The 72,089-nt window shown below is 39.1% G+C and overlaps 1 protein-coding gene across 8 annotated transcripts; it reads left to right on the top strand.

Annotated features, from left to right (window-relative positions):
- Window positions 1–15,578: 15,578 nt before the first annotated feature.
- On the top strand, window positions 15,579–69,001 carry LOC126292113 (replication protein A 70 kDa DNA-binding subunit-like). 8 transcript variants are annotated; one of them, XR_007552006.1, is made up of 8 exons: window positions 15,588–15,722; window positions 16,957–17,156; window positions 22,876–22,997; window positions 32,839–32,880; window positions 32,965–33,103; window positions 62,811–62,962; window positions 63,127–63,341; window positions 68,722–69,001. XR_007552006.1 is itself a non-coding variant. In XM_049985939.1 (3 exons), the coding sequence occupies exons 1-3, from the start codon at window positions 16,038–16,040 to the stop codon at window positions 22,913–22,915; spliced, it is 249 nt and encodes an 82-aa protein (XP_049841896.1). In that variant the 5' UTR covers window positions 15,893–16,037; the 3' UTR covers window positions 22,916–22,995. The 8 variants fall into 8 exon arrangements, 1 of the variants encoding a protein (XP_049841896.1); XR_007552009.1 differs by lacking the exon at window positions 63,127–63,341 and having other exon boundaries at window positions 15,579–15,722; XR_007552005.1 differs by lacking the exon at window positions 32,839–32,880.
- The last annotated feature ends 3,088 nt before the right edge of the window (window positions 69,002–72,089 follow it).

Genomic DNA, 72,089 nt, shown 5'->3' with positions numbered 1-72,089 from the left:
CGGTCGCTGAACATTGTTTGTCGGAAAATTACGCTATGGAGTATGACCGCACGAGGATTCTGGTACAGACGTCGAGATACTGGGACAGCGTTGTTAGAGAGGCCATCGAAATTCGCACCAATGACGACCTCATAAACCGTGACTGTGGCTATAATCTTAGCAAGGCGTGGGAACCAGTGATTGGGTTAATCAAGAGTAAATCGAGCAAACGCATAGTTGTGACGACCACGGCGGATAGAGCCATCACACCGATGTCATCTCAGACGCCGTCGCAATCTGTTCCACCGCGCTACCGTGTCGCGGGGCGCGGAGGGCGGAGGGAGCGCACCGCGGGCGGAGGGTATTTAAATCGGCCGCCGCCCGACCGAACCCAGTTCCCTCTGAGCAGCCATAGCGTACGGTTCTCCGTGCCGGCACGTTCACAGGAGCTCAGTCCGTCAGTTCACCTGATGATGACGACATGTTTGATCGCCGAAATATTGTGCCCGTTGGACACTATAGACCGGCAGTACACCTGTGGATATTTTGATTAATACAGAAGTGTTCTGTCAATAGGGTTGCACTCGTTTTTGACCAAAATGAGAGTGATGCAGAGGATGCATCTTGCTCTTCTGTCTTGGATTATGAGCTTAAGGCTGCACCCTTCTGAAATCCACCTTCATGCTCCCTGATCATGTGTCTACTCGTTCTCTAACATCTTATTTAGTGCTTTGGAAAGGCTGCTGTGTTAACTAGTAACAGTGATATTCCTCTGTAGTTGTTTGCATCAGTTTCAACTCCCCTCTTATGTAAGGAATGGATTAATGCGCACGCCTAATCCTCTAGAATTTCATCTGCCAGTCAAAAACAATGTTTTATTCATTTAACATCTACTTTAATTTTTAGTCATTTTGTTTCTACAATTCAGATACAGTTCTGTCTTCACATGCTGCTTTACTGTTTTTATAGCTTGAATAATTTCTAAAAGTTCTTTCTTATCTGATGGTTTTTATTCCAAAAACATTATGTCACGAATTGCAACGAGAAGTAAACTTTTCGTTTGATACTACTCAATACATCCTTGAAACATTTAGCTGATAATTCACAGTTTCCTTTATTGAATAACGCTAGCTTTCTATTTCCTTTTTGAAAACAAATAATTTGGAGGATGTCCATTCAGTGTTAATGTTAAAATTTTTTGCAGAAGTAGCATGCTGTTTCAATGAAAGTCACTTTCATTTTCACAGAGTTGCTCTTTATCATACGTACACTCGATGTTCTTTTTCACTCTTTGTGTCTGTCATTGAACTTCCTTAAATTTTTAAAATCTAGTATCATTCTGGATTGACTACCACTCTCACCATGCCTGCTTCCTTAGCATTTTGGTACAAAAAATCAACTTCTCCTAGTAGACCATGTCGAAACTGTTTATTCAGCAATCTTGATCATCTTATCCTTCATCTCTTCTATGTTTGGACATCATTGTCTTTGTGTCTTAAATACACTTCTTCGCTTGTTAGAACCAATTAGCCCTGACCATCACATCACGTCATGTCATGTCATGGCACTGTCATTGCAATGGGTATTTGCACTCTTCATCATGTATTGTCACGTCATTTTGCTTAGAACAGATTCAAGTGATGAGTTACGATTTGTGTTACAAAAAATCAGAATATAGTATTGGTTTTGGGGAATTAACAACAATACAGTTTGCTATGTCCAAAGCAAACATCATAATGCATGTTCATGATCAATTTTTGTGCTGAAAAGTGCTCAGAAGTGAAACAATATTTCAATACCGTGACATTTAGTGGCAACGAAAATACATACATACAAAAACATAAAACAATTTTTTAAGGGCATAAACTAAACCTGATCACCCTAGCCATTATATTTTTGCGTGAGTAGCTAATAACGTTACAAACAATTGTATTTTTCTCCTTCTGTAAAGCTGTCTACTTCATTTAAAATGTTATTTAATGAAATTGCATAATCAATTTAATTTCCTGTTTATATGCAGTAAGAATGTCAGCTCTATTCTGTTGTTGTAAAACCTAAATAATTTCTCACTTCCATATTCGTGACCTCGCTTCTGGGAGAACATTCAATGGAAAAAATATACAAGGTGTCATAGAACATTTGCATTTTGCCATGGGAAACAAACCATAATAACATAATGAACGAAGCAAAAGTAGTTTAATTTCTATCATTAGCTAAAGATGAGCCCATCAAAACTTTTTTTGCGAGAAACGTTTCTGTGACAAAGCGGTCCATTGATGGCCTGTGGAAATGCCGCCATGTGAAATACATTTTGGAATGTTTTGAGTTGATTTGATGTGATGTGATGCTGTTGAATCTCAAATTACTGTTTTGTCGAGTTTATGGTTCTAACAAACTACTGAAACAAATTAGGAATTAACGAAAATTACAACAAATTGCTTCATATGCCTGCTCTTGAAGTGGGGAACAAAAAGCAACATGATAAATATTGTTGTTGTGGTCTTCAGTACAGAGACTGGTTTGATGCAGCTCTCGATGCTACTCTATCCTGTGCAAGCTACTTCATCTCCAAGTACCTACTGCATCCTCCACACTGCCCTCCAATACTAAATTGGTGATCTTTTGATGCACCAGAATATGCCATACCAACCGATACCAACTTCTAGTCAAGTTGTACAACAAATTTGTCTTCTCTCCAATTCTATTCAGTACCTCCTCATTAGTTATGTGATCCACCCATCTAATCTTCAGCATTCTTCTGTAGCACCATGTTTCGAAAGCTTCTATTCTCTTCTTGTCTAAACTATTTATCGCCCATGTTTCACTTCTAGACATGGCTACACTCTATAAAAATACTTTCAGAAACGACTTCCTGACACTTAAAATCAATACTCGATGTTAACAGACAATATCATGCTGCAGGAAGATAAAAATAAGGTACACACAGACTATAATTCTCTACAAGTTATTTTCTCTGCTGTTATAGAAAAGAACTTCGCTTTTGCTAAAGAAATTGAGAAACTGTTAAAGGAGTACACAGTGATTGATTTGGAACTCAGAAAAAACTTTTCCAGGATGAGTAAAAAGAAACAATCAATGTAGGTCAAAAGACTGTTTAAAGAAATGCTAGGAGATTTATCCTAACACACCGAGCGAGGTGGTGCAGTGGTTAGCAGACTGGACTCGCATTCGGGAGGACGACGGTTCAATCCTGTCTCCAGCCATCCTGATTTAGGTTTTCCGTGATTTCCCTAAATTGTTTCAGGCAAATGCTGGGATGGTTCCTTTGAAAGGGCACAGCCGATTTCCTTCCCCATCCTTCCCTAACCCGAGCTTGCGCTCCTTCTGTAATGACCTCGTTGTCGACGAGACGTTAAAAAACACTATCCTAACCTAACCTATCCTAACACAAAAGTTTCCATCCCTGAAAAACAGATATCACATTCTTGAACACTTGGTGTTAAAGAATAAAACATTAAAGTAGGCTTACAAGTTAAACTGCCAAACCCACGTAAGCCTAATCAAAGTGAAGTGAGTAAACAATGCAGTAAAAATTAGCCAAATGTCAATGGATGTAAAGAAATAAAAGCCCAGAGACACCAAGGTGTAAATTCAGACCTAGGCCTGTGAAAATACATTTCTATGCAGTTATCTAGGGATGGAAAGTAACAGCCACACGAGGTAGCCACGCGGTCTTAGGCACCTTGTCACGGTCTGCAAGGCTCCCCCCATAAGAGGTTCAACTCCTTCCTTGGGCATGGGTGTGTGTGGTGTCCTCAGTGTAAGTTAGTTTAAGTTAGATTAAGTAGTGCATAAGCTTAGGGGCCGAGGACCCCAGCTGTTTGGTCCCATAAGACCTTATGAAAAAAAAACATGAAGGCTCAAACTGCTTTGAATAATATCCATTATTTTCCATTTGGAAATATATCTCAGTCGAAACAAAACTTTGTGCAAAATTTAAAGACATTGTGGCAAGTCCTGCACCTATAGATGCTAGCTAAATGGCAGTTTTTTCTTGCTGGAGCAAAATGATATAGCAGGAAAAGATGGAAAACTGTTCTTATGGTCACTAAGATAAAAGTTGCATGACCTACAAAACACAGAAATTATATTCTTTTCAACACCATTTCATCACAATCTTCTATTCTAGTCATGCATGAATGTAAAAGTGGCATGAGAAAATGAAGATACGAAGAAAGTTTGTAAATACAATAGAGCGTCGATTATCCGAAAGAGATGCATGTTTTTAGGAATAAATTTACTGTACAGTACTTCTTTTGGATAATAAACATCTACAGTTCGATTATCCGAACAAAACAGTTTTCTGAACACCCATGTCCCCCAAATACTTCGGATAATCGACGCTCTACTGTACTTTAAAACTTTTATTTTGTAAATATAACTAACTTAGGTAAAAGAATTCATACCTTACAGCCTACACCTGAATGGACTTGAAAAATAATGTGTGTCTTAGGAAATCATAAATCTAGCTGATAAGTTATGCTTTATTTTTAGGGGTAACAAAGAAGGCCTGGGACTACGTGGTTTATCTGGATTCGCCCTGGAGAAAAATCTTAAAAATTAACAAGATTTTGTAAATATCTGTCCTAGGCCCTTGACGATAGTCAAGAAAATATCAAAGGTCAGAGGCAATTTAATGTTAGGAATTTTGTAAATAGTTCTTCACCCTGTGACATGATCCAGTCTGAAGCTAGTCAATGTTCACAAAAATAGCAGATACCATTACTGCCCTTACAATACAACTTATTAATCAACATTGTCATTTAAGATAAGCTGCCTGAGTTGTTTAAGGTGTGAGTGCAGAACATATAGTCTTAAACGATTTTGCAAATGAGAATGTACTCGATTCACTATGTGTTGGCAAGTACAGGTGTAATAGAAATGAAATTTCTTTTCATGTACTAGATTATTTCAAGTTAGGTTCATATTCATGGGATGCATTAATTAATATAAAGCACGGTTAAATAAATGGTAATAGTGAATTAGATCAAGGTTTTTTGTGTAGTGAGCTACACTTTTCAGTTACCGGGATATATTTTGAGCGTTTAAAAACTGTTATTTTATCACTTTACTGATCACCCAATTGTGACTGAATAAAGTTTTTAGGAAAACTTCAGAATTTATTAAACTTTTTTCATAGTGCTCAGTGCAGAAAGTGCAGTGTAATGATTGATGGTGACATAAATGCTGCATTTGGTTTAAGAAACCAACACACAAAGTAAATGAGTTTAAAACTCTACTAAGACAATTTTACTTTTCCAAACTGTACCGCTACGAATGAGGCGGCTTGTCTTGATAATATACTTACACATTTTAGAGAATTAATGTGTTCAGATGTAGCTCTTGTTGCTTTCTTAGATCATGAGTGAGACTGGATAGAAATAAGTTGGCCTGGTACGAAATCTAACGAAGTCAACAATCCTTAGGTGGCCATTACAAGACCAATAATGCAGGACTAATTTCTAGTTATATGGTTTCAGTCGATAATTATAGTTGGTTACCAAGAGTAATGTACTTATAAAGAAACTTTAAAAAAGATAAACATTTGATTCATTTAAGATCAATGTTTTACTTTTTAAAACAGTGTTTTAACCTATGGGCTTTTATTTTGGGGCAGTAGCACTCATGATCAGGACATTTTGTTACTCCAAAAGAAAGTTATTAAGATTACCGTTGTTTATTGACCTAAAAATGTTAACTAACATAAACTTGTACATTTAAACTTTTATCTCATATACAAAGGACAACTTTCAGACCTCCATCTAAGACAGGATTTACCCTCTCATGGAATTGGAAATAATATTGCATATTGACATACCATACTCTATACTATCTAAATCATTGAACAGCTATGAAGTGACTGGATATTAAAATGTTCAGAAAACTACCTTTATAGTATGTAGACTCTCCATGCGACTTATTTAAGCTCTATTCTATGAGGTTTTGGGATTGTAGCCACAATATTTCTGCTGGCAATCATTCAGCCATTTTCAGCCGAGGGTCCGCCAGTGGTGGGAATAATAGTAAATTTAAAAGATATTGTCAATAAAACAGATTTTGCTACTATACTGTATTTATAAAAAGAACTCAAAAATCTTGTTACAAAACGTGAAAACAAAAGTATTTTAACACCCTGTAGTATGCATGTAAGTAAGGAAGACTTCAAAAATCTTGTTACAATGAATGAATATTCAAGGATTCTTAATACAGTTCAATAATTATGGCGATAAAAGAGAGTTAAATGACTAATCAAAGTAATTACAGATAAGAAACCTGAAAGAGGTCTTTCAGGTTACTTCTCAAAGACAGATTTAACACTATAGCTATATGAAATAAGATGTTGTTGTTGTGGTCTTCAGTCCTGAGACTGGTTTGATGCAACCCTCCATGCTACTCTATCCTGAGCAAGCTTCTTCATCTCCCAGTGCCTACTGAAACCTACATCATTCAGAATCTGCTTAGTGTATTCATCTCTTGGTCTCCCTCTACGATTTTTACCCTCCGCACTGCCCTCCAATACTAAATTTGGGATGCCTTGATGCCTCAAAAAATGTCCTACCAAGCGATCCCTTCTAGTAAACTTGTGCCACAAACTCCTGTGCTCCCCAATCCAATTCAGTACTTCCTCATTAGTTATGTGATCTACCCATCTAATCTTCAGCATTTTCTGTAGCACCACATTTCGAAAGCTTCTATTCTCTTCTTGTCCAAACTAGTTATCGTCCATGTTTCACTTCCATACATGGCTACACTCCAAACAAATACTTTCAGAAACGACTTCCTGATCCATAAATCTATATTCGATGTTAACAAATTTCTCTTCTTCAGAAACGCTTTCCTTGCCATTGCCAGTCTACATTTTATATCCTCTCTACTTCGACCATCATCAGTTATTTTACTTCCTAAATAGCAAAACTCCTTTACTACTTTAAGTGTCTCACTTCCTAATCTAATTCCTTCAACATCACCCGACTTAATTCGACTACATTCCATTATCCTTGTTTTGTTTTTGTTGATGTTCATCTTATACCCTCTTTTCAAGACACTGTCCATTCCGTTCAACTGCTATTCCAAGTCCTTTGCTGTCTCTGAGAGAATTACAATGTCATCGGTGAACCTCAAAGTTTTTATTTTTTCTCCATGGATTTTAGTACCTACTTAGAACTTTTCTTTTGTTTCCTTTACTGCTTGCCCAATACACAGATTGAATAACATCGGGGAGAGACTACAACCCTGTCCCTTCCCAACCACTGCTTCCCTTTCATGTCCCTCGACTCTTAAAACTGCCATCTGCTTTCTGTACAAATTATAAGTAGCCTTTTGCTCCCTGTATTTTACCCCTGGCACCTTCAGAATTTGAAAGAGAGTATTCCAGTCAACATTGTCAAAAGCTTTCTCTAAGTCTACAAATGCTAGAAACGTAGGTTTGCCTTTTCTTAATCTAGCTTCTAAGATAAGTCGTAAGGTCAGTATTGCCTCCCGTGTTCCAACATTTCTACAGAATCCAAACTGATCTTCCCTGAGGTTGGCTTCTACTAGTTTTTCCATTCGTCTGTAAAGAATTCGTGTTAGTATTTTGCAGCCATGACTTATTAAACTGATAGTTCGATAATTTTCTGATCTGTCAACACCTGATTTCTTAGGGATTCGAATTATTATATTCTTCTTGAAGTATGAGGGTATTTCTCCTGTCTCATACGTCTTGCTCACCAGATGGTAGAGTTTTGTCAAGACTGGCTCTCCAAAAGCTGTCAGTAGTTCTAATGGAATGTTGTTTAATCCTGGGGCCTTGTTTCGACTGAGGTCTTTCAGTGCTCTGTCAAACTCTTCACGCAGTGTCATACCTCCCAATTCATCTTCATCTACATCGTCTTCCATTTCCATAATATTGCCCTCACGTACATCGCCCTTGTATAGACCCTCAATATACTCCATCCACCTTTGTGCTTTCCCTTCTTTGCTTAGAACTGGGTTTCCATCTGAGCTCTTGATATTCATACAAGTGGTTCCGTTTTCTCCAAAGATCCCTTTAATTTTCCTGTAGGCGGTATCTATCTTACCCCTAGTGAGATAAGCCTCTAAATCCTTACACTTGTCCTCTAGCCATCCCTGCTTAGCCATTTTGCACTTCCTGTCGATCTCATTTTTGAGACGTTTGTATTCCTTTTTGCCTGCTTCATTTACTGCATTTTTATATTTTCTCCTTTCATCAATTACATTCAATATTTCTTCTGTTACCTAAGGATTTCTACTAGCCCTCGTCTTTTTACATACTTGATCCTCTGCTGCCTTCACTACTTCATCCTTCAGAGCTACCCATTCTTCTTCTACTGTATTTCTTCCTCCGATTCCTGTCAGTTGTTCCCTTATGCTCTCCCTGAAGCTCTGTACAACCTCTGGTTCTTTCAGTTTATCCAGGTCTCATCTCCTTAAATTCCCACCTTTTTGCAGTTTTAATCTACAGTTCATCACCAATAGATTGCGGTCAGAGTCCACATCTGCCCGTGGAAATATCTTACAATTTAAAACCTGGTATCTAAATCTCTGTCTTACCATTATATAATCTATCTGAAACCTGTCAGTATCTCCAGGCTTCTTCCATGTAAACAACCTTCTTTTATGACTCTTGAACCAAGTGTTAGGTATGATTAAGTTGTGCTTTGTGCAAAATTTCTACCAGGCGGCTTCCTCTTTCACTTCTTAGTCCCAATCCATATTCACCTACTACGTTTCCTTCTCTCCCTTTTCCTACTGACCAATTCCAGTCACCCATGACTATTAAATTTTCGTCTCCCTTCAATATCTGAATAATTTCTTTTATTTGATCATATATTTCTTCAATTTCTCCGTCATCTGCAGAGCTAGTTGGCATATAAACTTGTACTACTGTAGTAGGTGTGGGCTTCGTATCTATCTTGGCCACAATAATGCGTTCACTATGCTGTTGGTATTAGTTTACCCACATTCCTATTTTCCTATTCATTATTAAACAAACTCCTGCATTACCCCTATTTGATTTTGAGTTTATAACTCTGTAGTCAGCTGAACAGAAGTCTTGTTCTTCCTGCCACGGAACTTCACAAATTTCCACTATATCTGACTTTAACCTAACAATTTCGCTTTTTAAATTTTCTAACCTACCTGCCTGATTTAGGGATCTGACATTCCAGGCTCCGATCTGTAGAACGCCAGGTTTCTTTCTCCTGATAATCACATCTTCTTGAGTAGTCTTAGCCCAGAGATTCGAATGGGGGGACTATTTTACCTACAGAATATTTTACCCAAGAGGATGCCATCATCATTTAAACATACAGTACAGCTTCATGGCCTCGGGAAAAATTACGGCTGTAGTTTCCCCTTGCTTTCAGCCTTTTGCAGTACCAGCACAGCAAGGTCGTTCTGGTTATTCTTACAAGGACAGATCAGTCAGTCATCCAGACTGTTGCCCCTGCAATTACTGAAAAGGCTGCTGCCCCTCATCTGGGAACCACACGTTTGTCTGGCCTCTCAACAGATATCCCTCCATTGTGGTTGAGCCTACAGTACGGCTATCAATATCGCTGAGGCACACAAGCCTCCCCACCAACGGCAAGGTCCATGGATCATGGGAGGAGGAAATAAGTTATCTTCCAAATAATATCTGTAAAAAATCAATCGCATTTCCTTTTATAACCACAATAAAAATAAATTATTTTATAATTTCTTATATAAATCAAAATTTAAACATGTTTGGGATTGAATATAGTATTCATTAGTCTTGTTGTTTTATTGAAGGACATAGAGTTTATACTGATATTAAAATAAACATTAATGAGAATGTTTAAATAGACGAACTCTTTTTAAGACTTCAAATTTGAGTTATTTGAATCAGATAGTCCTGATGACAAGAAAAATGGTTATGAATGTTACATAAAATTGGACAATGAAAAAAGTTCTTGGATATTAACTTTCATTTCCTAAGAAACGTATTAAGATAAATTATATCATCGGTCTTAATCTTCATAATTAAAATAATAATCAAATAATCTTAAAAGAACAACTGTATATCTGAAATTTTCATCAGTTTTTAATTATGTCATCAGTCGACCTGGAAGAGCAGCTGAACGGTATGCACAGTGTCTTGAAAAGAGGATATAAGATGAACGTCAACAAAAGCAAAACAAGGAAAAAGAAATGTAGTCGAATTAAATCAGGTAATGCTGAGAGAATTAGATTAGGAAATGAGATGCTTAAAGTAGTAAATGGGTTTTGCTATTTGGAGAGCAAAATCGAAGTTGAGGGAATATAAAATGTAGACTGGCAATGGCAAGGAAAGCGTTTCTGAAGAAGAGAAATTTATTAACATTGGGTATAGATTTAAGTGTCAGGAAGACTTCTGAAAGTATTTGTATGGAGTGTAGCCACATATGGAAGTGAAACATGGATGATAAATAGTTTAGAGAAGAGTGAATACAAGGTTTCAAAATATGGTGCGACAGAAGAATGCTAAAGATTAGATGGATAAATGACATTACTAATGTGGAGGTATTGAACAGAATTGGAAAGAACACAAATTTGTGGCACAGCTTGACTAGAAGAAGTTATCGGTTGGTAGGGCACATACTGGGGCATCAAGGGATCTCCAGTTTAGTATTGGAGGGCAGCGTGGAGGGTAAAATCGTAGAGGCAGACCAAGAGATGAATACACTAAACGGATTCAGAAGGATGTAGGTTGCAGTAGGTACTGGGAGATAAAGAAGCTTGCACTGGATAGAGTAGCATGGAGTGCTGCATCAAACCAGTCTCTGGACTAAAGACCACAACAACCACATATCATCATTCAATTCTTTATGTGAGCAATTATGCCAAATACTAAAATAATTTGAATTAAAACAATATGCAACAATTCTTTCAAATAATTTATTGAATTAATTATATAATTAATTCTTAACATTTCTTCAGAATTTTTATGTTACTTTCTAATAATAATGTTGCTTTTTGAAGACTTTCATTCAAATAACATAAATTCATTATTAAAATATCGATCAAATAATCTTAAACGAACAACAGCAGATCTTAAATTTTCATCAGTTATTGGAGAAACAATATGACGCAATAAACTATTTATTTCTTAATTACTTTCAACTAAAACGTCTGTAATACATCGAACTTTTCATATATTTTTCTTATACAGTCATCCTTAATATTATTTTGATCTTTTAAATGATTATTAGACCTTCATAGAGTAGTTTTACATTAGCCATTATTTTATATTTGCGATGTTATAGAACTGATGGTAAAACTTCTTCATAAATCTAGTCTTGTAATTTTTCTGGAAAAGGTGATTGTGAACTCATAACTAATGAATAAATTTTGTAAGCGAATGAATATTTGGCTAGTCCTGCTTCAGGACTATTTAAATTTTCATATTTGTTACGATATTTTTCCTTAACAATTACTTTAATAGCCAGTTCATATCATAAAACATTAGCAACTTGATATGCATAAAACTAATGGTTATTCAGTTAATCAAATATCATAAGAACTTCTCTATTGTTATATTTAAGTTTCTTATTTTTAAGCTTTCAAAATGAGTTCATTTCTGCGTAGTAAAATTTAGTAATTTTTTTCTTTATAAATCGAATGTACAAATAATGTGATTTGCCCAGTGTGTACACAAGAAAAAGAATTCAGTAAGGAAATTAAAATTTAAAAAATTGCCTTAAAAAGAGGTCGGTTTGACTATACAAAAAAAGAGTGTAAAGAAAATAATTTATAATAAATAAAAGAAAATTTGAATAATTGGCATAATTAAACATATACTTTTACAATATGTAAAAAACAACTTAAAAATGTTCTAAATATGTACACAACTGTGATCATAGTTCAGGAAAAAAGGACGGCAGTTTTCAAAAACATACTGGCAATATTGTATTTTTCTGTTTAAAGTAATTTCATTTACATGACAAATGCTTTAACCCATTAAGATTCTGTATATTCTTCATCTTCTACGTCGAAAGCTCGCTCTGCACCTGAATTTGGTGATTGCCATGTTGTTGACTCGTCCTGTCAATCGGCAAACTACACTGTTGGGGTATACACGAAAAAAAATCTTTCAGGTTTTCTCTTCAAAATAACATATGTATGATATCAATGTTTGGATCTTGTAAAATAAATAATTGAAATGTTCCACCTTTTCATGTACACCCTGTATTAAAATCAGTGTTCTTTTTACCTGTCAAATATTGCATATGAAAAGATCTTTTGGATATTGATTAATATTAATCCATATTTTAAATAATGTTAAGGGTTCCTTTTATATAAAATATATTTTTCTTATATTTATCTTTATTATCTAAATTTTTAATTAATTTTCTCCACTTTCAGGTGCCAGTGGTTCATGCTTTTGGAAATATATTTTAGAAGTCGATTTAGAAATCCTAGAAAAAATAAGCGTGATTACTGTCGTCTGGTAAGTGAAGTATTTTTCTAGAATTAAAATAATTTTACTCTAACACTCTGAAATATTTAAAAGAAAAAAGACTGGCGCCCAGATATGTAATATAATATCTGGTCTAAAGTTGGTCATATATTTATTACTAGATCTGACATATGTTTTAATACTTTGAGAAATTCCCCCTCGATTTCGTTTTTCAATAAATAAAATTATGTCGTAACCTGTTAATAACTTTAATGGAAGTTTCATCTTCTTTAAGATAGAATCCTACCATATATGAGGTCCAATAAAAGATCAAGACGGGTCGAGTTTATAAGATGAAATTCTACAATCTATAAAATTTTCAAAAATATCCATTCAGATTTATTATGCATTCATGTATATTCTTCTAATGTTTAATATTGATTTGCTGTTCATTAGAAATTCAGGATTCATTAACTCTTGAAAATAAAAAAATTATGTAACAAAGAAATTTAACTTCAGATGTTGTATAATAATAACGATAAATTCCTTTTTCAATCATTAGAGCTAATTCTTCACCTTTGCAATATTTTGAAGATTTTTTTAAAACTATGCACTTTTCATAATAGAAGAATTTATCGGTGCTCGAGGGCATAAATTTAAAAGTTTCCAAAAATCTTGAAGTTAACCCATCTTCAGCTGTTTTATTGAAAGAAATATATTTTGTTTGTTACTTGGAATAGGATTATAGTCTTTGATTTCCTTATCAAAGAATTGACAAAAGATATTAACCTCATAATTAAGAAAATAAGCAGCAATAAAATGGATTTTTATAATTAGGAGTACAAACTTAATGAGCACTACCTCAGTATTTTCCTGTAAATTGAGATGATCTTTAACTTTTCTTTCTATTTCAATAAACTTTTCTTCACAAATAAAACAAATTTTTGAATTTTAAATCATTATTTTCTCTTCTTTATACGATATCATTCGTGCAACGTGTTCATCTACTTTATTAATTTCTCTAGATATTTGTCTTGACATTTGAAAAAAATTTTCCGCTGAATCCGTGCAGATGGTTTACAAACACCATCAGAATATTTTACATAATAACTAAAAGAAAAGATACATGTTTTCCATATTTTTAATATAAGATTTTTCTGGATATATTTCTAAAAGACTTTTGAAATCTTCGTAACTACAATGGGTACTACAGTGGATTATTATAAATTATAATTTTTTCAGTTATATAGGTATATTTATTCGTATTTTTTTATGTTCTATACAATTTTTTGTGATTGTCTAATTTTTCTTATGAGTTAAAAAGTCTTAAGCATCTACCACAAGAATAAACTTTTTTCTTTATAACTAGTTCTTTATCGTCTAACAAACCTAGACAAATCTTTTATCTAATAATAATGTGAATTTTTTATCTTTGTGCAAAAGAAAGTTTACATGTTTGTTTTCTTTATTTTTTGTATGGTAAAGTGAATACACAATATTTTTCTTTCACAAGCATAAAAAATTAAACGAAGCATTTAATTTTTTCAAATTTTGGAATATCTGTTAATTGAATAGGAAAATTAATTTTTCAAAAATTGTATCTATTTCTAGACCCATATTCTTCATAATTGGGAATTTCGAATGGTTCTTGTTTGTTAATATTATACTCTGATTTTTCAGTAACTTCCAGTTATTTTTGGTGATGTAAATCGGAATATTTAAAGAAATATTCTAACATTAAATTGACTTGGTGTTGTTTTATAGTTTTGTTTTTCAACTCATTCTAGTTTTTATTAATATATCATTTCGATTTTTCAATAACTTGATTATTTCTTGTTTATTCAGTTTAGAATATTTTTGTTGTTTTGTTTTATTTACTTCATGAACACCTTTTAACGTTCTGTTTTTCAGTTCATTATCGTTAGTCTTAATATTAATCTCACAATATTCATTAAGTTCGAATAACTCTCTTTTATTACGTTCAATTTTTTTTAATAAATTCGTTTTGCAAATTTCTCGAAGTTTATTTGTAGGTTTATATCTTAAATCATTGTTATAATAAATCTTAATAAAAGTCTTAATTTCATTGGAACTTAATTCCGATTAATACTTCAATGTGTTTCCTTTACTTGCAAATGTATGTGTATAAATGATGAATGTTTAGTTTTAGGAGCAAATAAATGGCTAGTTAATAGCAGACGAGAAGACCTTATGAAGAAAGACCAGGTTTACCTGTATAATAATATTAGGTTTTGTTCGCTACATTTCGAGCAAAACCAGTTCATGAACGCAGACAATAAAAACTCGTGTGGAATGCAGTACCCACACTGTTTGACATTCCAAATAAGCCACCTCAACTGACGAAGAGGAAACTGCCACAAAGATTCGACAGTCAATCTAAAGCTGTAAAACAGTCCTATGACACAGAAGCAGCCAGTTCAACTCTCCATGTATTAGTGCCAGATTCGTGAGAATCATCAACACAGACCTGCTTTGACGATGACGTGGTTAGATTAAGTGCAGCTGTTCGTGTCTTACAAAAGCGTGTGAAGTGTCAGAACGTGCAGATTGCTAGACTTCGAGCGAAAGTATTATGGGAAAAGGAAAGTGTCTACAGACAGATTGTTTGAAAATTATTCAAATATTTGGTTTTTCGTGAAATGTAATGTAATCACCTCATTATATTGTTTTCAGCATATTTCTCCCACTACTTGTCAGTTGCTTATCCCACTTATAATTATATAAAGATGAATGTCGTACTTGTGGCAACAGGCGACAGTCGCAAAAACAGTAGGCCTACAGAACGATGAACGAGCTGTCCATCGCTTTTGCATGTAGAGGTACATGCCCGTGCTCCTTACATGTGAATCTGTGTGTATGTATTCTTTTGATATCAACGTGGTAATCTGCAATTCTGTCCCATGTCACAAGTGTTTCTTCACGAATGTGTTGTAGCTTGCCACCCTATTCATGGTTTTTGTCTTTACTCGCGCTTATTTTAGAATCATTTTTAGAAACATATATGCTTTCTGATATTACTCAAACTCTTGGAGGCAAGAAAATAACTCGAATAATTCGGAAATTACGTAGGAAATGGATGGAAACGCACATTATGCTTACGATGTGTCTGACGTTCACCTTACCTGCCGCTTGAAGCGCTAGCGTCTCTCCTTCTGTCAAACGGCAACAACTTTTACAGCAGTGAGTGTCGCGACTGTTTTGTTTGACTCTGACTCAAAGTGGTTCACCCTTCATTTTCTCAGAGATGCTACAGCACAATTCTTCAATGTTTCCCGCGGAATAGGAGTATTTGAAATTGAAGGTAAATGTAGATAATTGTATTTTGTATAGTGAATGGCAGTTATTACCGTGAAGATGACCTGACAACTTACGGTGGGAGCACATGCCGTGAGTTTTTTCAGTTGGTATACCATGGGGGATAGTTTTTGTAACTAAGTGAGAATAACATCGTGGTTTCACGGTATCAAATCTCCAGTATACTCTCGGAATTAGCTGCAGCATAATGGAATTGAAATATTTGAAGTCTTTGTTATTGCGCTACATGAATGTGACATTGTGAAACTAATGTAGTGTTCAATTTCGACTTCCATTTTATGAGCAAATGTGCAAGGCTTAGATGTCAATGGTGACTGTCATATAGGTTGTTTCAAATTTATTCTACATGAATTTGATTTGATTTTCGTTTTAGGCCATGCAAATAACGTACGTACGTTGAAGTATCCCTTACACTTAATTGTTACGATTATCACCCGTTGTTAGTATAAGCGATGTTCGTTTTTCTGCCAGTGGAGACAGAGGCATAGGGAAGGTGGCTGACGCCTCTCCCATTGGTAGGCGGGGGGAAACAAATGATTCTTGCTCATATTTTACAAGTTGTCGTATTTTGAAGCTCTCAAATGTCATGTACTTGATATCGTAAAACTCCCTTTTAATTTGAAACCCATGTGATACATTAAAGGAAAAACACAGTAATACAATGACCAGATAATATGAAGTTATTGGAGAAGTTTGTGATGTTCGATAGTAGTAAAATTTCGAATAAATTTAGCCCATATGTACCGCAGAAAGCTGGAAAGTTCATTAATTGCACCTTGTCAGTCCGATACTGATTTTGTGTTAATGTTTACAAAATGGGAACATGTGGAACCAATTTTTGTATCATCACACTTGCAAGATATAAAACTGATAAAGGAATTAACATTCCAAAACATTAATATCATTTGGCATGCTGTGCTAAAAAGCTAAATGATATTTCTTTTTGTATTTCGAACCAAACCACAAGTGGGACTACATAAAATTTGCAGGTGATGGAAACGAGCCAGTAAAGAGAGGAAGTGAGAGATTGGTGTGAAATTTCAGTGTGTCTTACTTATAAACATGATGGAGATTCCATTCTTAGATTCTGAAGTTTTTCTTGTCAGAGCTTCTCAGTGTGTTTTTTTTTAGGCAGTCTTCTTTCACTGAAAAGTAGCAGGCAACAAATACTCTTGCCAATGTGTGTAAACAAACTGATTAATTTATTTTTCGATTTGCAGGACAGCTGGAGAATAACTTGTCCAGGATCAAGTGAGAGATATCGGCTTCTGGTTTCTGATGGCTGCCACTTGAACAAGTATGCCTTGTTTGCAAGGCATTTGAATGACAAGTTGACGTCTGGAGAGCTGTTAGTCTACTCTATAGTCCGAATGAACCGCTTGTTTACATCTACGCTTAAAAAATTAGGAAGGCCAGAAATGTGAGTCCTCATTTGATATTTGTGTTGCTTACTGGAGAGATTCACTTACTACTGCATTTTAAGAGCCATAAAATGAATCTTTGGTATGTAATTGGATGATAAGAATGGAAATGTAAGCTCCTAGTATGTTGGCATAAGACATTGGTTCTCCACTTTTCCTTTCTGTCTTACTGTGATTTTAGGCACATATTGACAATGGATTTAGTTAATAAGGCAGTGTCCCGTTATACCTGTTGTATCATATAATAAAAATTCATAGAAATAATTGTCAGTTCGGGCTCAAGGCTTAGGAAGAATCCCATAGTCTCCATACACGTCTGTGTCAGATGAAAACAGTGTTTAATGGGTCGTAGACAGCTCTTATTATTGAGTCCTTCATGAATGTGTAGTCATAAGTGCTGCTGAATATGGAGAGTTCCTTTTAATGCTATATTTTGGGAGCAGTGGATCCAGTATTTTTTTTCTGTTGAGTGTATTCCCTGTAAGATTACATTAATAATTCATACTTTCAGTAAACTGAAAAATAATCCCTCCAAGTTTTTATGTGAAAACTCTTAAAGCTTTCTAACTAAAATAAAAGTTGACATTACACTTCTTTATTTTTCCTGTCTACATATGTGCAGCCCTATGTCATTAGAGGTCTCAAAATTGTAACATGTTGGTGTCTAAAGTAACTGTTGCTGCATGAGAAACAGCATCTTGTAATAGAGTTTAGAAATCAAAGAGTTCATCCACACATGGCACATTCTGTCTTGCAGCATGACTAAGCCAGATCACACAAGAATGCTGCAACATCTGCAACAATTACGCACTTTGGATTCACTATCATTGGTTCCCTCCATACAGTCCCAACTTGACACTGGACTCGCATTCAGTAGGACGACGGTTCAATCCCACGTCCGGCCATCCTGATCTAGGTTTTCCGTGATTTCCCTAAATCACTCCAAGCAAATGTCGGGATGGTTCCTCTGAAAGTGCACGGCCGACTTCCTTCCACATCCTTCCCTAATCCGATGGGACTGATGACCTCGCTGTTTGGTCACCTCCCCCAAATCAACCAAGCAACCTGTTTGAATACTTTAGAGGACTTCACTGTGGTACTGATAAAGTGGTGCAAACAGAGGTGGGATTGTGGCTTTGTCAACATCAAACATTCTACATCAACTGTATCAGGAAACTGATTGTTGGAAGGAATGATGTTGGTCGGTTGGTTTAAGGGGGGGGGGGGGGCGGCAACTACTAGGTCATTAGTCCCTGGGAGGAATGTGTTTGTCGCCAGGGTGATGGTTGAGAAAAAAATGTTGATATGAAAAATAAAGATGTAAGATGTAGAATGCTAATAACATTTTATATAGTGCCCTTAACCCCGGAATGTCAAATGTTGTGAATTCGCATCATACCAATGCTGTGCTGATAATTGGAGGGAGGTTTAACTGTTTTTGAGTGGTGGCTGCTGATTCTGCATGAAGCTATCAGTGCTTCTGACAAGTGCTGCATTCTCTTGAGTGTTTTTTGATTTTTATTTTTCATCTAGAAATTTAGAAATTTATTCAGATCTCGAATCAATAAATGTTCTTCAATAGGGTAAAAAAAATTATGCTTTGTGTAAGACCAATGGAAATGAATACAAGCAGAAGCCACATTCACAGTACAATAACTGTTTGTCAATACCATTTACTTGTAACAGTGAGGAAACCTCTGCAGTGGAGAAAATGGAATAGAACGTGAAAGAACAAGCACTAATGAATGCGAGTTGTGTGTTACATAACTCATTGGCAGCTGGGTTTCTCAGTACAATGCTAGTATAGTTGTGAAGTCAAACTATGAATACAAATAGGATTATTTTGTATTGCAAGCACGTGGTACGATTTTTGTATGACAAGTAGTGTGTTGTTGAATTACTGTAGAGGAGAGAAGATATTGATTTATGAATGTTTATGCTTGGTGACAGGAAGGCTGGAGCACCAATTCAATTGTAAAAGTACCACTAATACATGTCTCAGAACTTTACACACGCGTCAGTAGGCTACTATCTTGGGCTACTCATTGCAGATGAGCAGAGCTGTTTCCTATCTACTGACAACAGTTATAAAAGGTGACTTTTAGGAACTGGTCACAGTCACACTAATTGCAAGTATTTCTTAATGTTTCACATCTTGTGCCCAGTTCACTTTGTTCCTCTTGAATGAAGCAATTAATGACTTTACCATTTTCTTCACTTAGAAATGTAGGATGTTGACTTCTTTAGAAATTTCCTGCCAAGCAAAATTTCTTTCTTTGTTTTGTGCTGTGGATACCTGGCATCCAGCAAACTATGACGAGATTTATATTCTTCTCTTATAATGTGCTGAAAATTAATTGCAACTTTCGACAGTTCAGTACGGAGCAAGTGAAGGGAAGTGTAGTTGTGAGCATGTGCTGAGTACACATGCAGGTGACTATAAAGCCAGGCCTATGTGGCAGGCTTGCATGAAAAGCAAGTTGCAAAAACTGGCTGGAGTCTTTCTCAAATGAATTTAGAGAAACTGTTTGGTAATAAACTCTGGTTCTTATACATCTTATAGCTTAATTCATCAGCTTCATGATGGACTGCCTATCATTTTGTTAATGGTCATAATTATTGTGCTATTTCGATATTCAGTAAACAGTGCTGCAACAATTTTTTAAAGTTTGACATTTTATATATGGCAACATGTGACCTAACATGCACCAAATGCAAACCAGTGACCCTATTTTCCATTTCAATTACATGTTGAATTATTCTTTAAACTTGGAAGGATATCACTATCTGTCTCCAATCTCGAGAAAATGAAATGTGTGTAGACTATTCCATCACACACACACACACACACACACACACACACACACACACACACACACACACACACACACACACAAAGCAAAAGAAGCTAGAGTGAGAAGTTATGTATTGAAAACTCGTCATAGTTTTTCATGAACCCTTGTGTCCTAAACTACCTTCACGGTACGACTGATAACCCGAGGCCTATCATGTGGTGCAACATTTGCAGTGGCTTCTTTTGTTAGCATTTCAAGCTCAGTGAGTCAGACTTCTTGGTGGTTTTTGCCATGTTGCTTTTTATCAGGGGTCCATATATTCTCAATCGGATTTAAATGAACGTGATACAGAGGAAGTGTGATTAAAGTATGTCCTTTAGCATCAGCCAGTTGGTCGACCTGCTAGCGTGAAGTTTTTGGCTTGTACGGCGAAAAAGTTCCATTAACATCACCATATTTATACATGCTAGGTTCAACCTTTGCTGCATTGTCTTAGTTATGGACAAAGCGGCACACCATTCTGTTGTAAAGCATAAAACTATTATCAAATTCAGAGGAATATTTTGCAGCAAGACATTATCTTCACAGCTGGTGAACGTGTTCTTGTCGACCACTTTTATTGTGAAACTTGTGTTCAGACATATTACACTGTTGTTATTAATGGAGCACCAAAATAATACATCTGTTCACAGTACCTAATAACTGTATCCCTTAAAAGCAAGAATAAAATGCTTTGCAAATAACGCTGATGAACATGGATGTATCTAATGCGCAATACCACTTGGTGTTTTACCAGCGGAACTGCTGGTGGCGTGGTAGGGAAAGCCGGCTCGCCATTGGTGTTACCTCGGCAATGGCGTCACATGTAAGGAACTGATCACATCTTTCTTTCCAAACGATGCTTCACAACCTGCCTCAGTAACAAACACAGAAAAAACTATTGTCGCTGTTTCCTGCACCTCCATTGATGCTCTCCTTACCTGAAGCGTACAGTTAGTTAAATTTCCTTGTATCCGTACTTTGCTAACCAATGGTCAGACTAATGAGGTGTATTAAATGCTGTGGTATGCCCAGTTACTTTACAGCTTCAATAAGTCCATTTCTTTGTATGGTGTCATATGCTGCTTTAAAGTAATGTATTTATATATTGTATGTTTTTCCCACTATCTGCCTCAGGGTGGGTATTTGGTCAATAGCTGATTTGCCAGATCCAAAGCCTGTCTGATCACCCCCAGTTGCTTTTTCTGCAGAAGGTTTTACATGGGTACAAAGCAGGGAGGAGATATTTTATGTACAGTGTTCAATGATGTAATTCCCCCATAATTTGTACCTTCCAGGATGTTCCCTTCCTTATATATAGCAAATACCACTCCAATATTCCAATCATCTGGGATGACTTTTTGTGTTCGTATATGTGAGATCAGAGTGTACATGCATCTAACTAGTACGTCTCCATCACATTTATTAAGCTCAGTTGAATGGTTGTCATTACCAGGTGACTTATCGTTGGCTCATTTCTTTATTGCTAGCCAAATCTCTTTCATTGAGGACATTCCATTTTCTTCTTCTTCCATGTAATGATTTTCGGTTAGTTGCCATGCTTCAGCATTATGAGGGTAACGATTCCTTAAAGTACTCTGGTGAACTAATAGCATCACAGAAAAGAGTGTAAAACCAACAAAATACAATACAGTGTAGAGAGAGAACTGCCTAATGAAGTTCCTTTCTAAGGTTATTCACCTTTCTGTAGAATTATCCACTTTCATTAGTGTATTCAGTGTTCTGCAAGTGTCTTTCGAGAAACCACCTCTTCTCTGCTTTCAGAATCTGCTTTTCTGCATGCCTTTCTTCCCAACAGCCAACCACAAGCATTCTTGTTCTTCTGGCGTGCATCTTTTTATATGCTTCATTCTTTGTTCTTGTTACTACTTCACACGCATCATACTATTCATTGCTCCTGGTCTGTTATTTCAAACCAATCACTTCCCCTGCAACAGCCTGTATTTTTTTTCTTTCACAAGTTAGTTTTGACAATACCTATCATTGTTATTTGGACATATTAGTGGTTACTTCTTGTGGACTCCATCCCTCTCTGGTAGCACCATTGGATTTACTGTTAAGGCTTATAGCAAGATAGATAAATAACACTCCTTAGACAGCATCTGATGATGACACTGAGGTGAGAATATTTGCAGGTTGTATTACAAACTTCATTGTAATCTAAGAATGTGGCATTAATAAGAGATTAAACTCATTGGATATATTCACTTGTGTTATTTTAGTACTGATCATGTTTGTGGGCTCTAGTAAGGCTAAAGTTTTCCCATCGAGTCTAAACTTTGTAATTTGATATTCAACCAATTGAACAGCAGTGAAACTAAAATACAGTAGTTAACTAGATTAAAAATGCATTAGTATGGTGAATATACTCAGTAAATTGGAATTACTTTCAAACTCATTCAGAAAGTGAGAAAAACATAAAATACGTAATATTGGTAACTAAAATAATCTATATTTTGAGATGTGCCGTGTTTCAGAAGTTTTTGTTAGAGACAGTGGAATTTTATTGCATTGAATTGTAGATTTTTCATTAAAATTTAACTGAAATTTAATAGGTGGTGGTAACATTCCAATCTCTCTTTTTCTGCTGAATGTTGGAAATTCACAAATAATTCCTAGTGTGAAGTCATGTTGTTGTGTTCTCACTAGTGAATGATATGACTATTTCCATAATTACAAACCCAACCTCTGAATTGCAATAGCAACTGTAGAAAAACGTCAAACCAACGCCAAGAAAGTTTGAAGAAAAACATAAATAAATAAAATCTGATACATCAAACTTCATTGTCATTGTGAAATTAGGTGTGTTGCAGCGTTAGATCACAAGCTAAATTCTTTGACAAGAAATGTTTCTCTTTCAAAGGTTTCAGGATCCACCCACACACAGCCGTTGCTACCTCTGATGGGAAATAACCCTACTGAACTTTCACCTCCAGCTGACGAGCACATATTCCTACTCACTAGTTCCAGCTGGTACCAGAACGAGTGAGTACATCAATTTCTGCATTGCACTTGAATAAATTGGTAAAACTAAATGGTATCATCAATCATTTATTGCTGGAATAATATTGGGTGCACTTGCCCATCACTGGCTATGCATTACAGAAGTCAAAATAAACTAGAGATAAATTTATCGTAAATGTTATAGTATTTCATATTGTTTATGTGACTGCTGCTTTTTTGTGTAATATAACTTGCACAATATTACTCAGTCTATGCACGTGTGCTAAGAAATCAGTATACATGAAACATTATTATTGACCATCTATGGATGAGATTGATACCAAACTGTTTATTTTTGAGTAATTTATTTTTGCCTAATTGTGGACATGGCTTCAAAACCTCTGGAAGCTTGTTCATTTTAGAATTTCTGGTAGTTGATAGGAGTGGAGATCTCCAGCTTTGTGATGTATAAAATCAAACAAGTATAATAACCGTTGGAAGAAAACCAGTAGTACTATAAGTTGTTGTTGAAATATAGGGAAATACATCTGGAAACATTTAAACTATAATTAGAAAAGAAGTTAAATTGATTGGAGACTAATTAAGAAAAGTGCAACGAAAAGCAGAGCTTACGAGCTACTGGAGACAGTGCTTTAGTACTTGCGATGTCATGAAACTTTTCAAGAGCAATAAATCTTAATTCAAATATAAACACAGTTTCAGCAGTAAATGTGTGTTTACGTTTTTCATAATGTCCCAAGCTTTTTACAGTAAGTGTGGACTTTTCTTTCCCATTGAATTTAGAGTCTCAAATTTCAGGTGCGCCTTAAAATAAAGGAAAAAAAAATTTCCTGAATCTGAGTCTCATTTTTCAGATGCGGCTTAGATTCGAGTAAATGCGGTAACTGTGGTGGAAAAGTTTTAGGCCGTACCTCTAAATCGAAACAAAGTTGGTCCATTGTAATATGAGACACAATTTAGGTCGAATGAATGACGATACAGCTACAGTAGTTTGGTTAGAGTCATAAGCTTAGCAGTTAAGCTTTACCAGATAGCCATTGCTATGCGTCAGGCGCTCCATCTGTATTTATACGGGTACCCTTCCTATTTCACGTGCTTCGTCTGGTTTGAATCGATTGCTTATTTTACTTTGATAAGTGCTGTTTTCTTTGTTATAAGCGTTTACGTCACTCTAAGCTGAAAATGCATTACTGTACTGTGTCGTGCATTGTTTGTCGCATTCTGATAGTGCGTGTTTACGGCCTGTCGCCGCACGCGGCATGGCTTGCTTTTGTGCGCACTACCGCCGCATGCAATTAAAACAAAAAGAGAGAGGAATAGTCTCATTAGCGAAACAATGGCAAGAGACTGCTATTTGTTGTTACTTACACTGCTGCTTTCTTTGATAATGATCAACATGAACCAAATAATAGACTGCGTATGATAGAAGATGTTGTGAACGAGAGTTTAGTGAAATCTTTTCTCCGTTTGGAAATCGTTGCGGCCACTTCTTCAGTACATCACATTTTGCACAGAAATTAGAATCATCTTAGATTTAAAAATGTAGTCAGTTGCCGTGCTTCATTTCTGACTGTATCACTATTAGGCATAAGAATATACGTATCGTGTCATGTTTATATTTGTATTATTCTTTCGCGTCTGCCTAATAAACTACGAAACTATAGTGAGACAACAGCAGACAGGATTTAAATGAGATAGCAGCAAACACGAATATAAACATTTTGCCATGTATTCTTTCATATTATTCTTATGGTGAAGAGAATACTGCTTGTGATTCACATTTCATCAGGTTCCTATTAGCAACCATCTCTTCTCACAGGTAGGAAAAAAATTCAGAACGTAAAGTTGGCCGTAATGATAAACATCCCAAACAGTCTTGCCAGTAGGATTTTCATAGTCCTTCGGCCAGGCAGTCCTTGCAGTTCAAAACAGTGGTGGAGCCTTTGTCCAAAGGTAGGATTACAAGGTTGGGATCAGTTTTTAGACGGTGGACTGCGGTTCTTTCTGTGGATGTGAGGTTAGTTTGCATGTTGAGGGATTTGGGGACTGATGGTGAGGCGATATTAGAGGTTAAGAAATTCTGGAAAGTTAACAGGGGGTGGTTTGGGGCCAGTGGGGGTGGATCACTGCTGGATGGAGGAGTGAACTGACCAGTGGCAGTTTGTACCTTGCAGTTTTGCACTGGCAGTGTGGGTATACACCCATGTTTCTTCAGTTCTTGAAAGAATCACTGTGACATCAAATTAGTTATAGCACCTGTGTCAAACGCAATGGGTACATAAAGGTCAAATATTTTGGCTTTAATAGTAGCTTGGATCTTACCTTCTGTCAACTTTTCCTGTGTACTCTCATTTGATACAGATTATCTTTCACATCACTACCTTGATTGTATCTGATAAAGCAAGTGTCGATTGAGCTCACATCCCCATTCTCCTTAAAGGTCACAGAACAGGGACCTGCTGTAACCGGTTCACGTTTTCCTGCAGCGCCGTAGCATTGGTCTCTGGGTTAGATGTAACGCCTACTATATGGACTGTTGGTTATCCTGTGAGGCTCACGACAGAAATTCTCTTTGCCTTTGCATATGTGCATTACTTTGCTGGCCGAATTCTGCTATCTGTGAATTATTTGGTTGTCTGGTATTGTTTTGTGTTCGCCAAGTTATCGGCTGATTATTGCCAGTAGCTTGTCTACATATTGTACAGGCTGGTCATAACTACAATGGGCAAGTAGTGTGTTTTTGTTAATTCAAGGGCGGATATTAAAAAATTGGGCAAAATTTGACAGCTTTTGCTATTGCCGTTGTCGTTACCATTACTGTAGGTCTGTGTGGGGCAAGGTTGCCATCCATGTTGTACTACAGATCCGTTGTTAACCTGTTGGTCCGTAAATCTCTATGGCACTATCTGCATATTAACAGACTTGGGCTGTACTGGTCTCTCTTCATATATCAAATCTATTGAATCCAGTACAGATAGAAAGTATTCGGTGTCGTGTTCCTGAATGGTAATGAGTTTTTCCCTAATGTGGACAGGGAGATAGCTCTCCTGTCTACTTGAGATACTGTGTTTATCCAGTATCTAGTTTTATTCAAATAGTTTTCATAATAGCCTCTTAAACTTCCACACAAGCTATTGAATGGAGCTAGGTTGAATACTTCACATCTGAGCATATTTTGTATGGACTCGGACCAACACCTGTCAGTGACAGGCGTGTTTATGTTCGCTTGATTTTGTCTATCTTATTGTTATCTGACAGTCTTACAGAATTTGAATGACGTATTTCTAAAGCAGAAGATGACTTTGTACAAACTTTCGCCTTTCCTGTGGAAGTGCACTTTCCTATAAAGGATATTAATTGGAAAGAAAAGAGATTACCTACTGTCAGATAGACAGTGCCAAGAGTGGTAATATAAGCATGCAGTATAGCAGCTTCCTATCTATCACTGAAATCGGCACCCCCGGCTCGTCTCATTTATAGGCAGAATTTAATTTTAATCATTCTCAATCTTGTGGATATGTAACAAATGCAATGACAGTTTCATTAGTTTCTTGTAACAATAGTATAAATAATTTATCTCAAAAAATTTTCTCAACAATTGAAAGGTCTGTTCATATTTCGCGTGGCACCATCCTTTAAACGATCACCATTGAATAGGTATATATGTGGGGCGAATGGAAATGATTAATAATTGCTTGAATAATGGGAGAAATTGGTTGGAAGGAATAATTGAAAGGAACTGGAAGGTGCTTCATGAATCTATATGCAGTCCTGGGTGACTTTATTGATACTGAAGGTCTGTTGCTATTGGTCTCAGTTACACTCAAAGTCAATATTCACATTAATTCCATTGTGCACAGTCTTGGTTATAACAATGCCGATGCAGGATCGCTGCTCGCGCAGATTCCTCTTGTCTGCTCCAACCCTCCTGATGCAGGATCTCGGTGGCAGGTGAAATGACGAGCACACAGGATGCACATCTCACATACGCAAATTAATTTTACATTTTTAATAAGTTTTTGTAACACTTTTAATGTATGATTGAGATCCACATTTTTTAACAATGCTGGTATGATGGATCCAAGCATACATCCGCACATTACCACTTGCAGAAACAAACAGGAATTAATAAATTGAAGAGTGTGTTTCTTTTGTTTCATGAAGATGTATCAAAACATTATCCTTGCTGCAAAACGACTCGTTAATTTACCTTTGGTGTTGTAAGCTATATGTAAACTGAATGGGATACACACATGGATGAAAATAAAAGAACAAAAACATAGGCATGTCTGTGTTGAATTGTATCTCCTAGCCTCCTCTGCAACATCAGGAGGTAGTTTAAAAACAGCTTGTTCAACAGAACTAATAAAATCAGTCACTGTCAAATGGTCGAAAGTCTGTGTAAAATTTAAACCTTTCTCTTGCACAGATAAAGCTCCGTTGGCAGAAGCTTCCTTTCTCTGTGAGATTTATCACAGCCTGTGGAGATACACTGTTAGACTTTGGGAATTTTATTCTGTCTGCCCAGAATTTGACTGAGCCACGGAATGTTCAAACTTCGCCAGACTGCTTCAAAAATGTTGGCTTTTTCTAGGGATTGACTGGAGGTGCTTCATGGTCGCAGTCATTACATGAAGCAAAACGATTCCTCGGAAACAGAATCCAAATGTCGATGAGTGTAATGGATCCTTCCAATAACATTTGGTGGGCCAGCATATTTCTTGATCAGATTGCTAGCAGTAGAATTAGTATGACGTACAGCTTTGGCAAGCGTTGGAACAATATTTTGATCACATCACCTCTACAAAAATGACAATGCATGTTGCACTCACCAACAGTCGGCTTTTGTTTGCAAGGAGTTGTTTTGGCATATTTTAAGGATTGCTTCAAAAATTTTGGTTTTTTTCTTGGGATTTTCATGGTTACTGTCTGGTTGGGAATTTCATTGTGTATCTGCCGGCATTTGGTAAAGTTTGAGCATTGCCCAAGCTCGAAGTTTTAATCTCCCCCTGCATTCCTTCCATCTATTGTCCACATCAGACAGCGCCCACTCCAAGTAATTAATAAGCAAAGTCTTTTATGAAGATGGGAGAGGAGCGAAGATTACAATAAACTTGAGAGTTTACTTAGCTTCTCATGCTGAGATGACACCAGTTGTTCTTGTCTAGGGGTCTGATTCTTGAAGCTGAAAATCTGACGTTAGGTCCTCACAGTATGTTTGAACTAAATGAATTGGAAGATTGTTGTTGCAGAATTTTTTACGTGAATATATTTTACACTGATTGTCTCGCAGTTTAGTATATCTTACACTATTTTGAGTTTTCATGTTAACAAAGCTGAAGTAGTTTTGTATAATAGGTGTGAACAATGTAACGTCTGTGAAAGTCACAAGCTTGCCTCCGATGTGATCACTCTGTAGAAATAACAATATTCCGAAGGGTTTATAATTTTTCTTAACAAATGAATTCCTACTAGTTTTTGTTACATTATTAATTTCGATTACTATTTCATAAATGAATCCATAAATAAACTTAGTAAACAGTACAGGATTGCGTAATTAATAAGACGCATTTTAAATGTGCAAATAATTCATAATTTCAGATCTTTCTTAAAAAAAAAAAAATTAACTGTTCTCTCAGAACTAGTAGTTATTGATTGTAACATGAAAACTAAAATATTTTATGAAGTCATTCTTTTCTGAAATATAATATACTGTGTGTAAAATTATTTGAAAGTTTTCATAAAAGCAACTGAGAATATTGATCTGTCTAAAATTCGAAAAATGATACTGGTATTGACAACTACTATTGAGGAAAAGTAATACTAGAGGAAGATGTCTCGTTACAAAGTACAATATTATATCTCAATGTATCGTGATAAATCTCATGGAGAAATTTAGTTTTTGATGACGCACCTTTACCCGTGCAAGGAAAAGATTTAAATTTTGCACTGACGCCCAAGCCTTGGCCAGTGGTTGTTTTATTAGTTCTGTTCAACAAGTTGTTCTGTTGTGTGTTGACTGGGCGTATCCCCCTGAGAATATCATCACAGCAGTTGAGATGACTGCTTTATGTTCACTTAGTTTATCCGGATATTGTTATTTTACCTGCAGGCGAGGGCAATGCTACTGTTGTTTTTGCTGATCCAACATAAAGAGACCAATAAACCTCCTGAAGAAAGGTTTCTTATCACAGACCATCAGGAGTCTCAATTTGTATTGTGCTGTACACCATGGCCTTCCGAAGGTTCATAAGGAGGAGTTCCTCTTTGTCCGGTTGTGAGTAACATTGGCAGGCTGACATACAATGTACCTTGCCAGTATGTTAGTTCTTGATGTGATGCTTGCAGCAACCTACTATAGGGCCTCAGTGGACTGCTTGCATTTGTTAGAGAGAAGGTGTGTGAATGAACTGATACTCTAATAAGTTTTGATGTGCCATCTCTCTTCCCTTGGGGTTCTCTGCCTGATTCGGTACATTTGATTAAGTTTGGTATGTTTGTTGTTGAATTAATGAACCTATTTTGACATGAGTTGATTCCAACTTACTTTTTATTCAATGACCAGTACTATGAGCAGATGGATGGAGTTGCAATGGGAAGCCTGTTGTCATTTATTATTTCCAGTTCGTTTATGGAAAATTTTAAGGAACATGCCTTGAAGTCGGCACCTTTGAAACCTGAGTGTTTTTACAGGTATGTAGATGATCCCTTTGTTGTATGGCTTCATGGCAGTGAGAATTTGAATAACTTTTTTGAAAACCTGAATTTAATTCACCTAACAATTTGCTATCCTTTTCCACCTCCATCATAAAGCAGTCTTCTCTTGCAAGAAGTTTTAGATAGGAGGAAGATTGATGGTATGCTGGGACATGGCATTTATAGTAAGCCTACTCACACATACTTCTATCTGAAGGCTGGTAGTTGTCAGCATATGGCTCAATGTGTGAAGAGGAGCTTCTTATCTTGGTTCATGGGGCCCATGCCACCTGGTACCCTGAGTTAGCCCATCTTGAAGTCACCTTTTGTCAGAATGGCTACAATGGAAGACAGAGCAGATGTGTGTTGCAGTATTGACTAGCTGTGCAGTGGGTGAGTGAAATGCTCCCTCTATATGGCAAGAAGGCAATAGATACTTTGCCATCTCAGTATTACTATCAAACAGGGTTGGTCATATGTTATGGAAACAGAAGGTGACCACAGAACACATTACACCTCATAAGATCAGGGTCCTTTTTGGTCCCATAAAGTACAATCTTGGTTTGTGTAGGGCAAGTGTCTCCCATATCCCTTGCAGGTATGGCATGTCATATATTGGTCAGCCCATAGGGACTCTGTAGGATAAGTGTACTGAGCTTAAGCATCACACATGCTTGTATAACAGCTGAGCAAATCTGCTCGTGTTCACTGGATAGTGTTACTAAGGAAGATGTTGAAATCATGTTAGTAAGTAACCTTATAAATTCAGATGGTGGTTTTTGTTTAAATTCTGAGTGGAACCATGCTCTCTCCCTTGTCAAGAAACAGAGGGATAGAGTTAATGCTACCTCACCCGTTGATCATTAATTTCAGTGTCTATAACTTCCGGCTCGGTCGTCTTAGGTTTGTGATGGCAGTAGTGTTTACAGTGTGTGTGTGTGTGTGTGTGTGTGTGTGTGTGTGTGTGTGTGTGTGTGTGTGTGTGTTTCTAGAGTTTCTCTGCAAACACAGAGGTTTTAAATCACCTTGCCAGCACTTTCTTGCTGCAGTTTTGTCTTGAAAATGTCAGGTTGTGCCCCTGTCAAAATATAGTCAGTTTTCAATTGTCACCGGCCTGCATTTATATAAACTGCTAATTTTCACTTAGTCCGATAACTCCTGAAGACAAAGAAAACATTTCTCCCCGAAAAGCTCTAGCTGATTAAATTCAGGCCTCATGGAAGGTGGGGGTGTTACAAAATCACAGAATTTGTGTAAATACTGAGTTGTGAGGCTTTGGTTATCCTTTGTAATATGACTTGCCTCACGAGGTAGACTAGGGTGCTCAGTGTCTCTAATTCCATCACATGCAGATTTCATGTGGCTTTTTACAAAAAAGTTTCACTCAGATCACCTAGCAGATTTTGGTGTAAAATTCTGAGAGCATTGTGAAATTCTTACAATTTTTTTGTATTGGACAACAGACTCACTTTTAAAGTAGTGGCTTTTTCAGAAAGTTTTTATTTCTGAGTTTACGGTGCTAAGAAGGAACAAATATTGTTTTTGTGTTACCTGGTATTTGTGCGTCCTTGAAATGACTGGCCACTCACTAGGCAATAGAGTTGTTCTTAGCGACACACTGTTTGGGTCTTGGCATATTTAGTTATGGTGTCACGATGGATGCTGATTGTGAGCAAAGAATGAACATTAATTTCTGATTTAAGCTCAAGAAAACTCCTAATGAAATATGGACAATAATTAACTGAGCATATGCAGAAGAGAGACTTTCAAGAAGTTGTGTTTTTGAGTTTCACAGAAGGTTTTGTGAAGGTGTAGATTCAGTGCAAAATTATCCCTGGTCACCTGTGCACAGTACATACTGATGCAAATGTGGAGCGTGTGAGACAGTTACTGCAAGAAGACTGTCATGTAACTGTGAGTGTGATATGAGAACTTAATTTGAACCATGTTGTGTGTTATAAGATTTTATAGCAAGATTTAGGGAAAAAGAAACTTAATGCAAAACTCGTCCTTCACACACTAACAAACACAAGAGGAAAGAAAAAAAAATTCTGCTGAACTACTGTATAGAGACAGGTGTGATCCTACATTCCTGTCCAAGATTATTGCTGGCGATAAAAGTTGGTGTTACCAGTAAGACCCTCACACAGAACGTCAAAGTGCTGAATGGCAGAGTCCTGCATCGCCAGCCTTTGAGGACAAAGACAGTGATCATCATGTTCTTTGGTAGTAAAAGATCAGTTCAATTTAAGTATGTACCTCCAGGTCAAGCAGTGAACCACTGTCTTTACATCAAAGTTTTGAAACATTTGTGACAAGCAGTTCGATGTCATCACCCTGACTGGTTGTATTCTCAGGACTGTTTCTTATTGCATGACCACAAGACCCTATACTGCTTTATCTTCTAGAGTATCTGGCCAGACATTATGACATTGTTATTTCTATCTGACATCTGCCACATTCGCCTGACATCTCGCCTTGCAATTTTTTTCTTGTTTCTGTGAGTGAAAAGGCAACTGAAAGGAAAGCTTCATCCAGATATTCTGGACATTCAATGGGCTGTGACAAACGAGCTTAAAAGCATCACAGTTGGAAATTTTCCTGCTTGCTTCCAAGACTTCCAGAAAAGTTGACAACTGGGTGTAGAGACTGTTGTGGATCTTTTCTGGCAAAGTGAGTTTATGGTTTCACACAGATTTATCACTTTCTTTTTCTCAGTAAACCTACAAGTTTTGGCAAAAAGAAAGGAACTGCAATTGTATTGTGTCTTAGGCTGTCATCTGTGCAAAAGCTTTTGTTTTGTCATACGAAATAGATGAAGAAGGGATGCACAGTAGCTTTACTGTTTTCTGGGTGAAAATCGTGGCTGGCAACAAACAGATAATTCTTTGCAAAATCAGGCAGGGCAAATACTTCACCAAGCTTAACAGTTCACTATACAGTTTTGAAATATTGTTTCATACTTTCAAAGAAAGTGGCTGAGAGGTGGTATCAAAAATCTGTAGCACTTCACACTGGCCTACTGCCAGTAAATAAGTTAAACAATTTGTTTGTATCCACTATTAGTACTTAAATTTCTCCGGGATCCGTGTTCATGCACAGATTAGTAAGGAGTAATTCAGCTGCATTTTTGTGAATCTTATTTCTTGACTTTTTGCCTTTTCAGTGATCTAGCGATCTGCCCCAGCTTCACACAGGAAACATCACAGTAAGACTCAGGTTTTGTTGAATTGGGTGTTTTTATTTTTTTAAACTGTAAAAACTGTTTTATTTTTTTCAATTTTTATTTCAGAAAATGGGCATATGATTAGTGAAACTGAACAGTTTGAACAAGATCCTGAATATGGGCTTTCCACGACACTTTACTATCTGAACACCTAGAAACTCAAAGACTTAATGCTGCCATTTTTACTATTGGAACAGTATCTCAAGTAAGTGATCGTTTGACACAAAAATTAATCTACTTAGCTTATTTTCATTTGCGTATGTCATATGGTATTATATTTTGGGGTAACTCTTCCCATTCCGAAAGAATACTATTGGTTCAGAAATGGGCGGTTGAAGCAATAAGTGATGAACTATCAATAAGCTACCACAACAATTAAAAAATCTTAGCCGTAATCCACACTCTTTCAGATCGAAACTGAAGAATTTCCTCATGGATAATTCCTTCTATTCTGTCGAGGAGTTCCTTGAAAAATTAAACTGATTCTTGTTGTATTGTTGATTGTGTTTAATTAAACTTATGGCTTGACTTTTGGGTTCGTAAACATTTTATTTTTACCTGTTAGTACATGAAATTACAACATAAGAGTAATGACACGTTCCATGACCTTGGAGAGATTTGGCCGTAGTGAGCTTGATATGTAAATAAAATTTAGTTATGACTGACTGACTGACTCGTTAGGCTTAGTGAAAATAAATTACATACATGAACATTCCCCTGATTCAGTCTATTAGTAAAAACTATAATGTAATGGGGATATATATATAAAATATACTTACTGTGTGGCAACAGGAGAACATAGAAAGGTACACTGACGGGGAAAAAAAATCACACCACCTAAAGAATTACTGTAGAGTAACAAAATTTCAGGAATACATTTGTCTAGATAATATACAGGGAAAAATGTATACAAACTTTGAACTGTCGTAGACAGTTTACTTTCTCACAGATATTTGACCTTGAAGAAACATAACACTATTTCCCGTTCTACAACAGGTGGATGTGCGTTTGAGTGCTAGTAGTGTGCTACGCATTCTGAAGAAAGGCAAGTTGTGTGTGTACATTCCAAGGCTGGTGCAACAGCTAAGTGACGACAATCCTGATGGAAGGTTAGAATTTTGTGAATGGGTTCGGGAGATGGTGAGGCGTGAACCAGGATTTATGGGTAGCATAATTTGGTCGGATGAAGCCCAATTCAAACTCTGTGGAACTGTCAATAGGCCCAATTGTGTGTACTGGGATGAAGATAATCCTCACATTACAGTTGAAAAGGCTGTGAATTTGCCTGGTGTAAATGTGTGGGGGTGGTTTGTCTGCAAGGGGACTCATTGAGCCTTTCCGCTTTGAAGGTACTGTTACTGGAGAAACAGCAAGCATTGCTAGGTATGACTTCATATTCCCTGCCATTTGTGCTTTATACGGTAATGACGAGTTTTATTTCCAACAAGATGGCGTCCCGTGGCACTATCATAGGGACGTACGAGCATACCTGGATCACAAGGTGCCAGGAAAGTGGATAGGGCGCAGGGGACAATCTAGTTTCCTGCACGCTCTCCAGACTTCACGCCACTGGATTTCTTCTTATGGGGCACAGTGAAAGATGAAGTGTACAAATGTAAACCACGTAACATGGACACACTTTGGAATTAGATTCAGGCAGTGTGCACAGAAATCTCATTGCACACTTTGGTACGACGTAATCACATTTGAAAAGTACATTTATTTTTCCAATTGGACTTGAAGCTTTCCATTTCCAGAAATTTAACATTGTAGAATGGGAAATAAATTTTCTATGACGCTTGAAAGTGTGTGTACATTTTTTTGACGGACCCTGTAATTAAGTGATGAACATTGCAAGGTAACAGGTTAATGTAAGCACGAGATAATACATTGCAAATTTGAAATGCTAGTACATTAATAACTGATGTAACTGCCACAATGTTGAATGCAAGCACACAAACTGTGTGCATTGTGTCGTACATGTACCAGATGTCAGTTTGTGGGATGGATTTTCATGCCTGTTTAACTTGATTGGGCAATACAGGGACAATTAATGCTGCTTGTGGATGACACTAATTGTTGTCCAATGATGTCCCATACATGGTTGATGCGGGAGTGATCTGGTAATTGAGCAGGTCAAGGCAACATGTCGACACACTGGAGATTGTGTTGGATTACAACAGTGGTATGTGGAGGTGAACATTATCCCGTCAGGAAACACCTCTTGGAATGCTCTTTAGGTAGTAGTGGCACAACATGTCAAATCACCAGATTGATGTACAAATTGCACCCCGTACCATGATTTCAGGTTTAGGTCCACTGTTTCTATTATGCTGACAGGTTGACTGCAGGCCGTCACTGGCACTGAGGCAGAACCAGGTTTTGTGAGAAAAAGCAACAGGCCTCCACCCTGCCTGCCAATGGGCTCTCACTTGACATTGCTGAAATGGCAAATGGCGGTGGTATGCAAGCTACAGGGTGTCTGGCTTGGAGCTGTCCATGAAATAACTGACTTGTAACAGTTCGTTGTGTCCCTGTGGTGCCAACTGCTGGAGATGAAGTACAATTCACCAGAGCCGTATGCCAAACACAATCCTATTAAAAGATCTCGCTTAATCTCATTGAGGTACTGATAATGCCAACTTTGTTGCCTTACAGGTATTCTTGACTAAGATCAGCTCACCATATCTAATCTCAAAGATAATTAACGCTCGCAGCTGTTGCAGTATGTATTTAAAGCAAACCTGATTTGCATCCTTACAGTGACACTGTTGCACAACATCCGCATTAGAGTGGCGCTAGCAAACAAGTTATGTGATGTTGGAAATTTCACATCTCCTTCTCGGTGTTTGAATTTTTTCATCTGTGTATTTAAATTTACAAATGTTTTGGAGCCAGTGGCGCCCTCTGGCAGAAGGATTAAAGGGGAGGAAGAGGGTTGATGGAAAAGGACTGGCAAGGTTTAGGAAATGGGGAAAGGTCAGGAAAGTAACCTGGAATCTGGGTCAGTGGAGACTTACCGCACCCAGGGTTCTGGGTGACTTTTCTGAACACTTCCATTACCTAAACCTCACCAGTCTTTGTCCTTCACCCCTCTTTCTTCTCCTTCAGCCATTCTCCCAGAAGAGGGCACGACAGTCTCCAAAAGCTTGCAAATGTAAATACCTTTCTATGTGTGTTTTCTTGCCGCTGCCTGGTGTGTAGATTTTTTTGTCTATCCCATTTACATTGTCTTTCCAAAATTGATCATTTTCATTGATATGTTAGTAAAAACTGTATCAAAAGCTGTATAGTAGTACTTGAGGTTAGTCTGATCGGAGCATCAACATGAACAGATTGGTGTACATTCAAGTGAACTGATGTGAACTGTGTTCATTAATTATCAACCAAATTTCAAACAGCTCAAGGCAGAAATGACCACTGCAAAAGAACTTTAAAGTATATTCTCACTTATTGCGTAGTGAAATATTAGATTTAAAATAAAATAAACATGTTTCTTCATTAATGTTAAATGTTAGTTCTTAAATAAAATGGTTCTCTTTGAATCGGTTCAATGAGTTGGATGACCACCAACATTCCTTTGGGAATCACCATAGTACAGACAGTAGGAGACATAATGTATAATTGATTAACAGGGTAAAGTGTGTATTAATCAATTCATTTCTGTGGTTCTTTTAGGTCTGCTGAGCTAGAAATTTCACGCATCAGCCATGAGATCAGTTTAGAAACAGACAAAAAAAGCGCACAGATGGAGTGTGGCTTTGATAATTTGTTAAATTGGAATGAAAGTTTCTTTGCTGAAATGAAAACAATAGGCAAGTTTTTCGGCAGTTTAGATTCAGCATGACTGTTTTCATAAATTTTAATGTTATTCTTGCTTTCAGGAAGTAGTTCTGCAGTTTCTGTTCTAGTTAATCTTGCTGACACCTCCAATTTGCATTTTATGTAGTTTGGGGATGTGGATGCCCATACAATTTGCAATATAGAGAATGGCAAGTAGTAAATTATACAAAGATTAAAAATACAAGTGTGCATTGCAACTCCAAAAAACATGCCGATTTATCAGATGAAAAATAAATTTATATTGACTGTGCAATAGTGTCAAATGTATTGTACAGTACAAGATATACATTTTTTATAGTAATCATCATACAAACATTAAAACATAGCCTAAATTGTACTATGTACAAAATAAAGGCAACGAAGATTTAAATGAAAGAAAGGATTATAGGTAAAATGAAATTCAAGAAAAATGAGGAATAGAAATAACCACTGCAATAGTGTGTCCAAAAAATGGAGTGGTGAAATAAAAGAAATTAAATCAAAATTAATTAAAATCACTTGAACACAGATTTCAAATGGAAAAAGAATGATAGGAAGAAAAATGAGAGAAAATGAAAAAACTGATATGATGATTAAAATGAGGTGATGAATAAATAGAAATATAAAATTATATTTAAACCAATTAATTGGATAAAAAATTATCAAAGTATTTTTGATAAAAATCTAATAATAAAAAATTAACGTACGTGACGAGATTCGAACCTAAGACCTTCTCCATGTCAGGGTCTTACCCCATCCTTTACACCACGCAGCCAGTCAATGTGAGGGTACTAAATCAATGGTATTGAGCATCATATACAATTACAAAATATTCTTTTTGTCGATAACTCACAAATGAGGGCCTACAAGGCTTAATGGCTGCAAGGTGTCATAGCTGGGGTATTAACCTACATCACAGTATTGATGGTTTCAAAAAAGTCGGTCCCACCACTGGAGACTTCTCTTTGTAAGTATGGCTTGCACAAAATTTTTAAATCTTTCATTTCATCAGATAGTAATGAAGAATGACTGTCTTCAACAATAAAATTAAACCCTAATGAATATATTTTTCTTACTTTGATTTTGGAGAATAGTGTAATCTAGGGTATATACTAATTACTTTATGAAAAGGAAAGTTGCTACTGCAGTCGTGTGTGTGTGTGTGTGTGTGTGTGTGCACACCTTGATGACGGATAGCTTATTTGTGACAGTCTTTTTGTTGGGCCTATCTCGTGACTCAGCATCTCCACTGTATGGTAACAACTTTTCTGGATTTTCTGTTGTAGGATATATTAATTATTTATTTATCCTACAAGTCTTCTTTTAAAGTAACTAGGCACTCATATTTTATCATAATATTCACAAGGATACATGATGATAGGTCTTACATTTAATGTGCAGTCTAATACCCAAAAATGGATAACTTACTTTCAGAAATAGTAAAAACAATAACAGCATTGTTGGTGGTAGTGGTAAGAGGACGACGAGAGGAGAAGAGTTTATATTGACTTTGTAAGCACCAAACCCATAAAATCTATGAGCCTAGGATTGCGTGAAAATCACCAGACCCTTAAAATTAACGGGCCGCTATATTTTATTTAATGCAAAACATTTAGAATGCTGGCCAAACCTGTAGAAATAACGTTTAAGTTCTACAGATATTTAGTAACAAAGTGCATCCATAAATGGCACAGCAGTGTTGTTTACAGCGCTGTAATTACTGTTAAAACTAGTCTTTGCGTTCTCAGTCTTCCTTACGTCGTCGTGTTGTTTCATGTTCGTAATCGTGTCTTGGGGAGGAGGGGGGGGGGGCAGTGGCAGATTGTCAGATGCAGAAAGTGTGGAATTGAATAATGGTAGTGGCACTCTGGATAATTTAGAGTGATTCTGTCAATTCTGAATACAGTGGTGTGTTTGAAGGCACATATTCCCGAATTTTCAACAGCATATCACTGCTCGTAATTGTGCAGTACACACATTTCTGCTGAACATCTCTTCTGTAAGAGAAATGTAGTTACATATGTGATATTCCTTTTAGAGAGAGAGAGATCGACGACAGCTTGTCTTCAGCTGCAGACGAGAATGATGTTGAAGGTGTTAAAAGAACTCCAGATACAGACAAATTTGTACGCATCACAGACAATCCAGAAGAAAAGAAGAGGAAATAACATGAAGCCTAATTCAGTTTTGAGTTCCTGGAAGCCAGTGACTTCAAGTGAGATGAGGTTTTCTTGGGTACACTTTTCCACATGTGTATTTCAAGAAAGCCAAAAATTATGGATCACTGGAGCACTAATCCTGTCCTTAACTTGGGGACAGAAGTTACAACTAAGAGTCATTTGCGTTTTACTCAGATGCTGTCGTGCTTGCATCTTGTCGACAATTCTAAAGAGAAAAAAACCAGGTGAAGATGGATTTCACCCACCGTTATAATAAGAATTTGAAGGAGCAATGTATCCAGGCATATTGTCCCACACAAAAACTGACAATTGATGAAGGAATATGCCCACTTCGAGGTTGTGTGAGCTTCCATTTTTACATGCAAATAAGCCTCATAAGCATGAACTGAAGGTTTACACTGGTGAGCATATTGTTGACTATTCTTCGTCCGCTGTTGTATTGCAATTGTTGTCTGACGGCGGCTTATTGAATAAAGGTCATACTGTGTACTCATAGATTTTCTTCCATTCCAGAGCTTTTTCAACGACTGGCTGACAGAGGTACTGGAGCTGTTGGTACTGTGAACAAATGTAGGAAATGATTACCTCAAGTTTTAGTATCTAATTTGCTGAAAGAGGGCGAAATGTCTTTTTCAGCCTAAAGATAATGTATTAGCAATGAAGTGGAAGGATAAGAGGGGTGTGTATACATTGTCTACAAGGCATCAGGCCACATTTGGTACACATTACTAAGGAAAATAGGTCTGTAGTAATGAAACCACTTTAGGTATTGGATTACCATCTGAATAAAATTGGAGTGGATATTGGAGATCAGCACCTTCAGTGCAATCCATTCCAGCGCAGAACTGTGAAATGGTGGCGAAAATTATATTTCCATCTGCTGCTGATGGGAGTATCGAATGCTTTTTGGCTATACAATGCATTGCACAACAAGAAACTCACAATAACAGACTTCATAACAGTGCTTGCTGCTCAGCTTTGAAGATGATACACTTCAAGTCATATAAAGGAAATAAGAAACTGTAGGTCGACTAACAAAGAGACATTTTTTTGCAGCACATACCTCGAACTACAAAGAAATATGCTGCTCGTGTGTGTCACGTGTGCAGTGCCAGGAGCAAGAAAGAGAATAGCAAAGTTTCTCGCAAAGAGACATGGTACAAATGTGAACAGTGTGGTGTTTCACTGCGCCTGGTACCTTGCTTCGAAATAGTCTACAATAACTGCATACAAATTTCACACAGAATCATATTGTTTTTTTTTACTGTGGAAAGATACATGTTATGTAGTGCCATGATATTCGTTAAAAATGAATAACAATTGCATTCTCTTATCCAGGCAGACATACACTGAAGTGCCATAGAGACGGGTATAGGCATGCTGAGATACGTAAGCCTGCAGGATACGGCACTGCAGTTGGCAGCACCTATATGACAACAAGCGTCTGGTGCAGTTGGTTACTGCTGCTACAGCAGCAGGTTATCAAGATTTAAGTGAGTTTGAACGTGGTGTTATAGTGGGTATAGAGGTAGTGATGAAGTGGGGAGTTTCCCGTACGAGCATTTCACGGTTGTACCGTGAACATCAGGAATCTGGTCCCATTCTTGCAGGATCTTTGTCCGGCCGCAGCGATGTCTGAGATTTGCTGTTTTACCAATGACGGCTGAAGAGAATCATTCATGGTGACAGAACTGCAACCCTTCCGCAAACTGTTGCAGATTTCAGTGCTGGGCCATCAGTAAGTGTCGGCGTATGGGCTTTCGGAGCCGAAAGCCCACTGGTGAACCTTTGATGACTGCACGACACAAAGCTTTACGCTTCGCCTGTGCACATCAATACAGACGTTGGACTGTTGATGACTGGAAGCATGTTGCCTGGTCGGATGAGTCTCGTTTCAAATTTTATCAAGAATGTGGATGTATATGGGTATGGAGACAATCTTTCAAATCCATAGATCTTGCATGTCAGCAGCAACTGTTAATATTGGTGGAGGCTTCTGTAATGGTGTGGGGTTTGTGCAGTTGGGATGCCTTGAAACGTGCTTTCAGAAAAGATCTCCACCCCCTGGTTTCTTACGGATTTATTCTGCATGCTCGTGGGAGCTCTACTGGATATTGGGCAGGTGTACCAATTTCTATGCCTCTTCAGTGTACATCAGAGACACATACCACCATCCCCACACAGTTATCAACTGGAATCTTTTTAATCACTGTTGACCATACTGGCACACCACCATATATTAACACTTTGGAGACTGGCCACTTATAAATGGCCAGTTTCTTTGGTCCACCATTCTTCCGACATTCTTCAAAAGTAGTATATATTAAAAAAAGGCCAAGCTTTAAGAGTTACTTTTCATATTTACTTTAATTCTTTGATAGATGACAAATTTTAAAATAATGTAGACAGGAACAAGTTGGTAGAGAATAGGTATCCTCTCAAGGAAAAAGTGTGTATTAATTTATTGAGCAATTTCTTCCTTCTGAGATTCGAAAAGATCTTGCTTGCTCAATGAACATGACCTATTTGTATCGGAATTATAGCAAACTGCGAAACGTTATTGGTACATGCACGAAATAACGTCGGTGCAATCTATCATATTGGTCAATACATTCATGACAGCTGTACAGGATGAGCGGATGGGTGTTATGGAATGATTAGGATAATATTTAGTCAAAGGCCATTTATTGGCAAAAGCATGTTAAGAAGGAGTCACATAGCCAGGCCTTGGGAGGCGAGGGTGAGCCAGAGTGTAAAGTTTGTCGAAACGAAGCTAACGAAAGTTGGCGTCTGCCAATCGGACCAGTCCGAGCAGCGTGCTGGCTCCAAAAACTAAGCCCCTGGTGCCGAAGTAACAGGAGAAGCGGGAGATGCTCTCTTGGACGCGCCCCTGTACCAGTGAACGAGCCCAGCAATGGGCAGCCGAGTAACTTCAATGCACCACGCAGCTTCCTCCGCCCTGATTGGTCCGGACCGAGAAATTCGCGGTGGCGGCAGTGGAACTTTCCAGAGTGCATAGCATATCCTCGTCAACACACGAGAGAGGCACTTGGTCAAGGTGCCCTTCCTCAGTGCTGACTTCCTGTTATTAGACCATGGGACGAAAGAATTTCCAGGCAGCCAATGCTGCTGGCCAAGGCTTGGCCGTAAGAAGAAAAATGAAGTTACCGTTGGAAAGCGCATATAATAAAGTAAAATCCCCTATGGCCTGGCTCACCCTTTACACAGCACCTGTTAATATTTGCTAATGTTGTTTTGAAATAATCGACAGCTGAAGGCAGCACCAGTCAAATTTCATGTTGTGAGATGTCCGTACATTGTTCTCATACCAAATGATTCCAGTTTTCAAGCAATAGGTGACTAAAAATTGCGACCTGACTTACACTCGGGCGTGGTCTTTGGAGACCAACGTCGAGCTTAGCTCAGGCCATTAAAAAGTGTGAACATTGTGTGTGCATTTTGCCTGGATACTGTCTAGTACTGTCTTCAACTCAGCCTGCTATCTTTCTGAAAATGACATCCATCTCTTGAGAGTTATCTAAAAATCATCCATATGAAGCCCATCAACCATCAACTGTATACTCACTTTGATAGCCGCTATCCTTTTCCACTGAAGGTTTCACCAAGACCTTCACAGACATGTAGTAGCTGCCAAAGTCCATCCACAAATAGATTGCGCTTGCCATCTCCACACAAGCCCCTTATTATCCAGCTGCAAAGGAACACTCTACATATTATCCAACACTGATATAATCCTATCCTCTGAGTTTTTACTATCTCTCATTGCATCATGAAATTAGAAACCTCTCTCAAAAGAGGTGCTCCACTGCCACCTACTTTAACAATTACCTGATCCATTACTATTCCACAGGGATGTGGCCCATAAGCTTCAAACTGGAGACAGGCATGGTATAGTAAGTCCCAAGACATGCCCTGTGCGCCCACCTAACACATTTTACTACAATCCTGTCAGACACATGCTACCCTGTTAGAGATAGGGCCACCTATGAAAGCAGTGTCATACACAGTGCCTGCTGCAGTGTCCGCACAGCTTTCGATGTGGGCATGAGCACCAGCTAACTGTCCACATGAATGAATGGCCACTGCTAAACTGTACCCAAGCCTGCTTCACAACCCCTCTCCTCCAGATGCCCTTCCCAACTTACCAAATTACATAGTTGGCCATTTTCCTCATCACACAACCTTGATTCTAGTCCCAATCTCTAGCTCACTCTGTTCTCTCTAGTTATTTCTTCCTTCATTTATATCCCTGTGTCAACCCACTCTACCATCTGATGTGCCATATGGATCTTCTGTCGGGTGCACTATTGTGGCCTCACCAGTAGCATGTTTTTCTTTTATTCCTTTGCTGGCTCTCCTTCCCAGTCACTGCCCCCAAATCCACCTTCACCCCTACCACCCCACCTTCACCCCTTCCACCCCTCCACCCACACTTTCATCTGCCCCCTCCTCTTTCCCCCACTTATGCTCTTTTTTTCTGTCACCCAGTAGACACAGTCCAATATTTTATTGTAATTCTGTCTAGTGATACTGTCTGCTTATTTACATTCCAAAAAATAATTATGATTTGAATGGCACAGTGATGTTACTCAGGAACTGCTAGTTAGTAACATTTAACATATATTTAACAAAAGGATCGTTGAAATGCTCTATGGGAAATGAGTCTCGTTACGTAATGTGTTAACATTGAAGAACACTTTGAATTTGAACAGCCTTCGTTGATTTGAACATTCTTCTTCCAGAGTGTAGCTGCATGAGTAGGACCAAAACGAATTTTGGTTTCTTGTAGTTTCCTTAAATCGCTTCACACAAATGCCAGGGTGGTTACTTTTAAAGAAGTTTCTCAACTGATTTTCTTCTTTATCCTTTCCTACACATCTTATCCTCTATCTGTGATGACCTACAATGCCTTCCACGCCTCTTCTCTATCTCTTTCTTCATTTTTTTAAATAAAAAAAAATACTTTTCCTGTAGATAAAACAGTTTTCATCTCCAGTGTAGTATATTCATTGGAAACAAATTGTTTGGATTTTGCTTAGTTTCCAATGCCCTTCATGTTCACTTACACTGTTCCACACACAGTATTAAAGTGAACACAGCAATGATCTTTTCTTCTTGTACAACAACTTGTTTTTGTTAAGTCACATTTTGTTAGATGAGCAGTGAGAATTGTATGTTGGACTTTCTAGCTAAGCTTAGAAAAATATGGGAAGCTTTGCAGGAGCCATTGTATGAAGGTACTATAAATCTGGATACTCATCAGATTTTTCAGAAATTATACTGTGTAGCCCATGTACCACATTTCCTGAGTAGCTTACAGTTTACCCCAAGTTGGTAATTCGACAGTTCTTATTGTACGTATGCAAAATTTGTGGTTGACATGAATGTACATTTAGTTATTAGTGCAACTATGTAGATCTTATTAGGTGAAAGCCCATTTGCAGGGAATGTTTTTCTATTTTCAGATGAAGGTTTATGGAAAAGACATGAAATTCTGTTACGAGATTTGATGAAGCTAGATTTTCACTGAATCTGAACACACAGATTTTCATCCCTGATCCAGAGTCTTCTGGCTGAAAAAGTTGCTTTAGCACATCTTGTGACAAAGCAGGTGATCAGTTACTGTGTAGAAGATATTGTACTTATGTTAAAGTACAATGAAAGCCACAAAAAAAATCTCGTGGTGATACAGTTAAGAAATCAGCTATTTGTGATATAAATAGTAAATGGGAATAAAAAAGCATAACTTAAACTACACTGAGTATTACCCACCTTTTCTTTCAAATGTGCTATGGATTAGTTGCCCTTAAGATTATTACCCTGTAGGTGTTGTGTAGTTAATTTGGCCTGCCAAAATATCTGTGTCATTACTCCTGGAAAATTTCGTACGAGCAGACACAGTTAATAGATTGTAGGCTAAACAGCATTTTTACCAGTATTTATATTTATTTGCAAGTATGCTGAAGGGAGTCTGATATTACTAAGTCTACCTTCCCCATGATCATCATCCGATAATATCATACTGAATTGTCACTACGGATATTTGTGGAACCATTCCTCCTTGGAAATGTTAACATCAGGGAACATGTGCAAAGATAGCAGAGTTCTGGTTTAACAAGCTCAGTGCAAACTTGGGGAGGAAGAAAGGGGTGAAATGAAGGCACATTGCCAGTCTGTACAATGATCACATTTCAACGTTTAAAAAATGACATCTATGTGGCGCTATTGGAATGTTGAAATATTCACCTTTTGACAACATTACAAAATGTGTAAGAATTATCCAAATAACACCTTCACATGAAAGAAAATGCCTAACTCTTGATTACCAGTAATCTCCAGGAAAGACTTAGCCATACACTAGTTTTTGCACAAAAAATTACCTAGGAAAAGAAGTTCACACTGGAGCTGAATCTTCAGAATAAGTTCATTTCAGCTAGTGGAAACAAATACTCAAAATTCATCTGAGGGAAAGCAAAATCTATATAAAATATCATAACGGGAGATAAAACTTTGATGCATTTGCTTGACCTGGAACAGGGTGTATACGCCCTGGGACTACTGGGAAATCCAGGGAAAAAACTGGGAAAATCTAGGATTTTTTAGAATTCTGGGAATTTTAATTTTTTAAATTTTCAGCTAAACTTTTGTGGTTTTGTCTGGTTAGAACTGATACTCTAACAATGAATTTTAAATTAGCTTGCTACTGCAAAATATTACTACAGCAATAAAACCTACATGAGGGGAAAAAACAAAAGAAAATTTAAGTTGCAAAGGAAATTGACCATTTAGAACAAAACACAGTGCACTCACAAGCAGCTGCCAACAGCAAAATGTATCAAAGGCTTTAGGACGAAGACTACACAATGCTTCGTAACAACAAACTGCCTTCGATGAGCGTGACGTCACAACGGTTTGCATTAGGTTGTTTTAGCAGTTACCAGCAGGTTTATGCACATGCGCAATAGTGTCGCATATGAGCAGTGCCTTCTCCCGCTTGTGACAGCTGGGAGTGCGGTTCTTAGCTGTATCAGCGATAGTAACAAACAGCCAGATGCTAACCGGAAAAAATTTTCGAGCGCGCAAAAGCTACCAGATTTGTGCATGCGCAAAAGCTACCAGATTTGCGCATGCGCAGAGCAGTCTGAGTTGTGGGTGAGTAGTAGTCTCCACATAAACCGTGTTTACTTTTGGTTATTTTGCTGTTTCCTCTTCGTTCAGGTCTCAAGCCAAATGTAAACAAAACATGTTTCTGTGGCCAGGAGCTATAAAGTGGATTAACATACATTCACATAATTACGGAAAAGTAAAATATGTTAATAATTTCCGTTTTCTGATTTCATTTTATTTCCAGGTTTGTAGCAGTTTGGCACTAATTGCCTTGCAGAACAATGAAATTATTTTGGTTGAGTTGGTAAAAAAAAAATGATTTTAATTAAAATCTTTTCAGTAGAGGCAGTCAATATATTTGAAACAGTATTTCCTGTTGTCCACTGTATGTGGAATTTCAAGTGGACGTTTTTATCTTCTGGGATGTTTGGCACTATGCCGTAATAAAGAACTAAACATGAGATAACAGTATTGGTACTCCAAGAAAATTTACATCCCCAAAACAACACCCAAAAAGTTTAATATCAGATTGGGGCCTACTTCTTCGTGAATTTGGACATACGAATGTGCACTTGAACCATACTAAAATGGACGATTTGGCTTAATGAAATTCCGATGTTCTTGGAATATCCTCTTGATGTCCTGTTTCATTTATGACATAATGTAAGATCTGTTAATGCTTCTTGTGTATGAAGATATGGGCTACCTTCATCGTCGTAGCTGCAAATGCTGAGTAACGCTGTTTTCTAGCGCGCTCTGACAGCCGCTGAAACTAATTCTGCCAGGTTGCAGGAAAATATTGCAATTGGAAGTAACGCTTCTCAAACCACCAAAGTACATTTCGTTTTACGCAGTGTGAATTATGTTATGTGTGCGAACGTGCTTTGAATTTCTTGAAAGATAGTGTGTTTGAGTCTCATTTAAAGCTTAACATTTTGAGGGCCAACCACTTAGAATTTCAAGCCCAAAAGACCAGGCATTTGTCATTGCTTAAAATTTTACTGGCGCATTGTGTGATTTATTTAAACCATTAACTTTCCCTATTTGTTAGTGCCACTTAACTGTGATGTTGCTATAGGCTGATCATATCACGTATCCTGTGGTTTGAATCACTACATTTACTTGGGAGATGTCTTCCGAAAGGCAAAAACTGGAGTTTGGAAACGGCTTTAAAGAAGCTACACCATCAGTATCAGCCAAAATATTTTTAAAACAGACAAAACCTGTATGTCCAAGCACATTTACAAGGAGGGCAGGATTGGAAATCTGGCAACCAGCAGCAGATTTCCAGAATCAATTTTAAAGTGTTTACATGAACATCCAAAGTGGTATTGGGAAATCGGTTTACAAAAACTGGTTTTGGAAGCTCCATGTAAATGCAGCGAATATCTGCTATCATTGACTGGCGAGCTCACGTTACATGAGCTATGATTGGCTTTCAAAAAGCATATCACGATCTCTATTTCAATACTTTGGAAACTAAATATCTGTGTTTTGTGGAATTCGACTATATAACATAAGTAAAACAAAAAAATGCAGCGTGTTGCTGCACATCCTGGGATTTGTTTCTTAAAGTGCCGGGAAGTTCTAAGTCAGTGTATAAAACCTTAACCATTCCAAGGATTGATAAGTTTTATGGTTTAAAGGGAAAGGTTTGTCACTTAACACAGAGAAAGTGTATTTTCATCCAGGAGAAAGTGTATTTTTAACTGGGAGATTTGGTAATTTTTTTCTCCTCTGCGTATATACCCTGTGGAAACTAATGAGCAGTCTACAGTTCAAGTCTTCCTAAATGAACCAAAGCCAACTAATGTATTTCATTCATGAAGCACTTCAAAGAAAATCATCTGTTCCTTTGGTGCCTCAAATTTTATCGGAGTGATTAATTTTGCACATCCAGGTTGTCGTTTTCCATTTCATGCATGATATTGCAACCACTAACCCAGTCTTCTGCATGTGGTGAGACCTACACTGTTGTGTGTACTTGCTGCCTGGACTTGGACCAGAATCAAACATAATACCAACATACTATAGTCTGATCCAGGAACAATGGTGGTTCGGGGATGTCGAGGCACAGATAGGGATTGCATTGATGACGATGCCAAGTGACAATTGCGGTATGCACATGCACATGCACTTGCTTTCCGCTTGAAGAAATTGTATCTCTCGCTTACTTACACAGAATTTCACCACAGTCGAGGGTGACAACTTGACAAATGGAATCGAAATTCACTAAACAACTCACTAGAGTCACATTAATGCTCGCATTACCTACAGCATTCACAGCAGACTGCACAGAACATGCTGAGCATATGGTGCATATGTGATATAGGTGTGCAGAACAAGCCTAAACTCTACCACCATGTTATGTGACTCCAATTGTAGTGGCTAGTAAGATAATGGGCATTGTGAGCGTGACACTAGTAAGAGAAAGAATTTGTGGCAGCCAACAAATGCTAGACATCACTTCAAAATAGCATCTTCGTCTCCATCTTTACATTTCAGCCACACTCTTCAGATTCTCGGGGATCGATTGCTACACTGTGTGGTCACAAGCAGAATTTGTTAAGCTGAAAATGTGTGTACAACAGAAAGCAAAATTCAATCACTTGCACAAAAAGCCAAGACAAGATCCAGGGAGTCGTACGATAATTTGTCTCACTTTGACGTTTGGATAAGGATACAATGAAGATCCTTCTGAAAGGATGAAACTTACACCCACTTCCAAAAATGCAAGTTGCATTGAGTTCAACAGCAGCCAGTGATAATTGGACACCTCTTACAAAAAGTTATTGAAGGTCCAATGGCAGTAACTACACAATTCGTATTAAATTCCTAACCACAACACAAGGGCTTAAACTCTCATTGTATCAATGTGATTAGTTAATGGTGTATTTCCTGTTGTCCTGGCGGGTTGTTGTTTACACTCGTGCCCAGTGCTTGTATGACCAAACCAGCAGTCTCATTCAAGTGCTACAAGTTTTGCTGTTGTAAGTCCTCACTGCATGGTCTCCTGTGGCACAAGGCCAAAAAGTTCATAGTCTGGTCATAGTAAAAGCAGCAAGGACACACAATGGCCCAGTTCTATTCTTCAGGTGGCATGAGTTTTGCTAGTTATTGAAATACAGTGTATTTATAAATCAGTTAAGCAAAAATAAGGTTTAATTGTGAAGAAGGTAAATAACTTACAGAAATGTTTGGTACAGCACTGAATGCAGTATATCTTAAAAATTTCATTTTCGAATGTTCAGTGTGGCTACCTTTTGCAGCACGACAAATATCCCATCTGTAATCGGTTTCCTGCCAAATCCTATGAATGAAGTCTTGATGTCTGGTGACAACTACTTCTGTTATTCACTATTGCAGCTCAGGATTGAACACTGACGCCAAAGGACTTCAGCGTATGGTGTTACTTTGAAGACAAAACAGGTGATCGTGGTGGGCAGGATATTGTTGCATCACGTCGTGTTACCTCTGTAAGAATATGCGGATTTGTATCAAACTTCATGATGATTATGTGGTGGTGCGACTTCTTGCTGGAAAATAAATTCTGTGCCAATCTCCTTTTGTAATTGAAACATTGGACAATGTCAGAGTATGTCCATGTGCGATATGCCAGTTGCAGTTGACTTGGCAAACATGAAAGGACCATAAATCTTTTACAGCTTACAAGTGGGGGAAAAAAACAAAAGAAAAAGAAAAAAGTTTATCTTAGCTATGTCCCATACATGTTGAATTATGTGATGTGATATGGTTCATGCTCACCCCATATGCGAATGTTATGCTGATTAACTTTAATGTGGGTACAGAAGGTGGCTTTGTCACTGAACACAATTTTATTAAGAAAATTATCTTCAGTCTGCATTTTGTTAAATGTGCACAAAACTCAGCAACAGTTTCAATTTGTAGGATTTGAATGATGGGCATTTCTGTAATACTTTCTACAGTGTAACACTAGGCATATTCAATTCTAAGCTGGTATGTCTCATTGATTTACTTGAACTACGAATGAAACACTGCCCAACTTGTTCAATTGCTGCGACAGAGACTGCTGGCCAACCCCGATCCGGTGTCTTACGTGAAACATAGCCAGTTTCAGTGAAACAATTGTGCCAATTGATAAGTTTGTTTGAGGTGGTGGCTTGAGATTTTCAATCGTGGATTGTCTCTCAACTGAAGTAGCAGATTTGGATTCACGAAACCATAAGCAACAGGCACATTCTTCAGCTTTATATGATTCCATTATGACTGTTATTCTAACTCATTCACATATACCACCTAGTGGGAACATCTCTAACAGTGTTAGGTGGAAATGAAGCTTGAAAATATCTTGCAGGAATATTTGATACTGCACTGAATGCAAGTTATTTACCCTTTTCACAGTTACTTGTGTATTACTAATTTATGAATGCCTTGTATTGTGTATAAAATAGAAACGACTCCACTTTATACCTGTAACCACAGAATTAAGTGCTTAAACTGGAAAGACAACGGTATGCATGTTGATGATTACTAATTAACTTAAATATGCTTACTACCATTTTTGCTCTCAAGTGGTGACTGTGGCTGCATCCTGAAATACAGTCCAGAGGATCTCAGGATCAGCTCCACATTAGTTCTCGAAATTTCTTTCTTCAAATTGCCGCTTCTAACTCGCCTGGCAAAATGTTGAAAAAAAAATTGTTTGGCAGTTAGTACTGCAACATTTGGAACGCACAATACAGTAAAGCAGTTAGTGCATCGGATGAGGTACCTGAAAGAGATCACATCATACTGGGAGAAGACACTGCGAAGAAATTCCATTACCAACAGAAAATGAAGCTAACAGATATCATAGTGCAATGCAGGCATTTGCTAACAGTGTATTCACATAAAACAGTTACAAAATGGGAATACATTTAAAAAGTCATACAAGGGAAAATCCAAGAAGGTATGTACAATACTAGAAAGGAAAGTTGCTACTCACCATATTGCGGAGATGCTGAGTCTCGATAGGCTCGACAAAAAGATTCACACATTTAAAGCTTTCGGCCATTCACTTCAGTACCTCTGTCCGTATCAAACCTACTAACTACCAGCAATACCTCCACTTCGACAGCTGCCACCCATTCGTTACCAAGAAGTCCCTTTCGTACAGCCTAGCCACCCACGGTCGTCGCATCTGCAGTGATGAGCAGTCCCTCGCAAAATACACGAGGGCCTCGCTTAAGGCACAGGAGATTTGTTTTTGTACGAGGTTGGGAAGGGGTCAGTGGAGGCTTATCTTTCCAGCCTCCCACCACTTCCCAAAGTTCCACAGTCTGGCCACAGAGAAGCATTCCCCTCCTCGTAACTCGGTACCAACTGGAACTGAATTACATTCTCCGCCAGGGTTTCGATTACCTCTCGTCATGCCCTGAAATGAGGAATGTCCTGCCCCACTATCCTTCCCAGCCCTCTTACCCTGGTATTCCGCCGTCCACCGAACCTACACAATATTACCGTCCATCCTCACACAACCCCTGCTCCCAATCCCTTACCTCATGGCTGATACCTATGTAATAGACCTAGATGCAAGACCTGTCCCCTACATCCCCCTACCACCACATACTCCAGTTTAGTCACAAACTCACCTATCCCATCAAAGGCAGGGCTACCTGTGAAACCAATCATGTGGTCTACAAGCTAAGGTACAACCTCTGTGTTGCATTGTATGTGGGCATGTCAACTATCAAGCTGTCTGTCCGCATGAACAGCCACCGACAAACTGTGGCCGAAAAACAAGTGGACCAACCTGTTGCTAAGCACACCGCCAAACATGATATCCCTCATCTCAATGACTGCTTCACAGCCTATGCCATATGGATCCTTCCCAACAACACCAGCTTCTCTGAATTGCGCAGGTGGGAATTTTCCCTGCAATACATCCTACGTTCCTGTAATCCTGGCCTCAATGTCCCTTAGTCACTGTCCTCACCCATTCAGCTCCCTCTTTTATTTCTCTCCTTTCATACTTACCACCCTCCCTCCCCCACCCCCACCCTCCACCGCACTCTCTCCTGCCCTTCATCTAAACTGCAACACTTCACTGTTTGCCACTCCCACCATATTATCCCTCCCCGCCCCAGCCTCCTTCTTACCCCACCATCGCCACTCCCATCATGCATTGGTGCTGCTTTGCAGTGTGGTTTCAGCTCTCTGAGACTGCAGAAGTGTGCGCAAGTTTTGTGTGTGTGTGTGTGTGTGTGTGTGTGTGTGTGTGTGTGTGTGTGTGTGTGTACTACTGCCAACGGCCAATGGCCGAAAGCTTTGTGTGAATCTTTTTGTTGTGCCTATCCCGACTCAACATCTCAGCTATATGGTAAATTTAAAAAGTGTCGGTTTGAAAAGCTTAATTTATCTGGCAGCATTAAATGTATTGTTTCATGATCCATTAGGATGCACTACACCTCTGTTTCATGTTCACACTCAAGGCCCTCTTTTTTCTCAGATTGGTATTTTACATTGAGAACAATTTTTGTAGCAATTCTGATACTGTGGGTTTTATAACAGAATCCTGGCTTGCATGTTGCATATTTGCTTATAATTAGAGATTATTTTTAGTTGAAAACTGATGCATTGCTGTCACAGTTAATTTACACTATGGTTCTTCCAGCTCATTTTAAATATTCCCTCCTGGATCTTCATTTTCATGGTAATCAATAAAGACAACAGTATTTTAATTTGAGGTTACAGTTGTCTCCTCATTTATTGCTGTCGTGAATGAACTGCAACCTTCCATGTTATTTAAATCTGTATCATAACAAACTGTGGCCAAGAAATAAGTAGACCACCCGGTTACTGATCAAGCTGCCAAACACAACATCCTTCACTTCAATGACTGCTTCACAGCTCGTGCCATATGGATCCTTCCACCAACACCAGCTTTTCTGTATTGCACATGCAGAAACTTTTCCTGCAATATATCCTACATTCCCTTACCCTCCTGGCCACAACCTTCATCAGTCAGTCATTGTTCTCACCCATCCAGCCTCCCTGTTCCTATTCCAGCACTATACAGCCCTCATTCCACCATTGCATGCAGCCATTTTACTTCTTTTCTTTTCTTTTCTTCCACCCCAGCCCTCCTCACCTCTTCCCTGCCCTCCATCTAACCTTTCAACTGCCCTATCCTCTTACCGCCTCATGCCTGCACACTCCCCAGCAGCACTGCACTGTCTGCAAACCCTGCCCTACGATCCATCCCTCTCCCAGCTCCAGCCTCCTCCTTAACCAGAGCCACGCTTTTTGTGATATTGTTGCATTCCATCCTGGGTTTTCCATTGGTTGATTGTTGTCCAAATGTTGTGCTTCACAAACTTGTCATGATCGTGCATCGCCTACCAGTGGTCCCAGCAAAATTCATCTCCTGTGTCACTGTCACACCAACAATAACTGCTGAGAGGTATTACGTTAATGTGAGGTCCACTATTTTAAGTTTTTAGAGAAACAATGATATAGAAACATTTTTTGGTACAAATGATTTTATTGTTTCCGCAAACATGCACCCTTAAAAATTACTCTTTTGCATGTACTGGAAAATACTCTGAAAATATTTTTCTCTCTGACATTGGTGTCTCTAAAACATGGTTTGGGAAGTATTCACGGAGAGATGAAAATCATTGTCCACACATTGAGGGAATTAGATTAGGAAGTGAGACACTTAAAGTAGTAAAGGAGTTTTGCTACTTGGGGAGCAAAATAACTGATGGTGGTCGAAGTAGAGAGGATATAAAATGTAGACTGGCAATGGCAAGGAAAGCGTTTCTGAAGAAGAAGTTTGTTAACATCGAGTATAGATTTAAGTGCCAGGAAGTCATTTCTCGAGGTATTTGTATGGAGTGTAGCCATGTATGGAAGTGAATCATGGACGATAAATAGTTTGTACAAGAAGAGAATAGAAGCTTTCAAAATGTGTTGCTACAGAAGAATGCTGAAGATTAGATGGGTAGATCACATAACTAATGAGGAATAGAATTGGGGGAAGAGGAGTTTGTGGCACAACTTGACTAGAAGAAGGAATCGGTTGGTAGGGTATCAACGGATTACCAATTTAGTAGTGGAGGGCAGCATGGAGGATAAAAATCGTAGAGGGAGACCAAGAGATGAATACGCTAAACAGATTCAGAAGGATGTAGGCTGCAGTAGGTACTGGGAGATGAAGAAGCTTGCACAGGATAGAGTAGTGTGGAGAGCTGCATTCAACCATTCTCAGGACTGAAGACCACAACAACAATCTCTGCCTCCCACCTGACAGGCCGCCCACATCCCATGCCCTCACCACCCTTCAACAACTCCCTTCCTGTCACTAGGGGACTTAAATGCCCACAACCGTCTATGGTGTAGTCATGTGACTACTTCCCTGGGCAGGACAATCAAAGCTGTTCTGGCAGGGCTTGACCTCTGTTTACTAAACACACACACTCCCACACATTTTCGTGTGGCACACGGCACTTTCTTGACCATTGACCTCTTCATCTGCAGTCCCGGCCTTCTTCCCTCCAATCAGTGGGGTGTCTCACTTATGTGACGGAGCGAAAGACACTGAACGAAGGTCAAAACAATCGGGTAATGGTCTCTGTCACCCTCCCAGGTGGGCCATATCTACAGCTGATTGAGGTGCCTTCTCCTCTGCTCCCATCCCCCCTGTATTGCCACTCGACAGTGTTGATGAATCTACTCAGCCTTTAACTGCCGCCATCCTTTCAACAGCTGTTTCAGCAATCCCTTCTTCAGGTTCTGAAGATGGTATCTTGGTGGACTCCGGAAATTGCTGCAGCCATAAAAGACCGCCACCGTGCTCTTCAACACTTCAAGCGGCACTCTTCTACTGCTACCTAATGAAATTTCAGAAATGGATTTGCTGGGAGCGTTATGTAGCTGTCATTGGACCCCACACCCTTTCTTCACAAGTCTGGGTGAAACTAAGGCGAATTTTTGACCACCGACCTCCCGCTGGGGTTGCAGGAATTTCTGTGCATGGTGTTGTCCTTAGCCAATGCCGAACCTTGAGCAAAGTCTGGATTGGTAAGTATTCGTCCACATTCTTTCTCCTGAAAGAGCATTCAGAACAACTGCCTTTGTCTTTTGTTTCTCGCTGCCCCATTCAGTGAATGGGAATTTGCCAGTGCCAGTGCCCTCACCCTTTGTCCTGACACAGCTACTGGACCAGATCGGATGCATAACCAAATGCTCCAACACATATCAGTGGCTGGCCACCATCATATACTGACCCTCTTCAACCGTATGTGGAGTCAGAGTTTTTCCTACCCAGTGGCAGGAAAGCATTGTTGTTCCAGTGTTGAAGCCAGGGAAGCTGCCTCTTCAGTTGGATAGCTACCATCCAATTAGCCTTACTAACACCCTCTGTAAGCTCCTTGAACGCATGGCGAGTCGATGGCTGATTTATCCTTGAATCTGATGATCTTTTCTCTCAACTCAAAGTGGTTTTCGCTGTGGCTGCTCTACTGTGGCTAGCTTGGTCCACCTGGAGTCTGCTATCCAGTAGGCATTTTCCCATCAGCAACACCTCCTTGCAGGCTTCTTTGATCTGCGTAAAGCCTATGACACCACCTGGCGCCACTGCATCCTCACCACCGTTAATGAATGGGGCCTTCGTGGTGCTCTGCCCGTTTTTATCTGTAACTCCCTTTCTTGTTGCTCTTTTTGAGTCCAAGTTGGCTCCTCCTACAGCTCTCCCCATCAGCAAGAAAATAGGGTTTCACAGGGTTTCATACTGTGCATACCTCTGTTTCTCATAGCCTTTAATGGTCTGGTGACAGCTGTTGGGCCGACATTGTCCCCCTCTTTGTATGCTGACAATTTTTGCATCTACCTCACCTCCTCCGTAATGGGCACTGCAGAATGCTGTCTACAGGAGCAATCTGTCGGTTGCACTCAGTGCTCTCTCCGATGGCTTTCAGTTTTTGGCGGCCAAGACATGTCAGGCATTTCTGCTGTCGCTGTACACTCCAGCCCCTCGAGGTGGTGGACACCCATCGCTTCTTGGGTCTGGTCTTTGAGTAGGGACTAGTACGTCCTATTCAGCTGGCAAAGATGAGGGAGCCATGTCAACTGGGCATCAATGTTCTTAGGTGTCTGTGCAATACCTCCTAGGGTGCAGACCGCTCCGTTCTCCTGCAATTGTATCAAGCGTTGGTCCAGTCTCGTTTAGACTATGGAAGTCCTGTCTATGGTTCTGCGTCACCTTCGACACTGCAGATACTAGACCCCATCCACCACTGTGTGGTGTGACTTGCGACTGGTGCCTTCCAGACTAGCCCCATACTTAGCCTTCTCGCAGGGGCGGGGATTCCACCACTGCAAGTTTCGCACGAGCGACAGTTCATATTTTATGCGCTGCGCATTCTCTGCACCCCAAAGCACCTAAATATGGTATGCTTTATTCAGACCTGGAGATCACCCTGCCACAGCGGTGGCCACGGTGTGTGCTCACCATGGCTGCCTGCATTCAGTCGCTCTTTTCTGAGCTCCAGCAACTGCCTTCTCCGCTCGTGCATATACCCCTCCGTGGTGTGTCTCTTGGCCACAGCTCTGAATCGATTGAGAGATCAAGACAAGAGAACTGGTGGCGAAGAGCCATTGGAGGGACAGAATCCTTTGTCTCCTCAGAATTTTTCAGGGTTCATATGTGATCTGTGATCTATACTGATGGCTTCATGGTTGCTGGTCACACTGGTTTTGCTTACACCTATGCGTGACGCACGGAACTTTGTTCCTTGCCAGATGGCTGTGATGTTTTTACTGCAGAATTGGTAGCCATCTTGCATGCACTGGACCATATCCGCCCCTGCTCAGGGCTATCCTTCTCTATGTGGGATTTTATCCGTTTAGTTAATTTAAGATTGCAGGGACTGATGCCCGTGTAGTTTGGTTCCTTCTCCATCCAACCTTCCCCCAGTCCCATCAGTGGAAACACTTTTTCGCCACCAACACTACCAATCAGACTCAATCAAAGGTCAATGTTGAACCCTGCCTAATTCAGTTCACTCCTCCATCCAACCGTGATCCACGCCCACTTCCCACAAATCACCACCTGTTAACTTTCCAGAATTTCTCAACCTCGAACCTTGCCTCACCATCATTCCCAGATCCCTCAACATGCAACTGACCTTACATCCACAGAAAGATCTGCAGTCCATCTAAAAACTGATCCTGACCTTATAATTCTACCTGCAGAAAGGTTCCACAACTGTTGATTTGAACCACAAGGATTACCTGGCAGGAGGACAGCTGTCAGATACCTCCACCTACAAACCTTGCCACAGTGACACCATTCCAGTAATCTAGAGGGATCTCTAGTCACTACTCAAATCCTTAGGCCCATCCCAGAACCTCTCCCTAGAGTCCATCTCTCTACTCACCCCTACCATTTCCTGGACTTCTACCTTCTACAAGCTTCCTAAAGTCCATAAACCTTACCACCCAGAAAGCCCCATTGTGGCCTGTTACTGTGCCCCCATTGAGAATCTCTGCTCTCTTACACCAACACCTTCAACCTATTACCCAGAACCTACCCTCTTATATAAAAGATACCAACCATTTCCTACACTGACTCTCCACAGTTCTCATGCCTTTGCCACACGGTGCCCTTTTCATCACCATTGCTGTGCCTCCCGTCACATTAACATCTGTAATGCTCATGGCCTACCACTATTGAACACTAAAATTCCAAACGCTTGATGGATTCCAAACCAACAAGCTCCTTACTAGTTGCCATGATTGACTGTATCCTCACCCACAACTACTGTACTTCTCATTCTGGATACCTTGGATTTTTGTAGGTAATCATTTCAGAGGAGATTTTCACTCTGTAGCGGAGTGTACACTGATATTAAACTTCCAGGCAGATTAAAACTGTGTGCCCGACCGAGACTCGAACTCGGGACCTTTGCCTTTCGCGGGCAAGTGCTCTACCATCTGAGCTACCGAAGCACGACTCACGCCCGGTACTCACAGCTTTACTTCTGCCAGTATCCGTCTCCTGCCTTCCAAACTTTACAGAAGCTCTCCCCCAGGCTGTGGCTAAGCCATGTCTCCACGATATCCTTTCTTTCAGGAGTGCTAGTTCTGCAAGGTTCGCAGGAGAGCTTCTGTAAAGTTTGGAAGGCAGGAGACGGATACTGGCAGAAGTAAAGCTGTGAGTACCGGGCGTGAGTCGTGCTTCGGTAGCTCAGATGGTAGAGCACTTGCCCGCGAAAGGCAAAGGTCCCGAGTTCGAGTCTCGGTCGGGCACACAGTTTTAATCTGCCAGGAAGTTTCAAATCCGAGGTATAGTTATGGGCATCTGCATGGCATCATCCTATGCTAACCTATTCATGGGCGATCTAGAGGAATCCTTTCTATAGACACTCAATCCTAAACCCCTGAAGTGATACAGATTCATTGATGACGTCTCTGCAATTTGGATGGAGGGTGAGGACATCCTATCCACATTCCTCCAGAACCTCTATTTGTCCCCATTTGCTCTATCTGGTCCTGCTCAACCCAACAAGCCACCTTCCTAGATGTTGACCTTCACCTCATAGATACCTTCATCATCAGTACCTCTGTCCATAACAAACCTACTAACTACCAGCAATACCTCCACTTCTGCAGTTGCCACTCGTTCCACACCATGAAATCACTCCCCTACAGCGGAGTTCCCGTGGTCATCACATCTGCAGTGTCGAGCAAGTCCCTCTCGAAATATACGAGGACCTCACTGAAGCATCCACTGACCCCTTCCCAACCTTTTACAAAAATAAATCTCCTGTGCCTTACCTTTCCAGTATCCCATCACCTCCCAAAGCCCCACTATCCGGCCACAGAGCAGCATTCCCTTGTAACTGCGTACCACTCAGGACTGAAGCAACTGAATTACGTTCTCTGTTAGGGTTTTGACTTTCTCTCCTCATGCCCTGAAATGAGATATGTCCTGCCCACTATACAACCCACCTTTCCCGCAGTGGTATTCCGACATCCACCAAAACTTAGCAATCTACTTGTCCAACCCCACAAAACCCCTGCTCCCAACTCCAACCTCATGGTTCATAGCCCTGTAATAGACCTAGATGCAAGACCTGTCCCATACATCCTCCCACCACCACCTACTCCAGTCCGGACACACATTCTCCTATCCCATTAAAGCAGGACTACCTGTGAAACCAGTCATGTGGTCTACAAGCTAAGGTATGACCACTGTGTTGTGTTGTACGTGGGCATGACAACCAACAGGTTGTCTGTGCCCATGAAGGGCCACCGAAAAACTGTGGCTAAGAATAAAGTGGACTACCCTGTTGCTGAACACACTGCCAAACATAACATCTTTCATTTCAATGACTGTTTCAAAGCTTGTGCCATATGGATCCTTGCCACCAACACCAGCTTTTCTGAATTGCACAGGTGGGAACTTTCCCTGCAATATATCCTGCGTTCCCCTAACCCTCCTGGCCACAACCACCGTTAGTTATTTACATCACTCATCCAGCCTCTCTGTTCCTCTTCCAGCACTACATAGGCCTCATTCCACCATCACACCCAGTCTTTTTACTTCTCTTTTCCGCTACTACTGCCCTCCCACCTCCTCGGTCCTCCATCTAACCTTATGACTGCACATAGCTGCCCTATCCTCTCTCCACCTCATCCCTGCGCACTCCCGAGCAACACTGCACTGTCCGCAGCCTCTATCCTATCATCCTTTTCCCTCCCTGCCGCAGCCTCCTCCTTACACCACCCAGTCACCCCTCCCATCGCAGTGTGGTTACAGTTGCCTGAGACTGCAGTCATGTGTGTGTGTTCTTTATTTTTGATGAAGGCCTTATGGGCCAAAAGCTTTGTGTGTGACATTCTTTTTGTTGTGCCTATCTGCAACTCAGCGTCTGTTATATTGTGAGTAGCAACTTTCCTTTTCAGAACATTTGGAGAACAGATGTTTCATAATGAAGTTATCATTATATCTGGGAATATTAACTTTTAGTCTAGCTGATAATGGAATAAACAAGCCCTATCTTTTTTAATTTTTTTGTTTTAAGGCTTCTCTGATGTGAAGAGGTAGGAAGTTTCTCAAGGGCAGCTGGTTTGATGTCTTATTACTATTATTGTCAGTATGCCAGATGTATCTAAAAATATAATTTACTGTGTTTGTTAAACTGCCACATATGTAATTATTTTATGTAACAGTTATGTAACTCTATAAAACTAATTTGTATTTGCACACTCACAAATGTTTTTATTCTTTTTAGTCTCTGTTCTATTTTAATACACCTGTAGGTAATATTTAATGGTTTTGAGACTCACTCCTGCGATGTTTTTGTACAAACTCCAAAACAAACCATCACACCATACAATTAATACAACAATGAAACTAGTGCCGTGGTAGTTGTGTAGCTCGGTGTGTCATTTAAAGTGATTCACAAATACTTGCAGATTTTATTTGGGGGTGACTACTTACACAGAATATTGTTGGATGATCTTTCACAAAATCCAAAGGAAATTCTGGTTACATGTAAAGGCTATTTGTGGCACCAAGTTAGTGGCCAGTCACTCACAGATTAGACGGGAAATGAAATTTTGGGTAGCAAAGCAAAAGCAGAAATTCTTAACTCTGGAGCTTTATGCCAACATAATTCTCTTTCTACTGAAAAGGCGAGTGAAGTAGATGTGTTGGTGATTTTGAGAAACGACTGAAATTGTTAAAATTGAGCAAAGTTAGGGGCCAAATGGAATAGCTGTACTGAATTTGCAGCCGAGTTAGTTTCTCTTAACTACAATAGATATCTCAGAGAACCATGTCTAGTAGATGGAAGAAAGCACATACCACACCTACCAACTAATAGGGTAGTAAAATCATCCACAAAACTTCCATCCAATATGCTTGACCTTTATTTGTTGTGCAGTATTGGAACCTATTTTGTTCGAAAGCTTTGGATCAAAGCGGTAAGACAGATGCAGTATCCCTCCATTTTGAAAAGCATTTGACTCCATACCATTTCTACATTTATCAAAAGTAAGATTGTATGGGGGTATCAAATAAAATTTGTGACTTAATTATAGATTTTTTGGTAAGGAGTATCCAGCAGGTCTTGGATGGGGATCACTGACAGATGTAAAAGTACTTCGGGTGTGTCCCAGGGACCGTTGCTGATCATGTTGTATACTAGTGACCTTTCAGACAGTATCAACAAGAACCTAAGACTTGACACAGGTGATGCAGTCACATGTAATGAAATAACTTCTGAAAATATGCAGTCAGATCTTGATAATATTTCAAAGTGATGCAAAGATTGGCAACTTGCTTTACATTTTTGAATACGTAAAATTGTGCATTTCACAGAGTGAAATCCTATGACTGTAACATCAATGAGTCACTGTTGAAATCAGTTACCTCAAACAGATACATGGGAGTAACAACTTGTAGGGATATGAAGTGGAATGATCAGTCAGTCGTTGGTAAAGCAGGTGGCAAATTGCGGATCTTGCATACAAAACACTCGTGCGACCCATCATAGAATATTGTTCAAGTGCGTGGGACCCTTACCAAATAGTACTTATGAGGAAAATTAACAGATACAAAGAAGAGCAGCACAAATCATAACCAGGTTGTTTGACCTGTGGCGGTGTCTGAAAATGTTGAAAGGAATGGACTGGCACACAAACTGTTCTACAGACTTTCTAAGCAGGTTTTCACAGAATAGACATTAAATGATGAATCTAAGAATATACTGCAATTTTCTGTGTATAAAGAGATATTTAAGCCATCATTCTTCCCGCATGAATGCAATGGAAGGAAGCCCTAACAACTGATACAATGGGCTGTATCCTCCGACAAGCACCTCACAGTGATTTGGGGAGTATAGTTGTAGCTGTTTATAGACTGTTTGTTGCTCTCTGACATATAGATCACATGAACCAAACTACTTTTGTCTGACACAGTTTTCGGTTTCATCAGTAATTCTGCTCTTTTCTATTGCTTAATTATATGTTCTTCCCAAATTAATGTTTTTCAATTGTATTATCTTAGTACATATTTTGTGTAATTGACCTTCATAATTAAATGATGAAACCTCCATGTTGGAATATCAACTATAGAAGAAAAAGGAAAGATTGGTGCTCACTGAAAAGATGACACATTGAGTTGGAGACAGGGAAAATTAAGACTGTTACACAATTAGCTTTTGACCAAAACCTTCCTCAGAAAACACACACACACACACACACACACACACACACACACACACACACACTGTGCTGAATGTCAATGAAGCATTCGTCTTTTCAAGCTGAGCATCCATTGTACCTTCACCGGACATTCAATGGAGTAACTTTTTGGGACTCCATTAGTAAATAATCCACTGAAATTCACATGACAAAAAATCTGATGAACTGTGATAATGGCTACCAACTGGGGACTCCATCATTTCCACAATTTGCTTTAAACAGAGACAGTATAGCATACTGATGGCCGTCGTGAGCAACGACTAAGTTCAGCAGTTCCACTAGGTCTTCTGTCATCACTATCTTAAACCCCGTGTAGAATACATGAATTGCACTAACGAATTCGTAACAGGGCAAGTCTTCATCAGCCTTGAATGACTCATCTGCAGATGACAAATATTCTGGAGTGTTGTTAATGGTCACAGTCTGCAAACCCAAAATTTCTTTGAATATACCTGTCAATTTGGAGGGGCCAGTGAAAATGGATCTAGGTTTCATGGTTAATATTTTCAGAATATGTATTTTTATTAATTTTTTTAATAATTTCAGGCCCAGAGAAACAGAGCAACAGTTGAAACCTTCGCTAAAACAATTAGAAACTCTGCAGCAATTCAGACATTTTCTCAACATTAAATTTCAAGAACTTTTGAGAATCCAGAGAGAACATATAAAACAGCTTGAAGCTAAATTGAAACAAAGAGGTATTGTCAGCTTTAAATTTGCTCTTTATTTATATTTTTAAATTTGAATGGACGATATGTTTGTGATGCATTCGTAATATGAAAGTATTTATTTGTTCTGTATTAATGCCGTATAACAGTATAGTCTATAGAAGAAAACAACTCAGTAACTTTTTTTATGCTAGATTTCCAGCCAATGGAGGACAGCTTTGAAGCTAATGGGTGTTTTTAGCGTCACTCCTGCACAGTAATGAATTATTCTCTTTATTACAAGAGTTGCTCTCCAGATTACAAAACCTAATTAATGTGGCCACTGAGAATGACAGTTTCATCATGTATCAGCAGAAAATGAAAATTATCCTCGGAAATGGGAATGACATTGATGTGTTTATAGATTATGGTAAGAATGAGAACAAAATTACTAAACATTTAAAAATTTGATATTTTTTCCTGTTGCCATAAAAATGAACACACACACACATTTGCATTGCATTCAGAGTACTAGATTGATGCTGCAAAACAGTGTAGTGTAGAGAAGAAAGCAAGATTGTTAATATTTTTTTTCCTACTTTGTTTAGTGTAGTTACCGTGTTTCCCAACCCTAAAGTATGATTGACACATTAAATCTGAAGCTTGCATTCCATTAAGCTTGTTTGGTACAGTTGCAAGATATGTGCTGGAGTTGAATAAGAGGAATTTCTGTAGTTTGGGAGTGCGTTAATTTGGATGAAATTTAAATTATATTCACACATCCAGTGGAAAACGAAATCTTTATTTAGTTCAGATGCAGCCAAACTGTATAACTAAATATATTACAGCAAAAAATTGATTGCTGGTCTAGTTTTCAATTTTCTTACACACTTATATACACTTTTGTTTTGCAGTACTGGATGAAAGCATTGCTTACATTGCTTGTATTTGAGTCCACTATTTCTTCAGAATTAGACCGTATTCACATTTGGTATGTTTTATGTTAAAATTCATCAGAGTTTTAATATACTGCCCTTTTTCTAAGAGAGAAAAGGAGACAATGTGCCAGAATTGATGTGAAAGTTTGCTAAGCTAATTAACACGGTTATCTCTTTGGGAATAAAAATCAAAATGCATATGTCTTGATGATGCAATGCACATTACAATATTACAGACAGGATAGTTGCTACTCACCATATAGTGAAGGTCCTGAGTTGCAGATAGGCACAACAAAAAGGCTATCACAAAATGAGCTTTTGCCCAACAAGGCCTTTTTGAAAAAGAAAACACACAATTATGCAAACAAAACTCATACACCCAGACCACACTCTCTGGGAGTTGAAGCCAGACTACGAGCCGCAGCACATGATTGGGGGGGGGGGGGGGACAACTGGGTGGGAGGCAAGAAGGTGGCTGGGGTGAGGAGGGGGAGGAATAGCAGGGTAGGTGTGTGTGTGTGTGGGGGGGGGGGGGGGGGGGGGAGAGACAGTGAAGTGCTGCCAGTGTGTGCATTCAGGGATGAGGTGGAGAGAGGGTAGGGCAGCTAGGTGCAGTCAGGTTAGATGGGGGAGGGTAAAGGAGAAAAGTAGAGACACTGGGTACATTGATGGAATAGAGGGCTGTGTAGAACTGGAATGGGAACAGGGATGGGGCTAGATGGGTAAGGACAATGACTGACTAAGATTGAGGCCAGGAGGGTTATGGGAACATGTTGCAGGGAGAGTTCCCACCTCCACAGTTCAGAAAAGCTGGTATTGGTGAGAAGGTTGCACATGCTACAGGCTGTGAAGCAGTCATTGAAATAGAGAACAGTGTTGGTTGGCGTGCTCAGCACCAGGGCGGTCCAGTTGTTTCTTGGCCAGTTCATCATTGGTCAGTCATGCGGACAGACAGCGTGTTGGTTGTCATGACCACATAGAATGCAGCACAGATGTTGAAGGTTAGCTTGTAGATCACACGACTGGTTTCACAGGTAGCCCTGCCTTTGATGGGATAAGTGACGCTTGAGACTGGACTGGAGTAGGCAGTGGCGGCGGCGGTGGTGGTGGTGGTGGTGGTGGTGGTGTGTGACAAGTCTTGCATCTAGGTTTATTACAGTGCTGTGAGCTGTGAGGCAAGGGGTTGGGGGGGGGGGGGGGTTGTGTAGGTTTGGTGAGTGTCAATACCACTGTGGACAGTGAAATGAGTTACGTGATCTACAAAGCTAAGCTACAACCACTGTGCTGGATTCTATGTGGACATGACAACCAACAAGCTTTATGTCCACAAGAATGGCCCCCAACAAACTGACCAAGAAACAACTGGACCACCCTGTTGCTGAGCACGCCCCCGAACTTGACGTTTATTATTTCAGTGACTGCTTCACAGCCTGTGCCATCTGGATCCTTACCACCAACACCAGCTTTTTGGAATTACGCAGGTAGGAACTTTCCCTGCAATATATTCTACATTCCCGTAACCCTCCAGACCTCAACCTTGGTTAGTCATTGTCCACCAATCTAGTCCCATCCCAGTTCCCATTCCAGCACTACACAGCCCTGTATTCCACCAATGCACTCAGTCTGTTTTACTTCTCTCCTTCTCCACAATCCTCCCACTCCTCTTCCCAGCCCTCCATCTAACCTCCCAACTGCACCTAGCTGCCCTATCCTCTCTCCACCACAACCCTGTAAGTTCCCACTAGCATCACTTAACTTTCCCCACCACCGTCATGCATCCCCGTGTGCGTGCGTGCGTGCGTGCGTGCGTGCGTGCGTGCGTGCGTGCGTGCGTGCGTGTGTGCGTGTGTGTGTGTGTGTGTGTGTGTGTGTGTGGGTGCGTGCGTGCGTGCGCACGCACGCACGTCTCCCCCCCCCCCCCCCCCCCCCCCCCTCCCAGCATGCCCATTGTTGGCTAAAAGCTTATTTTGATGTGCTTATCTGCAACTCAACATCTTCGCTAGGTGATGAGTAGCAACTATCCTTTTTGTAGCATTGTTGCATTTGGTCCTGGATTTTCCATTGTTTGTCAATGCACATTACAGTTTCATAAATATAGTATAAAATCAATGAAATAATACTTTAAATATACATAATTTCCTTAGCAAAAATGTTGGCTGTTATGCTACCTTAGGAGGAAAGATCATCGTGTCTCTTCCATACACTTTCCCACACCAACATCCATCTTTAGGCCTATGTTATCTGAAGTGTGGTTTCATTAATTGTTGCTTTACCTGCAAAATTTTTCACCAGAAAAAGGATTTTTTCCTTTTCAGTTCCTTTGTTTTAGTTGTAGTTACATTTAAGTTGCGATTTGAATTACATTCTCCACCTGGGAAAAATTGAACAGATGCACATCTGGTAAGTACATCTCAGTTGCTTGCAGAAAGCAGTTATAAAATAGTCTTTTTGGTAGTGTCACAATTTATCATTGCTGTTACACTACAATGTTCCTTGTGCTTGATTTCTTGAGTACATAAAATATGCAGAAAGGAATATTAATTATTAAATAAGTTAATCACAACACATATGATGTTTGGTATGGCACATAGGTATGTTGCATGTTAGTATCATTTGAGGAATAGAAATTTGAATGAGAGTATCCACTTATTTGGCTTCTGCAGTCATGTGACAGCAACAGTGAGTGCAAAGAAGTATCACCAAGGTAATAACAAAAAACAAGGCACAGTAGGTTGAATATGGGAAGATTGTGTGCATCCTACGGATCTAGCACCACTGTTGATACTTCAATGTGGTAATTAGTTTCCTTCGTACTGACAACTTGGAAGCATTGTTTCATTGCCTAGCAGCCACAGGTAGTACAAGCCAGATTGGTACACTGTAAAACTAATGCTCGCATTTATGGAAGTGCAGAGAGTTTTTCTTTTTAAAGTGTCACATCATTTCACTTTGTTTAAACTAGAAATCTAATACTGGATTTGTGTAAGTTTTGTTGTTGTCGTGGTATTCACTTCTTTTCCATTTTAAACAATGTCCTGTGCAATGAGTGATGCGAGCGAAATGCAGGAAGTGAAATGGAGGGAGAAATCCATGCTATACATGCAAAGAAGTACTTCGGAAAAGACTTAAGAGGTTCTATTCCCTGTTGGTCAGGTTGTAAATAGAGCAACAGTTTCGAAAATAAGCAAAATAATTGTATTGGTAGCAAAAGAACATTAAAAATATGATGAGATTGGAACAAGAAAACTGCATACACCAGGAAAGAGTTCACAGGAGAAGGAAGTAACAGTTTTTGATGACTTTCAGAACAGTACTGTTCATTGTTTTTGTAGTAAGAGAAATGAACACTAGACATATTTGAGACTGTTTCAGAAAGACCTAATACTTTTAAGGGGAGTTAAATTCATCATGCGTAGTTGTGTACGACCCAGGCTTCAGTGACTCGTGTATTAGTGGCCAAGAATTATTAATGGTAAGTATGGATGACATTGCCTCATGATGCGTAATTGCGCAGAAGATAAAGGGTGTTGCACTCAATATTGTGTGGCTTGATGAAACATGGTTTAATGTCAATCTTTCATCACACATACATAAAATTAATTTCATATATTACATAGAGGTTGAAGCTTTGGTACCCTTAAAGGGTGAAGACAGTACTTGTTTAAAAAAAGGGGGGGGGGAGTAAATTGGTGCCATGCTGGTACTTCGATTAAACTTCATGTTAGTACTTCGATTAAACTTCATGTTAGTACTTCGTTCACAAAAGACAAGCAGTTTGCATTAAGAGATCAATGTTGTAGCTTTCAGAAATGGTTTGAAACAAACGTTATGACAAATCTCGCAACACCATCAGTCATTGTTGTGGATAATGGCCTTTATCATTCTTTTGTTAAAGATAAGACACTAACATTGGCAACAAGAAAACAGTAAATTTTTCAGTGGCTGAACAGGTTGGATGCAGATCTCTGAGATTATTTGAAAAGTCTGTGTTGCTTTAAACTGCATTAATAATCACTGAAATTGCTAAAAGACGTGGGGATGAAATTGTTAGGCTACCTCTTCATCATTGGCATTTCAATGCTGGTATGCTATGTGCATGGATACATATAAAACTGTTTCTGCAAACAAAAAGCTTACCATCTTCAGAGCTGAAAATGTCTTGTCGTAGCTTTGAATCAAATGACTAGTAGTGAGATAGGGAACTAAATGGTGAATGCCACTACAGCTGTTACCCATGCTACAGCCAGAAAAGAAGGCATTTTGGAAAGCTGTTGGAAAAACTTATACATCTGGAAGGGTGCAGTGATAGTTTTAAGAGTGCAAAATAGAGGGGGGGGGGGGGGGGGGGGGGGAGTATTACAATCCGATTGTGACAGTGATGTGAGATAGTGTTTTTCCATTATCATAGCTGTAATGCACTTACAAACTTAAAAGTAGAATATGCCATCAACCATTAATCACCTCACAAGTACTTTGTTCAGATTGCAACTGTTTACATACTGACTGTTTTTATTGAATATAATAACCAAACTTTCACTGTACAAGTTGTTGCAGTTTTTTTGTTTGTTTTTGCTGCTGCTAGAGTAAAGTCCCTGCTACCAGGTCCCCTGCACCAGCAACTGTCAACATTGTTACTAATAGTTCATGTGGTCAAACGGCAGTCATTTGTCTCAAAGGCTACAATTTGTGATGATCAGTAGATGGGGGGCCTCTTTCTAGATTAAATTTAATGTTAATAATTTCACTGTTTAAGTGTACACCATTTGACTTTTGTTTCAAATTGCAAAGATGCCATCTTTCTGATGACCTGCCAACACATTTTAATTGTTTTCACCATCACTCCTACTCATTAATACATTATTTTTATTGCAGGAGCGGGACTGCAGCTTCAAATAATTATTTGAAATTGTTGAGAGAATGTCGAAGAATACCATTGGCCCTAAACAGTAAATTGGAATCCAGCTCCTGCAATGAAATGAATTAACAGAAATTGAATGGAAAATCTGTTTCTGGAGACTGGAGTGCAGGTCCTGCAATAAAAACGTTTAGCTGTGATAAATATTTATTTTCAAAAACAAATGCCAATTTATCTATGATCATTATCTATTTATTTAGTTAGTGTTTAAAAAAATAAAAGTTTATTAAAACCAAAGTAACTTTTTATTACGCTTCTAGTCCTAATGCTTACAATAATTGAAAACTAGCATGTAATGATTTAAAGAGATTGTTTTAGGATGTTATTGTCTCACTGAAAAACACACAGACACACAAATGCAAAGAGGTTGGGCAGAGATGTCAGTCAAGGCAGGAGTACAGAGGCAAAGACGATGCCAAATGAGAGGTGAGGTACGAGTGGCGGCAACTTGAAATTAGCGGAGGTTGAGGCCTGGTGGGTAACGGGAAAAGAGAATGTATTGAAGGGCAAGTTCCCATCTCCCGAGTTCTGATAGGTTGCTGTCAGTGGGATGTATCCAGATAACCCGGGCGGTGTAACACTGTGCACGGCCAGCACATCTTGGCACAAAGGCATGTTTGGCCACAGGGTGATCCTCATTACCAAGAAACACTGACTGTGTCCGTTCCTGCGAATGGACAGTGTTGCTGGTGATTCCCACGTAGAACGCTTCACAGTTTAGGCATGTCAGTTGGTAAATCACGTGGGTGCTTTCAAATGTGGTTCCGCCTTTAGTCCTGTAACCCAGAAGGTGTACATGGTCAGAGTAGGTCTATACCGCACGTCCAGGGCCTCGCTGGGATGGAGCACTTCCTTTCATGCCAATCACCTGCTACCCTACCTAAAACCTCTTTCCTCATTACCTTAGCCAGCATCATCCTAACCCACAACTTCTTCACTTTTGAAGGCCAGACATACCTACAATTAAAGTAAACAGCCATGGTTACCAGGACGGCCCCCTTGTACACTTATAGGAAGCCTTCTTGGTTACCCAAGCCTGCCAAACCAAAGTTTGGTGTCGATATATTTATGACATCTTCATGATCTGGACACACAGTGAAGAAAAACTCCAGAATTTCCTCTCCAACGTCAACTCCTTTGGTTCCATCAGATTCATCTGGTCCTACTCCAAATCCCATCCCACTTTCCTCGACATTGACCATCTGTCCAATGGCGAGCTTCACACATCCGTCCACATCAAACCTACTTACAAGCAACAGTACCTCCATTATGACAGCTGCAACCCATTCTGTATCAAATGGTTTCTTCCCTACAGCTTGGGTCTTCGTGGCAGACGAATGTGCTCCAGTCCTGAATCCCTGAACCATTACACCAATAACCTGAAAACAGCTTTCGCATCCTGCAACTACCCTCTCGACCTGGTACAGAAGCTAATAGCTAAAGCCACTTCCTCATCCCCTCAAACCCAGAACCTCTCACAGAAGAACCCCAAAAGTGCCCCACTTGTGACAGGATACTTCCCGGAACTGGATCAAACTCTGAACGTGGCTCTCCAGCAGACTCCTCAAACCCTGTCCTGAAATAGAATCCATCCTTCATGAAATAAAATCCATCCTTCATGAAATCCTCCCCACTCCACCAAGAGTGTCTTTCCGCCGTCTGCCAAAACTTCGTAACCTCTTGGATCATCCATATGAAATTCCCAAAGCAACTCCCCTACCCTCTGGCTCCTACCCTTGTAACAGCCCCCGGTGTAAAGCCTGTCCTATGCACCCTCCCACCACCACCTACTCCAGTCCTGTAACCCAGAAGGTGTACACGATCAAAGGCAGAGCCACGTGTGAAAGCACCCATGTGATTTACCAACTGATGTGCCTACACTGTGAAGCCTATGTGGGAATGACCAGCAACAAACTGTCCATTCCCATGAACGGACACCGTCAGTGTTTGTTCGTAATTAGGATCACCCTGTGGCTAAACATGCCTTTGTGCACCGCCAGCACATCTTAGCACAGTGTTACACCATCCGGGTTATCTGGATACTTCCCACTGACAGCAACCTATCAGAGCTCCGGAGATGGGAACTTGCCCTTCAGTATATTCTCTTTCCCGTTACACACCAGGCCTCAGCCTCCGCTAATTTCAAGTTGCCACCTCTCGTACCTCACCTCTCATTCAGCATCATCTTTGCCTCTGGGCAGAGATGTCAGTCGAGGTGGAAGTACAACCTCTCTGCCTTTGTGTGCGTGTGCGTACAAATGTATACCTGCCCTTTTTTCCCCCTAAGGTATGTCTTTCTGCTCCCGGGATTGGAATGACTCCTTACCCTCTCTCTTAAAACCCACATCCTTTCGTCTTTCCCTCTCCTTCCCTTTTTCCTGATGAAGCAACCTGGGGTTGCGAAAGCTTGAAATTTGTGTGTGTGTTTGCGTGTTTTTTGTTGTGTATATTAACATACCAGCACTTTCTCATTTGGTAAGTTACAGCATCTTTGTTTTTATGTATATTTTTCCCACGTGGATTGTTTCCCTAGTGGGTGGGTGGATACATTCTGAGACGTAGCCCTTACCCGACTGTTTTCCACTGATTTCTTTTTCTTAACCTAGAACAAAGAATAATGATACGTACTGCAAGATGAATATGAACAAAAATAAAACAAGGGCAATATAATGCAGTTGAATTAAATCCAGCAGTACTGAGGGAATTAGATTAGGAATTCAGATGTTAAAAGTAGGTTAGTTTTGTTATTTAGGCTACATATTTACCAATGATGGCCAGAATAGAGAAGATATAAATTGCAGGCTGACAATAGCAAGAAAAGTGTTTCAGAAAATAGAAATTTGTTTGCTTCTAATTCAAATTAAAATGTTAAGTGTTTTTCTGAAAATTTGTCTGGAGTGTAAAAGAATAATTTTTTTTAATTGTAGTGAATACTGAGAACTAGGTGGGTAGATCAAATGAGATACTGAATTGAAATGGGGGAAAAAGAAATTTGACACAAGATGGGCTCAGGCGATACAACACATCAAGGAATAGTCAATTTGGTACTGGAAGGAAATGTCTCCCTCTACAACTTTTACCCCACTCAGATGAATGCACTAAGGCAGTTCAGTTGGAGGTACAGGATGACAATCATTGAACTATATGAAATAAAATCATAACTTCCGAACGGTTTGCTTCAGTATGTTCAACTGCACGGTTGGCCGCAGAACATGGTGGGAAGTACTATAAACATACACATGCGCCTTGTTGCTGTTGGCCATTACCACATGAAAATGTCACAGTACAGTATTTGGGAGAACACGAATCTGCATTTCATGATAGA

The sequence above is a fragment of the Schistocerca gregaria genome, chromosome 9, assembly GCF_023897955.1.
Source record: "Schistocerca gregaria isolate iqSchGreg1 chromosome 9, iqSchGreg1.2, whole genome shotgun sequence".
In the NCBI taxonomy this organism is placed as follows: Eukaryota; Metazoa; Arthropoda; class Insecta; order Orthoptera; family Acrididae; genus Schistocerca; species Schistocerca gregaria.
The sequence above is the reverse complement of the archived record's forward strand: the minus strand, read 5'-3'. Positions and strand labels throughout refer to the sequence as shown.

What these genes read in the sequence shown, in the direction of transcription:
- LOC126292113 (XM_049985939.1), top strand. An exon ending in AAATTAGGAAGGCCAGAAAT is followed by an intron (nt 17,157 to 22,875) that starts GTGAGTCCTCAT and finishes TCTCTTTCAAAG; the next exon opens with GTTTCAGGATCCACCCACAC.